Genomic DNA, 72,089 nt, shown 5'->3' with positions numbered 1-72,089 from the left:
GGATATATTAGAGTCATGTTTATATATGTTTGGTCCCTCATTGGAGTCCACCTGTGTAGGTTCGGACCCGAGGAACCAAGGACCACAGCAGTGAGCCAGCTGCTACAGAGTTGTCAGAGTCAGCCAGAGGTGAGTGGGACTATACTTAACCTTTTAAATTAAGAAACTAAATGTTTTTACCATGCTTCATGCATCATGATTATATTATAGGTTGTTTGCATTAGAATCACGAATTATGTTGCATTGCATTATTATTTGTTGTTGATGGGGGATGGACATTGCACGACTCATTAGCCCTTTGTACGAAGTCCTGTGGTGCCCATAATAGGGCCGGGCAATAGCTCCGATCTACGAAGTCCTGTGGTGCCCATAATAGGGCCGGGCAATACGAAGTCCTGTGGTGCCCATAATAGGGCCGGGCATGGAGCTGAGGGATTTTTGGGTCAGTCCGTCCATGATGAGAAATGTTTGTGCAGTGATGCATTCCATGATAACATGTTTTAAGTGTTCTTTTTATATAGTTCTACTCACTGGGCATCTAGCTCACCCCTCTCCCCTAACCCCCAGGTTTGCAGGTACGGGATAGATAGAGAAGGCTATGAAGAGAAAAGTCACATGTTTGTAATAGATAGATTGTGGACATGACAAATTTGTAAAATGATGTATAGTTGATTAGTCTTTTTTTATGTATTAATGTTATTGAGGATAGAGCTGTGCTTGACCATAGTATGTGATAATCCCATTTGTATCTTTACATGATCTTTATGTTATGATGTTTAAGTAAACCAACTCTCCATATGTTGTATAGCCCTTCGAGGCTTGTTGAGATCCCACAGAGGGACTTTATTTATGTAAATGATCAGAGTATGCACAGGTTGAGTTGGTGATTGATAGCATGTATGCAAGAAGAAGTTTTAATTTTTATGTATGATCTTGATCATGTATGGGATTATACAGGTGTACAGGTTATATGTCAGGCTTGCTACGGGTCCCGGCGGCCTTAAGTCGACCCGGATCCTAGCGCCGGTAGCGGTCCGGATTTCCGGTGCGTTACAGAATGGTATCAGAGCCCTAGGTTCATATGGTCGGACCTAGAGTGTCGGGCTCATAGAGGTTATAGAAGGTCAAGCACAATAGGAAAAGTCATGTCCACTAGGATAGGATATAGAGTCCTGTCTTGATTGATGTTGTGATATGCCATGACATTGTGCATGTGCATAAATGATATGCTATGTTTGCTATGTATGTGATGTAGGTTCATGTGTGCCCACATGAACCATATAATACTGATGTTTGAAGTTTTGGTTGTGCTGTTTTTCAGAAGCAGAATGAGAGGAACTCGTCGATCTGCACGATTGACAGGAGTCCCACCAGAGGATGAGGGCACGAGCGCCCGTCCTCCAGCATTGCCTAGGGCAATGTCATGCAGAGTAAACAGAGAAAGAGTATCAAGGGACCCTAGAAGGTCTTTTGATACTAGCAGAAGGGGGACAGAAAGAGGAGGAAGTTCTTCAGATGTGAGGGAGGTTATGGGGGAAGATCAGAGAAGGGATGGAAATCTGGATGTTAGCATGTCAGAAGAAGGGACAGGGGAGTCACAAGGAGGCACTCAGGCCTCGGGGTATGGTTTTCCACCCTATTATCCACCCTATGCACAGAGTCCCGGGTACCCGATGGGAAGTACATCGGATTACTCCAGCTTTAACCCCTACCCTACTCACATGCCTTATCCACCTTACTATCCACCTTACCCACAGTACCCAGCCTATCCACCCTCACCCTTCTATCCTAACCCAGTAAACCCCACCTCGGGGAATGCTGCACCCCCACCTCCACCTCCTACAGAACCAGTAGCCCCAGTTACTCAACCTCCTAGACCTAGCTCAGCCAGTGGGAGTAAGGTGAAAATGACAGCTTACCTTAAGCTGGATGCTCCTAAATATAAGTCAGGGGATGATCCCTTTGAATACCTGAGAGCAGTGAAGACGATCACTGATGAGCTAGGGGCAGATGATAGAAGAGCCATTGAGATGGCAGGGTTCACCCTGAAGTGCAAAAAGGCAAAGGAATGGTTCAAGTGCTATGTGGACCCGAGACTAGACAGTATGACATGGGAGGAATTTGCCAATGAGTTTGCTGGATGGGCATTTCCAGATAGTTCCAGAGAGTTGAAGATGATTGAGTTTGAACAACTGAGACAGACAGAAGACATGAGCATAGAGGAGTACACAGACAGATTTCTGGAGCTATTACCCTTCTCAGGGCAAGCTCTAGATACAGATGTGAAGAAGGCCAGGAGATATGTCATGAAATTACAGTCCAGGTACTCCTCATTGATTCAATCAGCTGAGAGGGAGAGTTTTCACACAGTGGTAGATATGGCTCGAAGAATGGAGGCCAGTGCCATAGTTGAGGGGTCAGTGAAGCAGTCAGTGACCCAGTCTTCAGGGGTTAAGACCCCAGGCAGAGGAGGGCCAGGACCCTCTACTCAGAGTTCAGGTAGTAAGAGATGGAGTAGCACTAAGAAGCCCAAGAAGAACAAGTTCTGGAACAAGCTGAAATCCGGTCTAGGATTTGGCGGTGGCTCGAGTTCAGGCTCAGATGGTGCAGAATGCCAAAGGTGTGGGAGGCCACACAAGGGAAAGTGTCGATTTGGGACCAATGCATGTTTCAGATGTGGCCAAGAGGGACACATAGCTCGGGATTGTCCTAGAGCACCTTTCATGGGCCAACCCCAGCAGACAGCTTCAGGCAGTGTGGCACAGCCAGCAGCTCCAGCCACAACACAGGGCAGTGGCAGAGGTAGAGGGAGAGGAGCAGCCTCTTCTTCTGGTTCCCGAGGTGAAGGTCCGTCAGCTCCAGCTAGGATCTTCACCATGACTCAGCAGGAGGCGAACACATCCAACACCGTGGTGTCAGGTAATCTCATCATTGGGTGTTCTGATGTGTATGCATTAATGGACCCGGGTGCATCTCATTCCTTTATTGCTCCGAGGGCAGTTGAGAGATTAGGGTTGATGGTCTCTGGGTTAGAGTGTCCCCTATGGGTCAGTGGACCCAAGTGTGACCCGACAGTGGCAGAGTCAGTCTGCCGGTATTGTCCCGTATTTGTGGAGGGAAGATGCCTCTCCGCCGACCTTGTGGTTCTAGACTTGACAGATTTTGACGTCATTCTAGGGATGGATTGGCTATCTACCCATGGTGCTACCTTGGACTGCAGGGACAAGGTAGTCAGGTTCAGAGATCAGGACGGGTCAGAGGTTGTCTTCAGAGGAGACAGGAGGGGTACACCTAGAGGACTGATATCGGCCCTACAGGCTCGAAGGCTGCTTAGGAAGGGATGTCAGGGGTATGTAGCTCATGTGAGAGAGCTAGATAGACAAGTCAGGGAGCCAGCCTCAGTGCCAGTTGTCAGAGAATTTCTGGATGTCTTTCCAGAAGAGCTTCCAGGACTACCACCTGCTAGGGAGATAGAGTTCGAGATTGAACTAATGCCTGGAACTAGACCGATCTCTATCCCTCCCTACAGGATGGCACCAATAGAATTGAAGGAATTGAAAGAGCAGTTGCAAGATCTGGTAGATAAGGGCTTCATCCGACCGAGTACCTCACCTTGGGGTGCTCCAGTGCTATTTGTGAAAAAGAAGGATGGATCCCTTAGACTTTGTATCGACTACAGGCAGTTGAACAAAGTCACTACCAAGAACAAGTACCCATTGCCAAGGATCGATGATCTATTCGACCAGCTAGCAGGAGCGGGTTGTTTCTCCAAGATAGATCTGAGATCAGGGTACCATCAGCTGAGGATAAGGGAAGAAGACATACCGAAGACAGCTTTCAGGACCAGATATGGGCACTATGAGTTCCTTGTGATGCCGTTCGGGTTGACCAACGCCCCTGCAGCATTCATGGATCTCATGAACAGAGTATTCAGACAATACCTGGATCACTTTGTTATTGTCTTTATAGATGATATCTTAGTGTATTCCAGGAATGCAGAGGAGCATGCCCATCATCTGAGGATAGTTCTGCAGACCTTGAGGGAACATGGCTTGTATGCCAAGTTCTCCAAGTGTGAGTTCTGGTTAAGGAGCATATCATTCTTGGGGCATATAGTGTCAGAGAATGGGATAGAGGTGGACCCCAAGAAGGTTGAAGCTGTGACTAACTGGCCAAGACCCACTACAGTGACAGAGATCAGAAGTTTCTTGGGTTTGGCTGGTTACTACAGGAGGTTCGTCCAGGACTTCTCCAAAATTGCAGCTCCTCTAACCAGGTTAACCAGAAAGAATCAGAGGTTTGAGTGGACCGACCAGTGTGAGGAGAGCTTTGAGGAGCTCAAGAAAAGGTTGACTTCAGCACCAGTGTTAGCTCTGCCAAACAGCAATGAGGATTTCACAGTGTTCTGTGATGCATCCAGAATAGGCTTGGGTTGTGTGCTAATGCAGGATGGAAGGGTGATAGCTTATGCTTCTAGACAGCTGAAGAAGCACGAGCTGAATTACCCCACACATGACCTAGAAATGGCAGCAGTGATCTTTGCACTCAAGATGTGGAGGCACTACCTCTATGGGGTAAAATGTGAAATCTTCACAGATCATAAGAGCCTGCAGCACATCTTGAGCCAGAGGGAGCTGAATATGAGACAGAGGAGATGGGTAGAGCTGCTCAGTGACTATGATTGCAAGATACAGTACCATCCGGGTAAGGCTAATGTTGTAGCTGATGCCTTAAGCCGGAAATCACTTGGCAGTCTATCCCACATCACGGCAGAGAGGAGACCGGTGGTGAAGGAATTTTACAAGCTCATGAATGAAGGTCTACAGTTGGAGTTGTCTGGTACAGGTGCTCTGATTGCACAGATGAAAGTAACACCCGTGTTTCTGGAGCAAGTGGCTCAGAAACAGCATGAGGACCCAGAGTTAGTGAAGATTGCCAGGACTGTTCAGTCAGGCAATGATAGTGAGTTCAGATTCGACAGTAAGGGGATCCTCCGCTTTGGGAGCAGACTATGTGTACCAGATGACATTGGGCTAAAAGGAGACATTATGAGAGAGGCTCATAATGCGAGATACAGCATTCACCCCGGAGCCACCAAGATGTATCAAGATCTAAAGAAAGTTTATTGGTGGCCAGCTATGAAGAAAGAAGTGGCACAGTTCGTGTCAGCCTGCGAAGTGTGTCAGAGGGTGAAGCTGGAACATCAGAAGCCGGCTGGAATGCTTAACCCGCTACCTATTCCAGAGTGGAAATGGGAGAATATAGCTATGGACTTCGTGGTAGGGTTACCGGCGACGTCCAACAGATTGGACTCCATATGGGTGATTGTGGACAGACTCACCAAATCTGCTCACTTCATCCCTGTCAGGAGTGGCTATTCTGTGGACAAGTTGGCGCAGGTGTACGTTGATGAGATCGTCAGGCTGCATGGGGTTCCTGTTTCAATAGTGTCAGATAGAGGGCCCCAGTTCACTTCCAGGTTTTGGCGGAGTCTGCAGAGTGCTATGGGTACCAGATTGGATTTCAGTACTGCCTTCCATCCCCAGACTGATGGACAGTCAGAGAGGACCATCCAGACAATAGAGGATATGCTCAGAATGTGTGCGCTGGATTTTGGCGGTTCTTGGAGGCAACATCTACCCTTGGTGGAGTTTGCCTACAATAACAGCTATCATGCCAGCATAGGGATGGCCCCATATGAAGCTTTGTATGGGAGGAAGTGCAGGTCACCTGTTTGCTGGGAAGAAGTAGGAGAGAAGGCCTTGGCAGGGCCCGAGCTTGTAGAGATCACCAGCAGGGTGGTGCCCATGATCAGAGAAAGAATCAAGACTGCTTCAAGCAGGCAGAAGAGTTATGCAGACATCCGCAGGAAACAGGTAGAGTTTCAGGAGGGGGATCTAGTGTTGCTCAAGGTGTCTCCAATGAAAGGGGTGGTTCGGTTTGGTAAGAAGGGTAAGCTAGCTCCGCGGTACATCGGACCCTTTGAGGTCTTGCAAAAGGTTGGGAATGTATCGTACAAGCTGGACTTGCCTGCTTCCATGGAGAGAATCCATCCGGTTTTCCATGTTTCCATGTTGAGAAAATTCGTGTCAGATCCGGGCAAGGTTCTTGGTGAGCCTGATGTGGAGATCCAAGAGGATCTCACCTATGTAGAGCAGCCAGTACGGATTGTGGACACGCAGATCAGAAAGCTAAGGAACAAGGAAATCCCGATGGTGAAAGTCCTTTGGAACCACCACAATATGGAAGAATGCACTTGGGAGACACGGGAGTCCATGCTCCAGCAATATCCCCATCTCTTTTAAGGTTAGTCCCTATGTGTTTTTATGTATATGTTATGTTTGTTGTGATATGCATGTACTAGTTGAGGAACATTCGGGGACGAATGTTCTTAAGGGGGGGAGAATGTAATACCCGGCTAGACTCCGGTATCGGAATTCCTACCGTCCGGTGGAATCTCTGATGTCGGAAGCCTCTAGAAGGGTAAAATCATATTTTTTGAAATGTTTTCATGCATTTTAATGTTTTTAAGTATGATTTTAAATAAGTTTTTGCATGAAAATAGCATTGGAGGAAAACTCAGGTTCGGCCGCCGAAAGACAAGTTCGGCCGCCGAACATGCATGTGATTAGGAGGCACGTTAGGCCCCCGAAAGCATGAGTGAGGGAATTGCAGGTTCGGCCGCCGAACCTCATGTTCGGCCGCCGAACATTGCATGGATACGGAGGCACATTCGGCCCCCGAACGTGGCCTGGCCAGCCACTATAAAAGGGTCCCTTTGGTCCGCACGGGCGAGCGTTTTCTCTCCCATTGTCGGCCAAGGTGAGTCTCCGCCGCTCCTCCCTCAATCTTGAATGTTTTCCTTAGATTTTTCATGGTTTTCACAAGTTTATAACTTTTGTTTTGAAGATTTGTGAGTTTTGAGCAAGTTTTGAGCTTGGAGACCCAAGGAGCTAAATTTCTCCCAACTCCAAGTTAGATCGCCTCTACTCTCGATCTTCAAGAGGTAAGGGTCGATCTTGAAGTCTTTTTATGTTTTAAACAAGTTTTATGCAAGATTCATGGGGTAGAATGGCATGTTTAGGGATATATGCATGTTTGAGTAAATGTTAGGTTTTTGATGTTTGATGAACAATGTAGCTTGATTGTGTGTTTGTGGAGTGTTGTAGATGGGGTATATGCTTGTTTGAGGCCCCTAAGAACTTGTATGCATGCTTTGGTTGAAAAATATGCATGATTGGTAAGTTTAGAGGCGAAATGGGCAAAGGGAGCCAAGTTTCTGCCCTTTGGCAGAAACCAGGTTCGGCAGCCGAAGGTACTTTCGGCCGCCGAACATGGCTGGGGAGGCAGGCCTTTCGGCTGCCGAAGTTGCCCCCGAAAAGAGACTTTCGTCTCTGTCTGGCACTTTCGGCCGCCGAAGGTGCCGCCGAACCTAGCTGAGTTTCGTCTCTGTCCAGGACTTTCGGCCGCCGAAGGTGCCGCCGAAGGTGCCCTGTTCAGCCATTTCTTGCATATTTTCTGTGATGTTTTCATGATGTTTTAGGGGGTTTTTGGGGGATATATTAGAGTCATGTTTATATATGTTTGGTCCCTCATTGGAGTCCACCTGTGTAGGTTCGGACCCGAGGAACCAAGGACCACAGCAGTGAGCCAGCTGCTACAGAGTTGTCAGAGTCAGCCAGAGGTGAGTGGGACTATACTTAACCTTTTAAATTAAGAAACTAAATGTTTTTACCATGCTTCATGCATCATGATTATATTATAGGTTGTTTGCATTAGAATCACGAATTATGTTGCATTGCATTATTATTTGTTGTTGATGGGGGATGGACATTGCACGACTCATTAGCCCTTTGTACGAAGTCCTGTGGTGCCCATAATAGGGCCGGGCAATAGCTCCGATCTACGAAGTCCTGTGGTGCCCATAATAGGGCCGGGCAATACGAAGTCCTGTGGTGCCCATAATAGGGCCGGGCATGGAGCTGAGGGATTTTTGGGTCAGTCCGTCCATGATGAGAAATGTTTGTGCAGTGATGCATTCCATGATAACATGTTTTAAGTGTTCTTTTTATATAGTTCTACTCACTGGGCATCTAGCTCACCCCTCTCCCCTAACCCCCAGGTTTGCAGGTACGGGATAGATAGAGAAGGCTATGAAGAGAAAAGTCACATGTTTGTAATAGATAGATTGTGGACATGACAAATTTGTAAAATGATGTATAGTTGATTAGTCTTTTTTTATGTATTAATGTTATTGAGGATAGAGCTGTGCTTGACCATAGTATGTGATAATCCCATTTGTATCTTTACATGATCTTTATGTTATGATGTTTAAGTAAACCAACTCTCCATATGTTGTATAGCCCTTCGAGGCTTGTTGAGATCCCACAGAGGGACTTTATTTATGTAAATGATCAGAGTATGCACAGGTTGAGTTGGTGATTGATAGCATGTATGCAAGAAGAAGTTTTAATTTTTATGTATGATCTTGATCATGTATGGGATTATACAGGTGTACAGGTTATATGTCAGGCTTGCTACGGGTCCCGGCGGCCTTAAGTCGACCCGGATCCTAGCGCCGGTAGCGGTCCGGATTTCCGGGGCGTTACAACTTAAACATCGGAGGGTGTCTATTAGGCGTCCCCGATAAACTCCTGATCATTTTTCTTTATTTTGCAGACCCCTTTCCCAAGATTGAGCATCGAGAGACCCATATGATGAATCAAAGGTATTCACTCCTCATCAAACCAATCACCGTCTATTAAATTTCCCATCAAACTAAATCATAGTCCATGTGTCAACATTTGGTATGCCCATCGGATCTCGATTCATCGATAATTATATTTAGAAAGTATGAGAATAAGTATGAAAGAATCACTCCTTTATGTTGTGTGACTTCAAGGGTAATTTTATAATTTTTTATATTTATATTGCACTTATTATTTAGGAATTATTTAGGCCCATTAATATTACTTTGGGTTAGCCGACATTTATTTAGGAGATGTATACTAGTTTGATTAGGATTAGATTAAATATTACTAGTCAAAGTTGGAGTATGGCTCTAAGTAGTTTTTAGGCTAAATTTTAGTGAGATTTAGTTATATATACCTTATTAAGGGGTGAATGAATTTAAGTTGTTACTCTCCTAATAATGAGAAATTTTTTAATGAAAATCCCATGTAAAGATAGTTTTTTGTATATGCTTATATATAGTTACTTATCAAGAATTTTTCTTTGTGATGTTTCTAATATTGATTTTTATCGATCCATAATCTTCATTTCTTATTATAATAGTTGGTTAGAGATGTGTTAGAGTAACCTTGTTCCAATATTAAGTTGTGTGACTGTTTTTTTTATTACATATTAATCTTGAATTCTGCATCAGTTTAGTATTAGAATATGGTGAGAGATAAATTTCTAGTTATCTATATTTATCTATTTTTATTGTTTATTTTTAGTTTTCTTTCTTTGTTATTGTTTATTTTGTTATTACAAATTTTTCTCATCATTCTTATTGAACCAAATTTTTCTCATTATTTTGTCATTTTAATTTTTATCTTGGTTTATCTCGTAGTTTTAATTTGCTAAAAAACAAAGAGAGAGTTCAATTTGAGATTAAAAAAAATAGTTGAAACTTATATTTGAAAAAGAGCTAATATAGCACATATAAGAAGTTAAGTCTATCAAAGGGACCAATCACACATACTCAAATTCTTAAGCGAAGGATGTGACCTCATGAAAGCAAATATAAAGAATTTTAATAACAGCTAGAAATCTTAGCAAAACATCTGCTACATAGGAGGAGGCAATGTAGTGTCGATCACTACCATGATAACCTGATCATATTGAAATACAAACCATATTTGACGAGAACTCTTCTAAGAAAGAGATCCTCGATTGAGAATGTGTTGAGCCTAAATATGATAAAGATGTTTGTGGATAAATTGAACTCGAATAAAACTTTGATATTGATTCTTAATCTAAATTGAGGAATTGTCCTATTGAAGAAATCCAAGCAATTGAGCTACAAGCTCGTTCAATATATCAAAACCGTAACAATCAAGTTGCCATAATAATCAAGTCATATGAGTGGATTTTTTTTATCATAAATTAATCTTGGATTCCGTATTAGTTTGATGTCAAAGTATGATGACAGATATATTTCTATTTATCTATACTATTTATTTTCAATTTCCTCTTTCTTTATTATTGTTTATTTTACTGTTATAATTTTATATCGCTGTCTCCGCTAAATCAATTTTATCTCATTATCAAATTATTTCAATTTTATCTTAGTTTATCTTGTAATTCTAAATTGTAAAAAAGGTAAAATATAGTTTAATCCTTGAAGTATAATGAATTCTCCTTATTAGTCCTTGTAGTTTAAAAATCCACTTTAATTGTCTAGCATTTCAAGTATTATATTAAATAGTCCCTGTTGTTATATTAGCTATTAAATGACTGTTAAGTTGAGAGAAAAGACACAATTACCCTTCACTTATTAGTATCTATAAACCCTATTTATATAACACTTTTTCCTTCTCTTTCCTATTACTATCGAATTGACCCATCATTCCTTTTCCTTCTCCTTCTTCCTTCTTCTGCCTTTTCTTTAGCTTTTTTTCCTTTTTTCATTTTTCTTTTGTTATTAGTTCTTCTATCCCATTGGTCAATGATGCGATGAGTAGACTGTTGATCGTGAGCCATCACTCTCCTCAAAGGTAACAACCTCTTAGTACTAGAAGTGAAAGCCACAATTGAGAGTCGATTAACTATGTAGAGACATTATAATCAATTCTACTAAGATTTAGTCATGCTTTCACTCATATTGAGAATCGTAACCAAGTCAATTGGCGCTCAATGAGAAGGATCCAAAAGCGGTGTTGTAAAGAAAACAAAAGCAGTGCCACGTTTCTACTACATGCCTATTGTGAAGGTGGTGGCACCTTAACTTTGAATACCATCGCATAAGTTTTATAGTCACGGTCCACGGAAACAATAATAGCTTTAGGTAATCTTGAAATGATTGTGATTATGATTATATAGTAATTTGAAACTTTTGCATTTCATGTTGAATTTTTTAACTAAATGTTAGATGGGTAATGTAACTTTGAATATAAATTTGTGTCAAAAGCATGAATTAAAGGAATGAAGAGGTTCTTTCCTTGCTATTTTCATGGTTTTTTAGCTTGAGCAATGAATTTGGTTTTAATTGTTATTTGTGTAACATCCTCAAACCTATAGTTAGAATAGTGATGTAACGCCCCGGAAATCCGGACCGCTACCGGCGCTAGGATCCGGGTCGACTTAAGGCCGCCGGGACCCGTAGCAAGCCTGACATATAACCTATACACCTGTATAATCCCATACATGATCAACATCATACATAAAAATTAAAACTTCTTCTTGCATACATGCTATCAATCACCAACTCAACCTGTGCATACTCTGAACATTTACATAAATAAAGTCCCTCTGTGGGATCTCAACAAGCCTCGAAGGGCTATACAACATATGGAGAGTTGGTTTACTTAAACATCATAACATAAAGATCATGTAAAGATACAAATGGGATTATCACATACTATGGTCAAGCACAGCTCTATCCTCAATAACATTAATACATAAAAAGGCTAATCAACTATACATCATTTTACAAATTTGTCATGTCCACAATCTATCTATTACAAACATATGACTTTTCTCTTCATAGCCTTCTCTATCTATCCCGTACCTGCAAACCTGGGGGTTAGGGGAGAGGGGTGAGCTAGATGCCCAGTGAGTAGAACTCTAAAAAAGGATATTTTAAAACATGTTATCATGGAATGCATCACTGCACAAACATTTCACATCATGGACGGACTGACCCAAAAATCCCTCAGCTCCATGCCCGGCCCTATTATGGGCACCACAGGACTTCGTATTGCCCGGCCCTATTATGGGCACCACAGGACTTCGTAAATCGGAGCTATTGCCCGGCCCTATTATGGGCACCACAGGACTTCGTACAAAGGGCTAGTGAGTCGTGCAATGTCCATCCCCCCATCAACAACAAATAATAATGCAATGCAACATAATTCGTGATTCTAATGCAAACAACCTATAATATAATCATGATGCATGAAGCATGATAAAAACATTTAATTTCTTAATTTAAAAGGTTAAGTATAGTCCCACTCACCTCTGGCTGACTCTGACAACTCTGTAGCAACTGGCTCACTGCTGGGGTCCTTGGTTCCTCGGGTCCGAACCTACACAGGTGGACTCCAATGAGGGACCAAACATATATAAACATGACTCTAATATATCCCCCAAAAACCCCCTAAAATATCATGAAAACATCACAGAAAATATGCATGAAATGGCTGAACAGGGCACTTTCGGCGGCACCTTCGGCGGCCGAAAGTCCTGGACAGAGACGAAACTCAGTTAGGTTCGGCGGCACCTTCGGCGGCCAAAAGTGCCAGACAGAGACGAAAGTCTCTTTTCGGGGGCAACTTCGGCAGCCGAAAGGCCTGCCTCCCCAGCCATGTTCGGCGGCCGAAAGTACCTTCGGCTGCCGAACCTGGTTTCTGCCAAAGGGCAGAAACTTGGCTCCCTTTGCCCATTTCGCCTCCAAACCTACCAATCATGCATATTTTTCAACCCAAAGCATGTATACAAGTTCCTAGGGGCCTCAAACAAGTATATGCCCCATCTACAACACTCCACAAACACACAATCAAGCTACATTGTTCATCAAACATCAAAAACCTAACATTTACTCAAACATGCATATATCCCTAAACATGCCATTCTACCCCATGAATCTTGCATAAAACTTCTTTAAAACATAAAAAGACTTCAAGATCGACCCTTACCTCTTGAAGATCGAGAGTAGAGGCGATCCAACTTGGAGTTGGGAGAAATTTAGCTCCTTGGGTCTCCAAGCTCAAAACTTGCTCAAAACTCACAAATCTTCAAAACAAAAGTTATAAACTTGTGAAAACCATGAAAAATCTAAGGAAAACATTCAAGATTGAGGGAGGAGCGGCGGAGGCTCACCTTGGCCGACAATGGGAGAGAAAAAGCTCGCCCGTGCGGACCAAAGGGACCCTTTTATAGTGGCTGGCCAGACCACGTTCGGGGGCCGAATGTGCCTCCGTATCCATGCAATGTTCGGCGGCCGAACATTAGGTTCGGCGGCCGAACCTGCATTTCCCTCACTCATACTTTCGGGGGCCTAACGTGCCTCCGCATGCATGCACGTTCGGCGGCCGAACCTGACTTTCGGCGGCCGAACCTGAGTTTTTCCTTAGAGAATTTTCATGCAAAAACCCATTTAAAAACATACTTAAAAACATTAATATACATGAAAACATTTTATAAAGCATGATTTTACCCTTCTAGAGGTTGCCGACATCCGAGATTCCACCGGACGGTAGGAATTCCGATACCGGAGTCTAGCCGGGTATTACAAGTGACATCACTAGTTATGGGTTAGCCTATTTTATTATTAGAGCAAGTGGTATTAGGGGAGGTGTTCGCTTACTCCGAGCTACTTAGAGGAGGTGCTAACATAACTTTAAACTGCTAATAACTAAATCATAGAAAACTCAAATAAAAAAACAGACATATCTAGAAATAAAGTAGACAATGTGATTAGCGAGTCGAAAACGAGTCACTTTTGGGAGGTGCTTAGGGTTTTCTAACATACTTGTTTCAGGTACTTGTTAAAATCTGACATGTTTACTTAAGTGAAAAGGACTTCTGAAGGCTAAAAGCATAATTACTAGGTCAATTTATAAATATTGAAAGTTTAAAAACTAAATTAAAACATGGTAAAAAGTTTAGTAGGTTAAAGTGTGAATATGAAAAGTTTAAAGATAAAATTCAGTTTAGTCCTTCATGTTTTTCTCCTCTTCATCTAAACCCTCCATGTTTCACCTAGTTATGCATGAAATAAATGACAAAGCAAATGAAAGATGGGTTGTCTTCTTCAACCCACCTTGTGGCCGTAGCTTACACCATTGAAAAACCAAAATCTTATTTTGTCTTTCTTCTACCAAATCCAAGTCAAACTCTCACCAAATTAATTTTTTTCTTTAACAAAAATTCACTCTAAAATCAAGAGCTAAAGAAAGAGCCATATATTGAAAGACTTGAAGAAAAAAAGTTTAGGATTCCATATGCACTAAGCTTGAAAATCATAGGTGAGCTTAGAAATGTGTAGGAGATAACATATTCTCATTTCTTCATGCATGAATTTGAATTATAAAGTTTTACTTTTTAATTTATTCAATCCTTTCCTAAGATATAAATTTACCTAGGTGAAGGAACATCAAAGGGAAAGGATATAGCTAGAGAATAGAAGAGGAAAAGAAAGAGAAATTCAAGAAAGATTTGGTATTTGTATGATTTTCTGTTTTCTTTTGATTTTCTCATGAATATGTGAAATTTAGGGATTGATTTTACTTTCTGGAATGTTACTTTAATTGTTTAAATATTTAATATGAATGTTGGAAGGTATTTGAAAGGCTTAAAGCAAAGAAATTTAATATGAGAATTAAAAGTGCAAACCTAACAAGATAGGTTTTAACAAGGCAGTATATGTTAGCAACTCCATAACTCATTATGTAATTATTAAAATTAGGCAAAAAATATACCAAATAAAAGCTAAGACAAAGATCTGAAACTTTCATGAATTGATTAACTTCTGAATCTATGGGTAAGTTGATATAAATTATAAGTAAACCTATACTGGACACAGTGATAGAGCATCCGGAACAGAGTGTATTTATTATACCATAACTAATTATGTACTCAATAAAATTAGTTAAGACTAGTGCCAAATGAATCTCAAGAAGTATTTCTAAAACTTTGTAGAAGACACTTAAGTTTAAATTTGTATGAAAATTCATGCCTCTGATATGTTTTGTAATACTATAAATAAGTACTAATATTGGACTGATTAAGACCTTATTGAGCAGCTTATAAAGAAAAATTCATAACTTAAGTTAGAGTGATCAAATTTATATGAATTATACCTTGTTAGAAAGATAAGACATAAATACACATTTGTTATGAATAAACTTAAGTCAAATTATAACTTTAAACTGCTTGAAAAGTTGATGCAATATATGACATAATGCAGTTTTCTTAAATTGAAATGTATAAAAATTGACATGCTTGCTTAATCGGTAAGAATTACGCACGTGCTTGCTTATCGTACTTGATTTTCACACGTTCTTGCTTGATAATGACTATAACGACCCGAAAATCGGACCGCTACCGGCGCTAGGATCCGGGTCGACTTAAGGCCGCCAAGACCCGTAGCAAGCCTGGCATGCAATCTGAAAACCTGTTTAATCCCATACATGATCAATAACATACGTAAAAATTTAAAACTTTTCTTTCATTCCTTCCATCATACACCAAACTCAACCTGTGCATGCACTGAACATAAACATAAACATAAACTTGACCCCTCTGTGGGATCTCATCAATGCCCCCAAAGGGTGGCAATACATGTGTTGAGTTGGCTAAACATGAACATCAATAAACATCATAAAATATCTAAGATCATGTATTAAAAGGGATATCTAATACATAAAGTCAAGCACAATCTCTAATCCTCAATATCATTACAAGACTGTAACTGTATTTTTATATAACATTAATCCATTTATCATGTCCACACTATCTATTACATACACAAGACTTCATTACTCTTGTAAACCTCCTAGTCTACCCTGTACCTGCAAACCTGGGAAAATTGGGAGAGGGGTGAGCTACTAGAGCCCAGTGAGCAGAATAATAAAACATTTAAAACATATGATAACATGAAATGCATCACATCACAGCTAATCACATCAAGGATGAACTTGTCACCATTAGCCCTCTGCATAGTCCAACTGTGCCAGAACATAGAATGGGTCCTGGTCTTTCTCTTACATAGCATAACATAACATGGTCCAACTGTGCCAGAACGTAGAATGGGTCCTGGTCTTTCTCTTACATAGTGCCAGCGAACGTAGAATGGGTCCCACTGGTCTTACATTCCATACCGTACATATCACATCGTCACATCATAGATCGAGGGCTATGGATCATCCAACATTCATCCACATCAACAATAAAATGTGCAATGCAACATATTCGTGAATTCTAATGCAAACAGCCTAGTACATCTCATGGCATTCATGATGCGTGAATCATGCTAAAAAGTCCATCATTTGCTTTAAAACATAATGAGATATTCCACTCACCTCTGGGTAGCTCTGACCAGACACTGGAGCAGCTGACTCACTGCTGGGGTCCTCGGTTCCTCGGGTCCGAACCTACACAGGTGGACTCAAATGAGGGACCAAACAAACATGAACATAACTCTAAACTACTCCCCAAAAACCCCCTAAAACATCATGAAACAATCATAGAAAAACATGCAAGAGAGGGCTGGACAGGGCACTTTCGGCGGCAGGTTCGGCGGCCGAAAGTCCCTCCAGAGCCGAAAGTCAGGCAGGTTCGGCGGCACCTTCGGCGGCCGAAACTCCCAGACAGAGGCGAAACTCATGCATGTTCGGCGGCACTTTCGGCGGCCGAAACTCCCAGACAGAGACGAAAGTCTCCTTTCGGGGGCAAGCTTCGGTAGCCGAAGGCTGCCTCCACAAGCATGTTCGGCGGCCGAAAGTTCCTTCGGCTGCCGAACCTGGTTTCTCCCTTAGTGGCAGAAACTCAGCTCTCCTATGCACATTTGCCTCCAAAACTACCCAAACATGCATAAACCTATTCTACAACATTCCCAATCATACACAAGCAAACATACTGTAATACCCGGCTAGAATCCGGCATCGGGATTCCTGCCTTCCGGCGGAATCTAGGGTGTTGGACCTCTCTAGAAGGGTAAAATGTGTTTTCTAAAATGTTTTTACTGATTTCATGGTTTTAAATGAAAAAGAAAGGAGTTTTGAAAGAAAAGGGCCAAGGAGGAAGAACCCAGGTTCGGCCGTCGAAAATGAAGTTCGGCCGCCGAACATGGAAAGGCTTCGGGAGTGCTTTTGGCCTCCGAAAGTCTTGTTTGAACGAGCCAAGGTTCGGCCGCCGAAAGTCAGGTTCGGCCGCCAAACTTGCATGAGTTTAGGGGGCACGTTAGGCCGCCGAAGGTCTTCGACCAGGCCACCTATAAGAGGCCCTCAGACCGAAAATGGGAGAGTTTTCTCCCCATTCTCGTGCTCAGGTGTGTTCATGTCCTCCTTAAGCCGTTTTCATGTTCTTTCTTCATCTCCTTCATGTTTTCATGAGTTCCATGGTTATTTTGAAGAGTTTTAAGCTTGGGTCAAGGATTTGGAGCTTGGGGACCGGAGTTAGATTTCCTCCACATCTCCAAGGTTCGGGTCACACCAACCCTCGATCTCCAAGAGGTTAGTGTAGATCCTTGCTTTTCCTTATGTTTAATGAAGTTTTAAGTAAGTTTTATAGAGTTTGATGGTTGAGTTTGGGTAGAAATGCATGTTTAAGGTTTATGTGGGTTTTATACCCAATGTATGTTATGTGATGTTTGTGTTGAGGAGTTTATGTTAGTTTATGCTCCTTTATGCTTGTGGGAGTGAGTATGCATGATTGGGAGAGAGTATGTGAGGATTTGGGTATATTTGAGTTTGGTTTTTGGCTTGGCAGAATCGGACCTGTCGTCCAGAGGGGACCAGGTTCGGCCGCCGAAAGGAGTTTCGGCCGCCGAACCTGCATGGGAGGCAGTCTTTAGGCTGCCGAACGTGCCCCCGAAGGAGGGACTTTCGTTTCTGTCTAAGGGTTTCGGCCGCCGAACCTGCCGCCGAATCTACCCGAGTTTCGTCTCTGGAAGGGACTTTCGGCCGCCGAAAGTGCCGCCGAAAGTGCCCTGTCCAGCCGTTTCTTGGGTGTTTTCTATGTATGTTTCAGTGATGTTTAGAGGGGTTTTTTTGGGGAGTTGTTTATGAGTTGTTTAGAGTGTGTTTGGCACCTCATTCGAGTCCACCTGTGTAGGATCGGACCCGAGAGACCGAGGAGGCCATCAGTGTTAGCTGTTGCAGAGTCAGTCGGCGTCTGCCAGGAGGTGAGTAGAACTAAACCTAATATTTTATGTACGAAATCTAATGCCTACAGCATGTTCATGCATCATGATTATATATAGTAGGTTGTTTGCACTAGTTCACGAATGTGGCGCATTGCATTATATTTGATGTTGATTCAGGAGGTTTGGACCAAGGCGACTTCAATAGCCCGTATCTGTCATTGAGTCTTGGGTAAGTCCTTTGAGAGCCGGACAAGTACATGTAGGAAAGTCCTTGTGAGCTCTCTGTGGACTGGACACCCTGTCATGTATGTTATAGGCCTATGCGAGCTCCTTTGGGGGAGCCGGGCACCGACAGAGGGATTTTTGAGGTCATGTCCGATCCTTGAGAGTAAAGGCAGCTAGCAAACAGAGAACTCTCAAAAACACTCCGTGGGGAATATTTATCTGCATGAGCCCCGAGACGGACCAGAGACAGTTATGTGATTTCTTTGTGATATGATGCATTTCATGAGAGCATGTAATTAATGAACTGTTTTCTATGTTTCTACTCACTGGGCTTTTAGCTCATCCCTTTCCCCTAACCCCAGGTTTGCAGGTTTAAGTCAGAGCTCAGAAGTCAGCAGGGTAAAGATTAAGTGGCGAGTGTTGGAATGTGATACTTTATGTTTATGTTTCAGTTAGTAGTTTTAGAAGTGGACATATTATATAAGTTGATGTAATGGAATTTGAGATAATGTATGTAATCGATAGTAGAGTTAATGTTTTTTTTGGATTAGAGTGTGCTTGGCCCTAAAGTTTTGGTAAATCCCGGTTGATGCATGGTTATGTAATGTTTTAAAATGTTGATTTGAGAACCAGGCTTGATGTATGTAATGTTGACCCAGCTAGATCAAGTGATGAGGGCTCTAGCATGGGAAAGTTTATGTTCACAGTTATGTTGTAGCATACGAATCAAGCTTGGTGTATGTTCTGATTACAGGTTTTATGTTAAAGTCTTGGTCATGTATGGGATTTGACCAGGTGATAGGAGGTATGTTTGGCTTGCTACGGGTCCCGGCGGCCTTAAGCCGATCTGGATCCTAGCGCCGGTGGCGGTTCGGGCCGTTACAGAGGGGTGGCGGTTTCCGGGCTGTTACACATACAAGTTCCTAGGGGCATCAAACCATCAAAAACCCCAACTACAACACACAAGCAACTCACATTGATCAAAAACACAAATAAAACCCATAAACCTAACCATGAGCTAAACATGCATTCTACCCCATAGATCGACTTGAAACTTACTTAAAACATGAAATGAGCTTAAGATCGGCTCTTACCTCGTGGAGATCGAGAGAGACGACCTAAACTCGGAGATGGAAGGGGTTGAGTTCCCTTGAACCTCAAAGCTCCAAAACTTTGCTCAAAGCTTGAAAATCTTCAAAACAAAGTAAAAACTCATGAAAATCGAGTAAGATTGGAAGGAAAGAACTCAAGATCGGTGAGGGACGGCGGAGAGCTCACCTTGGCCGGAAATGGGGAAAAAGCTCGCCCGTTTTTGGCTAAGGGACCCTTTTATAGTGGCTGGCCAGGCCACGTTCGGGGGCCGAACGTGCCTCCGCATGCATGCCATATTCGGCGGCCGAACATGAGGTTCGGCGGCCGAACCTGGACTTTCCTCACTTATGCTTTCGGGGGCCTAAAGGCACTCCCGAAGGCATGCATGTTCGGCGGCCGAACTTGAGGTTCGGCGGCCGAACCTGAGTTTTCCTTCAAGGTTGTTTTCATGCAAAAACTCACTTCCATTTTACTTAAAACCATGAAATACCTTAAAACATTTTATGAAAACATGATTCTACCCTACTAGAGGCTTCCGACATCCGAGATTCCACCGAACGGTAGGAATTTCCGATACCGGAGTCTATCCGGGTATTACATTCTCCCCCCCTTAAGAACATTCGTCCCCGAATGTTCCTCAACTAGCACATAGCATGGCATAAGACATAACATACATACATACATAGCACATAAACACACAGAGATCTAACCTTAAAAGAGATGAGGGTACTGCTGGAGCATAGACTCCCGTGTCTCCCAAGTGCATTCCTCCAAATTGTGGTGGTTCCACAGGACTTTCACCATCGGGATTTCCTTGTTCCTTAACTTTCTGATCTGGGTGTCTATGATCCGTACTGGCTGTTCAACATAGGTGAGATCCTCTTGGACCTCCACATCAGGCTCACTAAGAACCTTGCTCGGATCTGACACAAACTTCCTCAACATTGAAACATGGAAAACCGGATGGATTCTTTCCATTGAAGCAGGTAAATCCAGCTTGTACGACACATTCCCAATCTTTTGCAAGATTTCAAAGGGTCCGATGTATCGTGGGGCTAGTTTACCTTTCTTCCCGAAGCGAACCACTCCTTTCATAGGAGACACCTTGAGCAATACCAGATCCCCCTCCTGAAACTCTAACTGCCTTCTGCGGATGTCTGCATAACTCTTCTGTCTGCTTGCAGCAGTCTTGATCCTTTCTCTGATTATGGGTACTACCCTGCTGGTAATCTCTACTAGCTCAGGCCCTGCCAAGGCCTTTTCTCCAACCTCTTCCCAGCAAACAGGTGATCTGCACTTCCTTCCATATAAAGCTTCATATGGAGCCATCCCGATGCTAGCATGATGGCTGTTATTGTAGGCAAACTCCACCAAAGGTAGATGCTGCCTCCAAGAACCGCCAAAGTCCAGCACACACATCCTGAGCATATCCTCTATGGTCTGGATGGTCCTTTCTGATTGTCCGTCCGTCTGTGGGTGGAAGGCAGTACTGAAATCCAACCTGGTACCCATGGCACTCTGCAGACTCCGCCAAAACCTGGAGGTGAACTGGGGCCCTCTATCTGACACTATCGAAACAGGAACCCCATGCAGTCTGACGATCTCATCCACATATACCTGCGCCAACTTGTCCACCGAGTAGCCACTCCTGACAGGGATGAAGTGAGCAGATTTGGTGAGTCTGTCCACAATCACCCATATGGAGTCCACTCTGTTGGACGCCGCCGGTAACCCCACTACGAAGTCCATAGCTATATTTTCCCATTTCCATTCTGGAATAGGTAGCGGGTTAAGCATTCCAGCCGGCTTCTGATGTTCCAGCTTCACCCTCTGACACACTTCGCAGGCTGACACAAACTGTGCCACTTCTTTCTTCATAGCCGGCCACTAATAAACCTTCTTTAGATCTTGATACATCTTGGTGGCCCCGGGGTGAATGCTGTATCTTGCATTATGAGCCTCTCTCATAATGTCTCCTTTTAGCCCTATGTCATCTGGTACACATAGTCTGCTCCCATAGCGGAGGATCCCCTTGCTGTCGAATCTGAACTCACTATCATTGCCTGACTGAACAGTCCTGGCAATCTTCACTAACTCCGGGTCCTCATGCTGTTTCTGAGCCACCTGCTCCAGAAACACGGGTGCCACTCTCATCTGGGCCACCAAGGCACCTGTACCAGACAACTCCATCTGTAGACCTTCCTCAACGAGCTTGTAAAACTCCTTCACCACTGGCCTCCTCTCTGCCGATATGTGGGATAAACTGCCGAGTGATTTCCGGCTTAAGGCGTCTGCCACAACATTCGCCTTACCCGGATGGTACTGAATCTTGCAATCATAGTCACTCAGCAGCTCCACCCATCTCCTCTGTCTCAAATTCAAATCTCTTTGACTCAGGATGTACTGCAGGCTTTTATGATCTGTGAAGATCTCACATTTTACCCCATAGAGGTAGTGCCTCCACATCTTGAGTGCAAAGATTACTGCTGCCATCTCAAGGTCATGTGTGGGGTAATTCAACTCATGCTTCTTCAGCTGCCTAGAAGCATAAGCAATCACCCTCTCATTCTGCATTAGTACACAACCCAGTCCCACACGGGACGCATCACAAAAGACGGTAAAGTCCTCATCACTAGATGGCAGAGCTAAAACTGGTGCTGAAGTCAACCTCTTCTTAAGCTCTTCGAAACTCTCTTCACACTGGTCGGTCCACAGAAACTTCTGATTCTTCCTGGTTAGTCTGGTCAGAGGAGCTGCTATTTTCGAGAAGTCCTGAACGAACCTCCTGTAGTAACCTGCCAAACCCAAGAAACTCCTGATCTCCGTCACTGAAGTGGGTCTAGGCCAGTTAGCCACAGTTTCTGTCTTCTTGGGGTCCACCTCTATCCCATTCTCTGACACTACATGCCCCAAGAACGAAATGCTCCTCAGCCAGAACTCACACTTAGAGAACTTGGCATACAAGCCATGTTCCCTCAAGGTCTGCAGAACCAACCTCAGATGATGGGCATGCTCCTCTGCGTTCCTGGAATACACTAAGATATCATCTATGAAGACAATAACAAAGTGATCCAGGTATTGGCTAAATACTCTGTTCATGAGATCCATGAATGCTGCAGGGGCGTTGGTTAACCCGAACGGCATCACAAGGAACTCAAAATGCCCATATCTGGTCCTGAAAGCTGTCTTTGGCACATCTTCATCCCTTATTCTTAGCTGATGGTACCCCGATCTTAGATCTATTTTGGAGAAACAACCCGCTCCTGCTAGCTGGTCGAATAGATCATCGATCCTTGGCAGAGGGTACCTATTTTTGGTAGTGACTTTGTTCAACTGCCTGTAGTCGATACAAAGTCTGAGGGACCCATCCTTCTTTCTCACAAACAAGACCGGAGCACCCCAAGGTGAGGTACTCTGTCGGATGAAGCCCTTTTCTACCAGCTCTTGCAACTGCTCTTTCAATTCCTTCAACTCGGCTGGGGCCATCCTGTAGGGAGGGATAGAGATCGGTCTAGTTCCAGGCACCAACTCTATCTCGAACTCTATCTCCCTAGCAGGTGGTAAACCTGGAAGCTCGTCTGGAAAGACATCCTGAAACTCTCTGACAACTGGCACCGAGGCTGGCTCCCTGACCTGACTGCTAAGCTCTCTCACATGAGCCAAATACCCCTGACATCCCTTCCTAAGCAACCTACGAGCCTGAAGAGCTGATATCAGACCTCTAGGTGTGCCCCTCTTGTCTCCTCTGAAGACGACCTCTGACCCGTTCTGATCTCTGAACCTGACTACCTTGTCCCTGCAGTCCAAGGTAGCACCATGGGTAGATAGCCAATCCATCCCTAGAATGACGTCAAAGTCTGTCAAATCTAGAACCACAAGGTCGGCGGAGAGGCATCTTCCCTCAACAAAAACTGGACTGTACCGGCAGACTGACACTGCCACTGACGGGTCACACTTGGGTCCACTGACCCATAGGGGACACTCTAACCCAGAGACTATCAGACCCAACCTCTCAACGGCTCTCGGAGCAATAAATGAATGAGATGCACCCGGGTCCATTAAAGCATACACATCAGAACACCCAATGACGAGATTACCTGACACCACGGTGTTGGATGTGTTAGCCTCCTGCTGAGTCATGGTGAAGATCCTGGCTGGAGCTGATGGACCTTCACCCCGGGAACCAGAAGAAGAGGCTGCCCCTCTCCCTCTACCTCTGCCACTGCCCTGAGTTGTGGCTGGAGCTGCTGGCTGTGCCACACTACCAGAAGCTGTCTGCTGGGGCTGGCCCATAAAAGGTGCTCTAGGACACTCCCGAGCCATGTGTCCCTCCTGTCCACATCTGAAACATGTATTGGTCCCAGCTCGACACACTCCCCTGTGCGGCCTTCCACATCTCTGGCATTCTGTACCATCTGAGCCTGAGCTCGAGCCACCGCCAAATCCCAGACCGGATTTCAACTTATTCCAAAACTTATTCTTCTTCGGCTTCTTGGTGGTGTTATCCCACCTCTTCTTACTTGAGCTCTGAGAAGAGAGACCTGGCCCTCCTCTGCCTGGGGTCTTAACCCCTGAAGACTGGGTCACTGACTGCTTCACTGACCCCTCAACTATAGCACTCGCCTCCATCCTTCGAGCCATATCCACCACAGTGTGGAAACTTTCCCTCTCAACTGACTGAATCAACGAGGAGTACCTGGAATGCAGCTTCATAACATATCTCTTGGCTTTCTTCGAATCGGTATCTAGAGCTTGCCCTGAAAAAGGCAATAGCTCTAAGAATTTATCCGTGAACTCCTCTACACTCATGTGCTCTGTCTGTCTCAGCTGTTCAAACTCAATCATCTTCAGTTCTCTGGAACTGTCTGGAAAAGCCCATCCAGCGAACTCATTCGCAAATTCCTCCCATGTCATGCCGTCTAGTCTCGGGTCCACATAACACTTGAACCATTCCCGTGCCTTCTTGCACTTTAAAGTGAACCCTGCCATCTGAATGGCCCTGCTATCATCCGCCCCTAGCTCATCAGTTATTGTCTTCACTACTCTCAGATACTCAAAGGGGTCATCCCCTGACTTGTATTTGGGAGCATCCAGCTTAAGGTAATCTGTCATCTTTACTTTGCTCCCACCGGCTGAGCTAGGTCTGGGAGGTTGAGTAACTGGGGCTGCTGGTTCTGTAGGTGGTGGAGGTGGGGGTGCAGCATTCCCCGAGGTGGGGTTTGCCGGGTTTGGATAGAAGGGTGAGGGTGGATAAGCTGGGTACTGTGTGTAAGGTGGATAGAAAGGTGGATAAGGCATGTAGGTAGGGTAGGGGTTAAAGCTGGAGTAATCCGATGTGCCTCCCATCGGATACCCTGAACCCTGTGGGAAGGGTGGATAATGAGGTGGAAAACCATACCCCGAGGCCTGAACGCCTCCCTGAGACTCCCCTGTCCCCTCTTCCTCCATGCTCACATCCAGGTTCCCATCCCTCCTCTGATCCTCTTCCGTAACCTCCCTCACATCTGAAGAACTTCCTCCTCTATCTGTCCCCCTTCTGCTAGCATCAAAAGACCTTCTAGGGTCCCTTGACACTCTTTCTCTGTTGGCTCTACAAGACATTGCCCTAGGCAATGTAGGAGGACGGGCGCTCGTGCCCTCATCCTCAGGTGGTACTCCAGTCAATCTTGCAGATCGACGGGTTCCTCTCATCCTATTTTCTGAAAAACAGTACACATCACAAAAACATTAGCATCATATGGTTCATGTGGGCACACATGAACCCTCATCACACATACATCATTCATATCATAGCATCAATGCACATGTATATAATCATGGCATTTCACATCATTACACAAGACAGGACTCCACATCCTATCCTAGTGGACATGATCTTTCCTATTGTGCTTGACCTTCTAGAACATCTATGAGCCCGACACTCTAGGTCCGATCCTATGAACCTAGGGCTCTGATACCATTCTGTAACGACCCGAAAATCGGACCGCTACCGGCGCTAGGATCCGGGTCGGCTTAAGGCCGCCAAGACCCGTAGCAAGCCTGACATGCAACCTGAAAACCTGTTTAATCCCATACATGATCAACAACATACGTAAAAATTTAAAACTTTTCTTTCATTCATTCCATCATACACCAAACTCAACCTGTGCATGCACTGAACATAAACATAAACATAAACTTGACCCCTCTGTGGGATCTCATCAATGCCCCCAAAGGGTGGCAATACATGTGTTGAGTTGGCTAAACATGAACATCAATAAACATCATAAAATATCTAAGATCATGTATTAAAAGGGATATCTAATACATAAAGTCAAGCACAATCTCTAATCCTCAATATCATTACAAGACTGTAACTGTACTTTTACATAACATTAATACATTTATCATGTCCACACTATCTATTACATACACAAGACTTCATTACTCTTGTAAACCTCCTGATCTACCCTGTACCTGCAAACCTGGGGAAATTGGGAGAGGGGTGAGCTACTAGAGCCCAGTGAGCAGAATAATAAAACATTTAAGACATATGATAACATGAAATGCATCACATCACAGCTAATCACATCAAGGATGAACTTGTCACCATTAGCCCTCTGCATAGTCCAACTATGCCAGAACGTAGAATGGGTCCTGGTCTTTCTCTTACATAGTGCCAGCGAACGTAGAATGGGTCCCACTGGTCTTACATTCCGTACCGTACATATCACATCGTCACATCATAGATCGAGGGCTATGGATCATCCAACATTCATCCACATCAACAATAAAATGTGCAATGCAACATATTCGTGAATTCTAATGCAAACAACCTAGTACATCTCATGGCATTCATGATGCGTGAATCATGCTAAAAAGTCCATCATTTGCTTTAAAACATAATGAGATATTCCACTCACCTCTGGGTAGCTCTGACCAGACACTGGAGCAGCTGACTCACTGCTGGGGTCCTCGGTTCCTCGGGTCCGAACCTACACAGGTGGACTCAAATGAGGGACCAAACAAACATGAACATAACTCTAAACTACTCCCCAAAAACCCCCTAAAACATCATGAAACAATCATAGAAAAACATGCAAGAGAGGGCTGGACAGGGCACTTTCGGCGGCAGGTTCGGCGGCCGAAAGTCCCTCCAGAGCCGAAAGTCAGGCAGGTTCGGCGGCACCTTCGGCGGCCGAAACTCCCAGACAGAGGCGAAACTCATGCATGTTCGGCGGCACTTTCGGCGGCCGAAACTCCCAGACAGAGACGAAAGTCTCCTTTCGGGGGCAAGCTTCGGCAGCCGAAGGCTGCCTCCACAAGCATGTTCGGCGGCCGAAAAGTTCCTTCGGCTGCCGAACCTGGTTTCTCCCTTAGTGGCAGAAACTCAGCTCTCCTATGCACATTTGCCTCCAAAACTACCCAAACATGCATAAACCTATTCTACAACATTCCCAATCATACACAAGCAAACATACAAGTTCCTAGGGGCATCAAACCATCAAAAACCCCAACTACAACACACAAGCAACTCACATTGATCAAAAACACAAATAAAACCCATAAACCTAACCATGAGCTAAACATGCATTCTACCCCATAGATCGACTTGAAACTTACTTAAAACATGAAATGAGCTTAAGATCGGCTCTTACCTCGTGGAGATCGAGAGAGACGACCTAAACTCGGAGATGGAAGGGGTTGAGTTCCCTTGAACCTCAAAGCTCCAAAACTTTGCTCAAAGCTTGAAAATCTTCAAAACAAAGTAAAAACTCATGAAAATCGAGTAAGATTGGAAGGAAAGAACTCAAGATCGGTGAGGGACGGCGGAGAGCTCACCTTGGCCGGAAATGGGGAAAAAGCTCGCCCGTTTTCGGCTAAGGGACCCTTTTATAGTGGCTGGCCAGGCCACGTTTGGGGGCCGAACGTGCCTCCGCATGCATGCCATATTCGGCGGCTGAACTTGAGGTTCGGCGGCCGAACCTGGACTTTCCTCACTTATGATTTCGGGGGCCTAAAGGCACTCCCGAAGGCATGCATGTTCGGCGGCCGAACTTGAGGTTCGGCGGCCGAACCTGAGTTTTCCTTCAAGATTGTTTTCATGCAAAAACTCACTTCCATTTTACTTAAAACCATGAAATACCTTAAAACATTTTATGAAAACATGATTCTACCCTACTAGAGGCTTCCGACATCCGAGATTCCACCGGACGGTAGGAATTCCGATACCGGAGTCTAGCCGGGTATTACAATGACACCTATTTGTGCATGATGATTTGAGTAAAACTTGACATTCTTTACTTGTTAGTGGTATAAAATGCAAGAAGTAGATTGACTTGACACAATATTGGAATACTAAGTTGACAAAGTTTTGTACTATTTGCCATGAGTTTCTCGTCTTGTTAACCTTGGTATATGATATATGTACTTTGAAAATGATTTTAAATAGCTTCAAATGATATGCATTTATATTGAACAATGATACATTGAATCAATGATACTTGGCCCTAGTAAACTTAATAGAAGTTAAGTTTAGCTTAAGGGTATGACATGCCATATAAACATACAGAGTCTGCAGTATTGCTACCGATACATAATCTATATTTGAGATTATATATCAGGTACCTCATAAGCATGGTCACAAAGCCCTGCCTGCTATCACAATTTTGGCCTCTGAGCCTACCATTTGGCACCTTATGTCTACCATTATTACTCTTTATCTACCTAGTCGACTCTACTATGTATTTATAAGGGCTGAGAACCTAATTAAGATTGATACTCATTTTTTGTGAAATTATCAGTGAATGTTAACATGTCTATATCTATTACATGCACTAAGCTATGGTGATTTAGTATAAATATAAAATGTGCAATAGTGGCAAAAAAAGATATTTTTATTAAATCTGAAGGAAATTCTTATCGTTCACAAGAGTACATATGGCACTCATATCTTATAACAAGAAGTTTGATAAGTATGCTTTTTATCATGTTAACTACACTTTATATACTTGTAATTGTTTACTTAATTATCTATATATATGAATACGTTTGCTTTTTTTTATTATTATTTGTTTGCAATCACTCACTGAATATTCGTTCAGCGTGTTAGTTTTTACCTCATGCAGATTGTAGATAAAGTAGGTATAATGGAGATCGTCAGAGATCTACATCAGACTTCAAGACCATTATCATAGCTGGTTGTTTGAGTTTCCGCATCATAGTACAATTATAATTTGGCATGTACATATTAAATAGAGTGGGTTATGAAGGTTATGTAAATCAAAATAATGTAATCATGTATGGATTGTAACGACCCGGAAATCCGACCCGTTACCGGCGCTAGGATCCAGATCGGCTTAAGGCCGCCGGGACCCGTAGCAAGCCTACATACCTCCTGTAACCTGTAATATCCCATACATGATCAACATTCATAAAACTGTAAACTTTTTCTTTCTCTTCCCAAGCTTAACCTGAACATGTGCACATCTAATAACATAACCACCCCTGGAGTCCTCATCAAATGCTCCAATGGGGTATTTCATCAATCGATAAGCTTGGACTATCAAATATATCATAAAAACATTTCTAGAGATCATGTGCCAAGGGGATAACCATAAACATAGGGTCAAGCACATACTAATCCTCAATCATCATCATCATTACATATCATAACTATACATAACTCATTCATTACATTACATGGTCATAAATACTCAATACATCATGTTCATGTCCACTACTATCTATTACAACATACATGACTTGACTTCACTCTAGCCGACTTCTTGATCTACCCTGTACCTGCAACTCTGGGGATAAAGGGAGTGGGGTGAGCTACTAGAGCCCAGTGAGCAGAAACTAAAAACATTTATTTTAATTTCTCCATTTTTAGGTATATTATTATTCATTTAACTTTTTCTTTCTTTTTCTTATTCATGCCTTCATGTATGCGCCATAACACAAACATTTCACAACAAGGATGAACTTGTCACCATATAGCCCCAATCTTTCTTACTCATACATGCCGGGGGCGTAGAGCCGTAGCAGGCACACCCGGACTTTCATAATCAGTCATAGTGCCAGGGGCGTGGAGCCGTAGCAGGCACACCTGGACTCACATAGGCTATCATGACATACAAGGGCTAATGGATCATTCAACATTCATCCACATCAACAACAAAGTATGCAATGCAACATATTCGTGAATTCTAATGCATACAACCTAATATTGCATAGCATAATGATGCATGGGCAATGCTTTATGATTCATTCATTTATTCCTTTACTTTAAAGTTTAAGGGGTTGTTCCACTCACCTGGCAACTGAAGCTTTAACAACGAACTCTGAACGACTATCTCACAACCGGGGGTCTCGGTCCCTCGGGTCCGAACCTACACAGGTGGACTCAAATGAGGCACCAACATACATGAACATGACTCTAAAATACTCCCCAAAGACCCCCTAAAACATCCTGAAAACATCACATGAAATCATGCAAGAAACGGCTGAACAGGGCACTTTCGGCGGCAGGTTCGGCGGCCGAAAGTCCCTCTATAGCCGAAAGTCATGCAAGTTCGGCGGCACTTTCGGCGGCCGAACCTCCCGGACAGAGACGAAACTTGAGTTTCGGGGGCAGGCTTCGGCAGCCGAAACTGCCTCCACAAGGGGGTTCGGCGGCCGAAGGTCACTTCGGCGGCCGAACTTGAGTTTCTGCCGAAGGGCAGAAACTTGGCTCCCTTGTGTCCACAGCCTCCAAAACGCCTCAAAACATGCATAAACTTGTTTCTACACATGCATACACATCATACTTCACACCTAGGGGTCTCAAACTATAATATACCCCAACTACAACACATTTCCAACACACATTGTTCAAATCATCAAAATAACCCATAAACCTAACAACAAGCCTAAACATGCATTCTACCCCATCAACTTGCATAAAACTTTCATAAAACATAAAAGAAGCATAGATCGAAGCTTACCTCTTGAAGATCGAGAGGAAGAACGACCCTAGCTCGGAAAATGGAGGGATTTAGCTCCAAGACTTCCAAGCTCCAAACTTGCTTAAAAACACTCAAAAACTTTTGTGGAACCTTAAAACTCAAAGAAAATGGTGGGGATTGAAGGAAAAACACAAGATTTGGGAGAGGGAGGTCGGAAGCTTGCTGTGGCTGAAAATGGGAGAAAACTCTCCCATTTCGGCTAAGTGCCCCTTTTATAGGTGGCTGGCCAGGCCACGTTCGGGGGCCGAAAGTGCCTCCGCATGCATGCAAGGTTCGGCGGCCGAACTTGGAGTTCGGCGGCCGAACCTGCATTTCCCTCACTCAAAACTTTCGGGCGCCTAAAGTCCCTCCGAAAGCATGCATGTTCGGCGGCCGATCTTTGGAGTTCGGCGGCCGAACCTGGGTTTTCCTCCAAGGATTTTTCATGTAAAAACTCATTTAACTTCTTACTTAAAAACATGAAATACATGAAAACATTTCATAAAATCATAGTTTTACCCTTCTAGAGGTTTCCGACACCTGAGGTCCCACCAGACGGTAGGGATTCCGATACCGGAGTCTAGCCGGGTATTACATTCTCCCCCCCTTAAGAACATTCGTCCCCGAATGTTCCTCAACTAACATACAAAGCATGGCATCGATCATAACATACAACATAGCATACAATATATCATACATGCAACACATAGAACAACTAACACTCACCTCAAAACAGATGGGGGTATTGCCGGAGCATGGACTCCCGTGTCTCCCAGGTGCATTCTTCAATATTGTGGTGGTTCCAAAGGACTTTCACCATCGGGATTTCCTTGTTCCTCAGCTTTCTAATCTGAGTGTCTAGGATCCGTACTGGCTGTTCTACATAGGTGAGATCCTCTTGGATCTCTACATCAGGCTCACTAAGAACCTTGCTCGGATCTGACACATACTTCCGTAACAGAGAAACATGGAAAACCGGATGGATTCTCTCCATCGAAGCAGGCAAGTCTAGCTTGTACGACACATTACCGACCCTCTGAAGCACCTCAAAAGGACCGATGTACCGTGGAGCTAACTTACCCTTCTTCCCGAACCGAACCACTCCTTTCATAGGAGACACCTTGAGCAAAACCAAATCCCCCTCCTGGAACTCTAGCTGTCTTCTGCGGATATCTGCATAACTCTTCTGCCGACTAGCAGCAGTCTTGATCCTCTCTCTGATTATGGGTACCACCCTGCTGGTAAGCTCTACTAACTCCGGACCCGCAAGAGTCCTCTCTCCTACTTCCTCCCAGCAGATAGGTGATCTGCACTTCCTCCCATACAAAGCTTCATATGGAGCCATCCCTATGCTAGCATGATAGTTGTTATTGTAGGCAAACTCCACTAGAGGTAGATGCTGCCTCCAAGAACCGCCAAAATCTAGCACACACATTCTGAGCATATCCTCTATTGTCTGGATGGTCCTCTCTGACTGTCCGTCCGTCTGTGGGTGGAAGGCAGTACTGAAGTCTAATCTGGTACCCATAGCGTTCTGCAGACTCCGCCAAAACCTGGAGGTGAACTGGGGCCCTCTATCTGACACTATAGACACCGGGACCCCATGCAGTCTGACAATCTCATCTACGTACACCTGTGCCAACTTGTCCACAGAGTAACCACTCCTGACAGGGATGAAGTGAGCAGATTTGGTGAGTCTGTCCACAATCACCCATATGGAGTCCAATCTGTTGGACGTCGCCGGTAACCCCACTACGAAGTCCATAGCTATATTCTCCCATTTCCACTCTGGAATCGGTAGTGGATTCAACATTCCAGCCGGCTTCTGATGCTCTAGTTTCACCCTCTGACACACATCGCAGGCTGACACGAACAGTGCCACGTCCTTCTTCATAGCTGGCCACCAATACACTCTCTTCAGATCCTGATACATCTTGGTGGCTCCAGGGTGAACACTATACCTGGTATTATGGGCTTCCCCCATAATATCTCCCTTCAGACCAATGTCATCTGGCACACATAATCTGTTCCCGTAGCGGAGGATCCCCTTATCATCAAACTTGAACTCATTACTCTGGCCTGACTGAACCGTTCTGGCTATCCTGACCAACTCTGGGTCCTCATGCTGTTTCTGAGCTACCTGCTCCAGAAACACGGGTGTTACTCTCATCTGAGCCACTAAGGCACCTGTGCCAGACAACTCCAACTGTAGTCCCTCACTCATAAGTCTGTGGAACTCCTTCACCACCGGCCTCCTCTCTGCTGAAATGTGGGATAGACTGCCGAGTGATTTCTGGCTTAAGGCGTCTGCCACAACATTCGCCTTACCCGGATGGTACTGAATCTTGCAATCATAGTCACTCAACAGCTCTACCCATCTCCTCTGCCTCATGTTCAGTTCTCTCTGACTCAGGATGTACTGCAGGCTCTTATGATCTGTGAAGATCTCACACTTTACCCCATAAAGGTAATGCCTCCACATCTTGAGTGCAAAGATCACTGCTGCCATCTCTAGGTCATGTGTGGGGTAATTCAGCTCATGCTTCTTCAGCTGCCTAGAAGCATAAGCGATCACCCTCTCATTCTGCATTAGCACACAACCCAGTCCCACACGGGACGCATCACAATATACTGAGAAGTCATCATCACTTTTTGGCAGAGCTAACACCGGTGCTGAAGTCAACCTCCTCTTAAGCTCCTCAAAGCTTTCCTCACACTGATCGGTCCATATGAACTTCTGATTCTTCTTTGTCAATTTGGTCATAGGAGCAGCAATCTTTGAGAAGTCCTGAACGAACCTCCTGTAGTAACCTGCTAAACCCAGAAAACTCTTGATCTCGGTCACTGTGGTGGGTCTAGGCCAGTTAGCTACAGCCTCTACCTTCTTGGGGTCTACTTCAATACCTTGTTCTGACACAATGTGCCCCAAGAATGATATGCTCCTAAGCCAAAACTCACATTTGGAGAACTTGGCATACAAGCCATGCTCTCTCAAGGTCTGCAAAACTGTCCTCAGGTGATGGGCATGCTCCTCTGCATTTCTGGAATACACTAGGATATCATCTATGAAGACAATAACGAAGTGATCCAGATACTGACTGAATACTCTGTTCATGAGGTCCATGAATGCTGCAGGGGCGTTGGTCAACCCGAACGGCATCACAAGGAACTCATAGTGCCCATACCTAGTCCTGAAAGCTGTCTTCGGTACATCTTCATTCCTTATCCTCAACTGATGGTACCCTGATCTCAGATCTATTTTGGAGAAACAACCTGCTCCTGCCAGCTGGTCGAATAGATCGTCGATCCTCGGCAAAGGGTACTTGTTCTTGGTAGTGACCTTGTTCAACTGTCTGTAGTCGATGCAAAGTCGAAGGGATCCATCCTTCTTCCTTACAAACAAAACCGGAGCACCCCAAGGTGAAGTACTCGGTCGGATGAAACCCTTATCTACCAGCTCTTGCAACTGTTCTTTCAGTTCTTTCAATTCAGCTGGTGCCATCCTGTAGGGAGGGATAGAGATCGGTCTGGTACCAGGCATTAACTCAATCTCGAACTCTATCTCCCTAGCAGGTGGTAACCCTGGCAGCTCGTCTGGGAAAACATCTAAGAACTCACTCACCACAGGCACTGAGGCGGGCTCTCTGACATGACTATCTAACTCTCTCACATGAGCTAGAAACCCCTGACATCCCCTCCTAAGCAACCTACGAGCCTGAAGAGCTGAGATCAGACCTCTAGGTGTACCCCTCTTGTCTCCTCTGAAGACGACCTCGGACCCATCCTGATCTCTGAATCTGACTACCTTGTCTCTACAGTCCAAGGTAGCACCATGGGTCGATAACCAATCCATCCCTAGAATGACGTCAAAATCTGTCAAATCTAGAACCACGAGGTCGGCGGAAAGGCATCTTCCCTCTATGAAAACTGGACTACATTGGCAGACTGCCTCTGCCACTGACGGGTCACACTTGGGTCCACTGACCCATAGGGGACACTCTAACCCAGAGACCATCAATCCTACCCTCTCCACGACTCTCGGAGCAACAAAAGAATGAGATGCACCCGGGTCCATTAAGGCATACACATCAGAACAACCAATGATGAGATTACCTGCCACCACGGTGTTGGATGTGCTGGCCTCCTGCTGAGTCATAGTGAAGATCCGTGCCGGAGCTGATGGACCTTCACCTCTGTATCCTGCTGATGAAGAGGCTGACCCTCTCCCTCTGCCTCTGCCACTGGCCTGTGTTGCGGCTGGAGCTACTGGCTGCACCACACTGCCGGAGGCTGTCTGCTGAGACGGTGTTGCAAAGGCTGCTCTAGGACAGTCTCGAGCCAAATGACCCGCCTGTCCGCATCTGAAACATGTGTTTGTCCCTGCCAGACATACTCCCTTGTGTGGTCTCCCACATCTCATACATGCTGTAACCTCTGCGCCAGAGCTGGAGCCACTGCCTAAACCCAGACCTGACTTGATCTTGTTCCAGAACTTATTCTTCTTAGATTTTCTGTGGCCTCTGTCCCACTTCTTACTGCCTGCACTCAGAGAAGAAGAGTCTAACCTTTCCCCACCTGGGGTCTTGGAACCAGAAGACTGTGCCACTGACTGTTTTACCTTCCCCTCAACGATAGCACTAGCCTCCATTCTCCTAGCCATATCCACTATGGCATGGAAACTCTCCCTCTCTGCTGACTGTATCAAAGAGGAATACCTGGAGTGTAGCCTCATAATATATCTACTTGATTTCTTTTGATCTGTGTCCAAATTCTGCCCAGCATATGGCAACAACTCCAGGAACCTGTCTGTGTACTCCTCCACACTCATCTGTTCAGTCTGCCTCAACTGTTCGAATTCTATTATCTTCTGCTCTCTAGAGCTCTCAGGGAAAGCCCATCCTGCAAACTCATTTGCAAACTCCTCCCAGGACATACTGTCCGCTCTCGGGTTCACATAGTTCTTAAACCAACCACGTGCTTTCTTGCACTCCATTGTGAACCCAGCCATCTGAATGGCTCTACTGTCATCAGCCCCTATCTCATCTGTAATAGTCTTGACCCTGCTCAGATACTCAAATGGGTCATCACCTGTTCTGTACTGAGGAGCACCCAACTTCATGTAATCGGTCATCTTGACCTTGCTCCCTCTAGATGAGGTAGGTTTGGGTACTTGTGTTTCCGGGACAGTAGGTACTGGTGGTGGTGGAGGTGCAACATCCCCTGGGGTAGGGTTTGCTGTACTGGTATAGGGAGGTGGAGGTGGGTACATGGGGTACTGAGAGTATGGTGGGTAGTAAGGTGGGTATGGCATATGTGGAGGATAAGGGCTAAAACTGGGGTTATCCGATGTACCTCCCATCGAATACCCTGGATGGTGTGAATAGGGTGGGTAGTGATGTGGCTGAACATAACTCGAGGCCTGAGTGCCTCCTTCTGATTCTCCCATGCCCTCTTCCGGCATGTTCACACCGAGACTGCCATCCCTCCTCTGATCCACTTCCATATCCTCAGACATTCCTCCCTGCACTGTTCCCCTTACTGATTTGCTTCTATCCAGATCCAAAGACCTTCTAGGGTCTCTAGCTACTCTGTCTCTGTTGGACCTACTGGACATTGCCCTAGGCAAAGCTGAAGGACGGGCATCAGCGCCCTCGTCCTGAGGTGGCACTCCAGTCAATCGTGCAGATCGACGAGTTCCTCTCATTCTATCTTCTGAAAAACAGCACATAGCACAAGCAATCATTAGTATCATATGGTTCATGTGGAAACACATGAACCCTCATCACATACATAGCATCACATCATAGCATTTATGCACATGCATATCATCATGGCATATCACATCATCATATAGACAGGACTCTACATCCTATCCTAGTGGACATGATTTTCCTAGTGTGCTTGACCTTCTAGAACATCTATGAGCCCGACACTCTAGGTCCGACCATATGAACCTAGGGCTCTGATACCACTCTGTAACGACCCGGAAATCCGACCCGTTACCGGCGCTAGGATCCAGATCGGCTTAAGGCCGCCGGGACCCGTAGCAAGCCTACATACCTCCTGTAACCTGTAATATCCCATACATGATCAACATTCATAAAACTGTAAACTTTTTCTTTCTCTTCCCAAGCTTAACCTGAACATGTGCACATCTAATAACATAACCACCCCTGGAGTCCTCATCAAATGCTCCAATGGGGTATTTCATCAATCGATAAGCTTGGACTATCAAATACATCATAAAAACATTTCTAGAGATCATGTGCCAAGGGGATAACCATAAACATAGGGTCAAGCACATACTAATCCTCAATCATCATCATCATTACATATCATAACTATACATAACTCATTCATTACATTACATGGTCATAAATACTCAATACATCATGTTCATGTCCACTACTATCTATTACAACATACATGACTTGACTTCACTCTAGCCGACTTCTTGATCTACCCTGTACCTGCAACTCTGGGGATAAAGGGAGTGGGGTGAGCTACTAGAGCCCAGTGAGCAGAAACTAAAAACATTTATTTTAATTTCTCCATTTTTAGGTATATTATTATTCATTTAACTTTTTCTTTCTTTTTCTTATTCATGCCTTCATGTATGCGCCATAACACAAACATTTCACAACAAGGATGAACTTGTCACCATATAGCCCCAATCTTTCTTACTCATACATGCCGGGGGCGTAGAGCCGTAGCAGGCACACCCGGACTTTCATAATCAGTCATAGTGCCAGGGGCGTGGAGCCGTAGCAGGCACACCTGGACTCACATAGGCTATCATGACATACAAGGGCTAATGGATCATTCAACATTCATCCACATCAACAACAAAGTATGCAATGCAACATATTCGTGAATTCTAATGCATACAACCTAATATTGCATAGCATAATGATGCATGGGCAATGCTTTATGATTCATTCATTTATTCCTTTACTTTAAAGTTTAAGGGGTTGTTCCACTCACCTGGCAACTGAAGCTTTAACAACGAACTCTGAACGACTATCTCACAACCGGGGGTCTCGGTCCCTCGGGTCCGAACCTACACAGGTGGACTCAAATGAGGCACCAACATACATGAACATGACTCTAAAATACTCCCCAAAGACCCCCTAAAACATCCTGAAAACATCACATGAAATCATGCAAGAAACGGCTGAACAGGGCACTTTCGGCGGCAGGTTCGGCGGCCGAAAGTCCCTCTGCAGCCGAAAGTCATGCAGGTTCGGCGGCACTTTCGGCGGCCGAACCTCCCGGACAGAGACGAAACTTGAGTTTCGGGGGCAGGCTTCGGCAGCCGAAACTGCCTCCACAAGGGGGTTCGGCGGCCGAAGGTCACTTCGGCGGCCGAACCTGAGTTTCTGCCGAAGGGCAGAAACTTGGCTCCCTTGTGTCCACAGCCTCCAAAACGCCTCAAAACATGCATAAACTTGTTTCTACACATGCATACACATCATACTTCACACCTAGGGGTCTCAAACTATAATATACCCCAACTACAACACATTTCCAACACACATTGTTCAAATCATCAAAATAACCCATAAACCTAACAACAAGCCTAAACATGCATTCTACCCCATCAACTTGCATAAAACTTTCATAAAACATAAAAGAAGCATAGATCGAAGCTTACCTCTTGAAGATCGAGAGGAAGAACGACCCTAGCTCGGAAAATGGAGGGATTTAGCTCCAAGACTTCCAAGCTCCAAACTTGCTTAAAAACACTCAAAAACTTTTGTGGAACCTTAAAACTCAAAGAAAATGGTGGGGATTGAAGGAAAAACACAAGATTTGGGAGAGGGAGGTCGGAAGCTTGCTGTGGCTGAAAATGGGAGAAAACTCTCCCATTTCGGCTAAGTGCCCCTTTTATAGGTGGCTGGCCAGGCCACGTTCGGGGGCCGAAAGTGCCTCCGCATGCATGCAAGGTTCGGCGGCCGAACTTGGAGTTCGGCGGCCGAACCTGCATTTCCCTCACTCAAAACTTTCGGGCGCCTAAAGTCCCTCCGAAAGCATGCATGTTCGGCGGCCGATCTTTGGAGTTCGGCGGCCGAACCTGGGTTTTCCTCCAAGGATTTTTCATGTAAAAACTCATTTAACTTCTTACTTAAAAACATGAAATACATGAAAACATTTCATAAAATCATAGTTTTACCCTTCTAGAGGTTTCCGACACCTGAGGTCCCACCAGACGGTAGGGATTCCGATACCGGAGTCTAGCCGGGTATTACATGGATAAAGAAAAAGAGCTAAATGTTTGTATGGGATGATATCCATGGAAAAATAATGAGTGATGTTATAAAATGTATACTAAATTAAATAATAGTAAGATATCAAATGACAGTTGACAGTATAATTATAAGGGAGATTTATAATTTAGTCATTGGATATTATCATTATTAACAAGTCAGTCCATATATTTTTAGAAATCTATTAAAACGTCCTTATCTTTTCTTCTGTCAACGAAATAGTCCTTCCGTCCTCTTTTCCGTTAAAATTAGATAAAGGAGGAGAGAGAAAAATTTTAAAATCCAATTTTACCCTCAAATAAAACCCCTTATTTAGTCCTTGAATATTGTTATTATTAACAAGTCAGTCCCTAAATTTTCAAAAATCTATTAAAACGTTTTTATTTTTTTTCATATTTATTAAAACGTCCTTATCGTTTCTTTCTGTCAATGAAATAGTCCCTATCTTTTCTCATATTTATTAAAACGTCATTATCGTTTCTTTTCGTCAACGAAATAGTCCCTCCTCATCATTTCTTTCCATCAACGAAATCATCCCTCCTTATATTTTCAAAAATCTATTAAAACGTCCTTATCTATTCTCATATCTATTAAAACGTCATTATTGTTTCTTTGTATCAATGAAATAGTCTCTATCTTTTCTCACATCTATTAAAATGTCCTTATCATTTCTTTCCGTCAACGAAATAGTCCCTCCTCCTCCTCCTCCTCAAAAAAGAAGAAGAAGAAGAAGATGATGATGATGAAGGAGAAGAAGAAGAAGAAGAAGAAGAAGAAGAAGAAGAAGAAGAAGCAGAAGCAAAAGCAGAAGAAGAAGCAGAAGCAGAAGAAGAAGCAGAAGGAGGAGGAAGAATTGATGAAGAAGAAAAAGGAGGAGGAAAAGAAGGGGCTAATTTGGTCTTTTACTATATTTTTAACGGTAAAAATAAACGGAAGGACTATTTTATTGACGGAGAGAAAAGATAAGGACGTTTTAATAGGTTTCTAAAAATACATGGACTGACTTGTTAATAATGGCAATATTCAGGGACTAAATTGTAAATCTCCCTAATTATAAATGTGTTTTTCATATGTACTATAGGTTGAAATGCTTATGAAACAGATGAAACTTTGCCAAAATTTTGGTTTAAAATTTCATATTTACTTTAATTAATTTATGAAATTTACTTGAGCTACCTAATAACTTGGAAATTACATATAAAAGAAATTGTTTAGTTTTGATATATATAAAAAGGTATAGTTGTACTTATAGGCTTAGCCTAATGGTAAGTGTATTTGAGTAAATCTGAAAAGTTTCAAAAAAAAAAAGTATAGCTAGTGATAATTCTTACTCTGTTTATACCTTGACAGGAAAAGGGGTGTTACGATTTGTTACCGAAATTTGAAACTTGAAATCTTAAAGTTTTGGTGTTTAAATGTAAATTGAGTTTTTTTTCTTATCATGAAGTGATTTGATAACTGTTACAACAATTTGAAATTTAAAAATTTGCAAGTTGAGTTTTATTCACTCTTTCTACTTTTGCTTCATAAACTTACAAGAGATGCTATGGACCTTCTTTCTCCAATTAGCAATGGCATCTTAGGTAGTTTTGCCCATTTGAAGATCTATGTTGTTTAACTTTGAACTAATAGAATTTAGAGATGAGCAGTATTTAATTCAAATCGAAAAAATCGACCGAATTGAATTAATTTAAAATTTTGATTCGATTTTTTATTTATTTCAATTCAGTTTGGTTCAATTTTTAATTTCAAAAATTTTTGTTATTTTAGTTCTGTTCGATTTTGATTAGAAAAAAATAAAAAAAATGAACCGAACAGATTAGTGATAATAGTATATTATTTTTAATAATTTATAGAGATTAGATCATATTAATATTAAGGTACTCAAATTAAATTTTAAAATACTAAAAATAAAGTGTAAAAAATAAAAAAATTATTAAAAATTTAAATCGATCAAATCGAACCGAATCGAACTGAATCAGATCGGTTCATTCTATTTGATTTCTGATCAAAATCAATTTGATTCGATTTCATAAATACCAAAATTTTAATTTTTAATTTATTTAGTTCGATTTGATTTTGAATCGAATCGACTGAATATTCGCTCTTAATAGAATTCCTAACATTAGAGATCATGGACTATTAAGGTGGATTTTTAGAATACAAAAACTAAAACGAGAATTCATTATATTTTAGGGAGTAAATTATATTTTATTAAAAAATTTCAATTTTGAGATAAAAAAAATTAATTGTAATTTACATAAAAAAATTGGTATAGCACATGCAAGAAGATACAAAGAGTTTCATCAAAGGGACCAATAGACATCCTCAAATTTTTTATTATTCATTAATTATATTATTTTATTTATTTATTTTTTGAATCAATATTTTATTTATTTTTTAAATACCAGTGTTAAGTAAATATTTCAATTAGGTAAAATATTTAAACTAGGTTTAATAATGATAGCTTATAATAATTATGAAAATAATTATAATATTTAATAAAATATAATTAAAATTAATAATATTTAAAAATATATATGAATTATTTCAATTTAGTTAATATTGAATATCTTATTTATTTATTTAATACTTAATTTTATAAAAAAGTAAATGAATAAAAAGAGAAAAAGTTCTAATTCTAATTAAAAAGCTAAAAAAATTTATTAAATTTTAATTAAAAAAATAATATGATATGATATGTAAGGAGTATTTTAATTAAATTAATTTATAATAGCATGTTAAAGGAGTTTAATGATATTTAAATTAAAGTTAAAATAATTTAAAAAATTAAAATTAAACAATTAAATTAAAAATATAATAAAATTGAGAGATTAATGGAAATTACAAAAAAAAATACTAATTAAAAGTAAAGGGAGATAAAATTCATTTCATTTTTCATCAAAGTGAAAAAAAAAAAAAAGTTAAGGCGGCAACTTTGAGAACAGGAGATGGAAAACGAATGATGAAGGCAAAAAAATCAATTAAACTTTGAGAACAGTCAAAATTAACCTCCTTTTTATCCACTTATTAATCCACCACTTAAGTTAATATGAATGATTAAGGCAAAAAATCCATCATTTTCCATCAAAAATCAAAGAAATTTTGGCTGCAACTTTGAGGACAATAGATGGAAAATTTTGTAAAAGAAAAATATAATTACTCCTTAGAAAAATTACTATTTGTATGTTGTGATAAAAAAAAGAATTCATGAATTATTTTTCCAATTAAAATATTTTTAAAATTTTAAAATTTTATCAATTAATCATATATCCACAAGTAATTCATAGATACATTTACATGATTAACCTAAATTTTATCTCAATATATTTGAGAAATTTTATATTCTCCTTTTTTAGTTTTTAATTTTTAATTTTGAGTTTAAAAAAAATAATTCATAGATATTTTTATAGAATTAAAAAATATATTAATAAATTTTTTATATTATAAAAATTAAATAATAAAAATATTTAATAAATAAAATTAATAAAAAAATTAATCAATTTATTTTATAAAATATTAAAAATATTTTAATATCTTCTTAAAATCAATAAATCAATTAATAAAGCTGAATTTTCTTTATCCTTTGCTTTGAAAGTGGACTAGTAAAGCATTTTTTTTAGCTTCCCTTAAAACATGCGGCCGTAGTTAGGGCATATAGCTTTCAATCAAACAATTGCACGAGAAGCAAGCAACAATAAAGTAGGAGCAATTTTGAATCTCACTGCACTTTGGACCAAGTCTTTGATTCTCGAACCTTTCAAAATCACACCAAAAGAGAATGCTATAGAAAGTGAGAGAAAAAGTGAAAGAAAAAAAAAAAAAAAAAACAAAAGCAAATGAATAGGGATAAGCTCCTTGCTTTGTCTTATCTTTGGGCTTAGAGAGAAAGAGAAAGAGAAAGAGAAAGAGAAAAGAGAGACACTGTCAGTGTTCAACGCCAATTATAGCATCTTTAACCACTGCTAAAACATTTTATTTAGAAAATTAAAAGTAATTTTTTAATATAATATTTATATCATAATAATAAGATAACATGAATTTAGATCTTGTGCTCCATTTTTTTCAAGATGATTTATTTATATATTTTTATTTCTAGCCTACTTTATTTAATAGACTTTTTATGAACCCACAAAATAAAATTTTTTAATTTAAAAAATAATTTAATAATATGAATTATTTAATTTTCAATAGAGATTTATTATTTTAACTTACTAGTTTTTTAAACTATGAAAAATACAAGTAAATTTATTTTTTGTATGGATAAAAGAAGTCATTTTTATAATCCATTTAGCTCCAACAATAGCTTAAACTCTGAGGTCTTGTATATATTAAAAAAAAAAATCAATATCTAAGACATTACTAAATCTTGTAAATTTTTATTTCCTGTAAATATGATATTTGGATATATTTGCAAACCTGAGTATGAAAACCAGACTCCATTGATTATTTTTTTCTTTTACAATTTGATCTCAAAATTTCATAATTTTGAAAATAAAAATATGCCAAAAACAAAATTCATTAGTAGATATCTGTGTCTGGGAAGCATTGTAAATCGAGAGAATTTGGAGTTGAGACCATCAATCATGCAATTATTGTATACAAATAAATAAAAAATAAAAGCCGTTTTACATTACGAGAAAGGGCAAATGTTTCGATTAAAGAGAACTTTAGAAAATGGGCAAATACTTTAATTTTGGAGCACAAAGCAATCTTTTAAGAAACAAAAAATAATTTAAAAAACAAAAACCCAATCCAACGAAAAGACAATAGATGAATAGTATAATCTTACAAGAAGCCGCTATCAATCACGTACGATACTAGAACCTTTCTTGGACTCCGTTACATTTTCTCTTTTTTACCTTTTTTTTTCTTCCTTGAAACGAGAAATCTATCCAAGAGGATTCTTATCCTTTACAAAATATGATTAAACAAAGGCACAAGGATTTACCACAAAGCCAAAAGTTCAAATTCTTCTCAAAGTTTTTCTTCTGATCCTTGCAAAACCCATGAATCCTAGATGACGATTCTTAAGTCTAGCGTATGCTTGGGTGATAAATCAAGGGACAATAACCAAAATTTATAGAAAAGTAATCATCACTCCACAAATTCCAAAAATTTCTGCTAAGAATATACACCAGGTTCAGGTTCTGGTTGATATCTGATACTTGTCTTGCACATAGTTCGAAGGCTTTCAGTGATTCAGGTTCTACCTGGTGGTTGACGAGACTGAGATGCTCTCCTGAAATAAACATACAAAAGAAGATGATACTATGACAGAGAGACAACTAAATACGGATTAGAAAAACACTTGAATGATGATACAGTGACTTCATCAAAGCAAATAAAATAATATTTTATGCAACCGACAGAATACAAAAATATAATACTGGGTTGGTTACTATTACAAAACTATTTTTATATTCCAACTTGATTTCCTTCTTTTTTTATGTCAATTTTGAATAAAAAACTTTCATTGGGTATTGTGAGAAAGCTTAATATTTTTTATTAAAGCTTTATATTTTTTATTCCTTTGTTTAATGCATATTGCATTACTGGGAGCGAAATCATCCCAGAACCCTTGAGAATTGCTATACATATGCATTACGATCATAGGTCTTGGCAGAAGTCTTTTTATTCAATACTAAACTAAACTACTAAGATAGGAAAGGGGTTTGAGATCTAAAAAAGAAGAAAAAAAAAAGGTTGAAAATTTTATTGAAGCTTATGTAGGAGGGGGAGAAAAGAAGTTATGTATGTTCCCTCCATAAATATAAAGTGGTCAAGTTCTTTCCCCAATGTCTTTCCTATTTCCTCATAAAAATAAGAGAAAGATAGGTAGTTAAAGAAGCTTTTGTTAAAGAGCATCAGCTTCCATGCACTTCAAGTATGAGCTTATGATCTCTTTTACATGTCCAGAAATCATATTCTATTAAAAGAATAGATAAGTATGTTTCTCCTCTTCAACTGACATTCGCATAGTCTGTGAGGGATAAATTTTCCTTCTCTTTTTTATTCATAATGAGTAGAGCAATACAGCCATGGTAAAAACTGAAGATAAGGAGATGGGTTGTATTTACAGCACAAATTTCATTAGCCAATTATTACAATTACAAGTTCACATACAATTGTAGAAAAAATCTTTTAAAGTGGCTTGAAAAGTATATGCTTAGATAAAATACCATTATGTGAATGTGAAGTAGAGGAATACAAGTACCTGTTGTGAATGGGATCAGGTCCATTTGGCACTCTTCTCTTGCTCACATAATTGAGATCCAAGTCCTTGTGATGATGATATCTTCCTCTTCCAATCAAAATCGAATGCTCAAAAGTTTCAGTTGAAACAACTTGAGCTCTTCTTGTTATTCTTATAGCATGGTTAGCCAGAATTCCAACACATAAGAACCAAAGAACCCCCAAAAACACAATAGCTCCAAATAGAACCCTCAACGCCCTTCTGCCACTCCCCATGTGCTTATCCTCCCTTTGTACTAACTACTTTTCAACAAAGAATAACTGCTCACAACTCAGAATGTAGAATAATGGAGAAATCAAGAAAACCATGTTGTTTTCGAGTGGAAGAATGGAGTTCTTGACAGTAGGCAGCAGAAAAAAAGAGGAAGGGGAAGCAAACTGAGGCAAGAGAAGTATTTTATTGGTCCTTAACTTGGCGGGTAAGAGGTGAGCAGCTGTATTTAAAAGAATGTGGAGCAAAACTCTGAGTGTGTGTATGAGTGAGTGAAAGAGAAAGAGAAAGAGAGAGAGACAATAAATGTTACACTAAGTTTCTTTATATGTTGAATGGGTCCAGGCAAGCTCCGCCTCTTTGCTTTGTGTTGTGCATTTTTCCATGCAGCGACAAAGGGGACCTCACTCTCCTCTAACTCTTATGTCTCCTTGGCATAAAAGATATATATAGGGTCTGGTGCCTCTCCAGAACAATGAGGATGAAGTACCTATTACTGTTCTAATCCAACGCATGATAGTAATTACTCAAACACATGGTTAGTGCGCCCACTCTCTCTCTCTCACTCACTCTCCATATGACATATTATTACAACTACAAATAAAAAGAACAAGTAAATTACCATATAAAAAAAGGTTCTTGTCTAAAGATACATACACATGCATAAGATAGTGTGTGTGTGTGTGTGTGTGTGTGTGTGTGTGTGTGTGTGTGAGAGAGAGAGAGAGAGAGAGAGAGAGGGCTGTTTGGAAATAACTATATCTATATATCTAGACATGGTTTTTTTTTCCCCCACAAGTCTGTCTTGTCAACTTTAAGGAACCTAATTTTCAAAAAGTCTCCTTGTCACAGTATCTAGATAGACAGCATCAAACACTATAACTTCAGAAATATCAAACATTCTTCATCTTATTTGCAAAGACATAATCTTTAATCCAGCATTATTCAAAGAATTGTAGTTCAATGATTCTAGTGGGGCAATGCTTTCAATCATGTGGAGAAGGTGAGGTCCACTAAATGTTGCAGCTCTTTCTTCACCTGCTGCTTTCATATATTCTAATTGATCCTGGCCTGACAATTTTCTCTCTTTTTCATTCAATAAGTTGAATTATGTGGCTCCTACATATACTGTGATAAATAGTTAATAAAAATGTAAAAGAGGATATGAAGGGATGATGAAAAAGACAGCGAAAAACAAGGTTAACAATAAAAAGACTCCAAAGTGTGTCTCATAATAATGCAGGAATCCAACTGAAAAATATTGTATCAACAGCATTTAAAAAGAAGTTTTGACATCACTTCTGAGTTAAATGTTTCCCTGTCGAAATCAAAGTTTAGAGAGAGCAAAGCAAGCAGTAACAGAATCCAAGTATTTTGAAACAAGAACTACAACCCAAACCGTTTCAAAAACTATAACCCAAACCTAAAACGACAAGGTTAAAACTAACGTGAATATCACAAACTTGCTTAGATGTGAGACAATGAGTAGGTCATCCATAACTGTATTTTCTCAACTAAGAATGTACAAACACAATTTCTTCTGCTTTTCTTACTTCATTAAGTGTGTGGATATATATATATATATATATATATATAATTCAAAGAAGTATGCATGTGGCATGCAAGGACATTATGAGACCAAAAAGAATGATCCTAAAATCGAATAGATGAAAGAGAAAAGAAAGAGAAATTAAAAGAAATAAAAAAAGCAACTGAAATAAAGTATACTGTTTACAAACTTAGAGAGAGAGAGAGAGAGAGAGTATGTAACTCAGACTGAGGGATTGATACCATAAATGATAAATTATTCCTCTCTTATACCTGCATATCACAAGGTGGAAGAATCTGCACCTCAGTAAAGCAAAACAGCAAAATAAATCTATAGAAAACCTAGTCAAAATTCATTTCACTATCAAATAAGATTCTGAGCTTTAAACAAAGATTTGATGTCAACTGTACAGATGAAATCCTTCCAGGTTTTCTTGTTCATCAGCAACCATAATAGAAAAGTGAAAGGCTTTCTCCTACAAACTCAATATGATGCAAGGACAAAGGCAACCGACATGGCATGCTACGTTCAATTATGTGCCTCTTTTTCATAATATGCCATGCCCATAACATTTTCTTTCTTGCATAAACAAAAATTATTATGAAAAACCTGTGGAGTTTGCAATGTGTCTCAGGCATGTGTTGGATCTTTTTTTCCCTTTCAAACTTCTTTTTTGGCCATGCTATGGTGTGTTGAGCATGCATATGTTTCTACTGAATGTCCAACATAGCATGCCCCATTAAAAGCATGGCAGACCTTCATAGACTCAAGATATCTATCGAAGCAGCCCTCCTTATGTGGGAATATCAAGATTCTCTTCCCTTTTCTAGGATTCTTACCATGGACACTGACCTTAAATATGTACCTTTCTAATTAAAGCACCAGCAAAAGCAATGATAAGTGATATACATAGTGTTTCCAGGCACTGTTGTTTGCTTTATGCCACAAACAAACAGACTGGAGGTACATGGTTCCTAGCATCAGAGATTACAACATGGACAGTCACTTGGAATGCCTTTGAGGCTTTGACCCCCTTTAGCGATAGAGAAGGTGGTCATACCTAATCATCTCTCAGCATAAAATGGATTTAAAAACCTTCTTCTAAAAAGAAAAAAAAAACTAAAAATCAAGTTTCAACAGGTAAACAAAATTCCAAGTGCCTGAAATGTGAAGCTATTGATCAGACCATGCTAGTTCTCTTTTCAAGGTATAAGAATGTCATTAATCAATGGAAGAATTTAAATAGCATGGTTTTCTCTCAGAAGTCTGAATACAATTACTGACAAATCAAATTGGGGATGCATTATTGTAATTAAATATTAGCAATGTTATAACCAACCAGAGAACAGAGTAGAGGATAAGGGGTTCAATCAAAAGTGACCCTGGATGAACCAGATCAAAATTAACATATTATATTGTACGCAGAAAATAAATAATTTCAAATTAGTAGTATGACTAACATTAGCTTCTTTAGAGGGCTTGATAAGAAATACGCCAGTTCCTGGACAGAAGTGATCCTGCTTGCAAAACTTTGTACTTTTTGGCAGGTTTACTAATTCACTATAAAACTGCGGTGTTTAACCAGTTTTTGACCAGGGTGTGACATCCCATTCTCAATAGATACCCAACCAGTAACCTACACAGTTCCTAATTAACCACTCAAACCAGCCTGCCTAGTACAATAAGCAGATAGTATCATAGTAATTAAGCATTTATGAAAACTCAGAAACTGGATATATGTATATATATAAGAAATAACCAAGTTATAAGTGAAGAGGAGGACAAGAATAAGTTGGTATATAAATTATAAATACTCTGCTTGATGCATAAAAAATAATGATAATAAAGTATAGCTGTGTGCATGGTGCACTTATAAGCTACAATTAGCAAGAGAAGCAAATAGCCAACCAATACCAATACTCATATTTGACCTCAACAGCTGGTAGTGATAGAATATGAATTGAAATCATTCATTTAAATATAGAATTAGTTTAGGTCCTTACAATTATGAAACATCAGCTTGATACACCAAGGCTTTTTCTAAATATTATCAAAAAAAATTAAGCAGTCCATTCTAACAAAATAATGGATACATGAACCTGTGAAATAGAACAGAAAACAATATTAGAGGGGCAATAATATGCACAAAAGAAATCAAAATTACACCACATACAGGGCGTTACCTAAGAACCACTAAAGATGGTTTCATGTGGTCTTCTGTAGACAAGGATGAATACTGCAACCTATATTGACAGCATATATGAAAATGCAAAACCATTTTAAGCATCACTTATACTATTCACGTCCAGCTTGTAGACTCAAACTTCTCCAGCCATTTAAATTGGCTTTTCTGACTTTCTTCTTCTGAGCCCACTTGGGTCCATAAATTGCTAAATGTGTCCGACCAAATCTTCTATCAGTTATCTGCTCTTTCACCATCATCATAATAATAGAGAATTAACAAAAGTGTAAGAAAGTTAATATCATACACATGCGCATACATATCACAAACTACTGGTTATCTAAAATCTAAATAGAAATACCTTTCCCAGTTAATATCATACACATTCACATGCATATCACAAACTACTGGTTATCTAAAATCTAAATAGAAATATTGTTCTCAGTATGTAGAGTAAATTCAATGTAGAAAGTAATGCCTAGCTCCTCACCACATACCACCTTGCTAGCCAGTCTCAACTTCAGATATAATGCTTGGCCAAAAGATTACACAGTAATCTATATCTATATATATATATATAGATATATAAAGCTGGGTTCTAAAATAGGCTATGGAAAAGTTGACTAGTGGCATATTTAAGTTCATGTAGTTATGCCAAGTGGCACTCTTAAACTTGTATATTTGTACCAAATGGCACATATAATATGTTTTATTTTTATTTTTATTTTCAAATTATTTTTTCATATTTAATAATATTACTAATTAATATGTTCATAATAAATGAAATTTATTATCTTTATTATTAAAATTTATATATGATTTTTTAATTTCCTATCATTACTATTAGTACGTGACTTTTTAATTTCCTACAACTTTTTTAACTTTATTATTATGATTTGTATAAGGCTTTTTAATTTCCTATCATTACTATTAGTATGTGACTTTTTAATTTCCTATCATTACTATTAGCACGTGACTTTTTAATTTTCTACAGCTTTTTTAATATAATACATTAATCACAATAAAATAAAAATTTTAACATATATTTTATTTTTATTTTTAATAATAAATAAATTGTAAAAAAATTATAACCAACATTATTAATTAATTGATGCCGTATATTTTCCGCCTCTTATGTGAATAATAACAAATATACGTATGCCAAGTGATACAAATTTATAATTTTTTATACATTTTTAATTTTTTCTATATAAAATAATATATATATATATATATTAAATAAAATTTATTATTTGTATGACTTTTTGATTTCCTACTCTTTGATGTAATAAGTACAAGTTATTATATTGATTGTTACTAACCTTTTGATTTCCTACTACCTTTTAATATAATATATTATTATATTGTAATAAAAGTTTTATGGTATTTTATTATTAAAAAAATTTATTGTATTTTTTATTTTAATAATAAATAAAATGATAAAAATATATTTATAAAAATTAGGTAACTATCATATAAAAAGATATTTAGACAATAAAATAAATTATAAAAAATATAAAAATATATACATATAAGTCTATAACAAAATATTATGTAAAAAATTTTTACTATCTCACAATAGCGTTAGTTTATTGATTTGATCATTTTTTTAAATTTTATCTAATATAATCTAATTAATAAATATATATTTGTGTTCCTCTAATGTGAATAATTATATAAAATAAATATATATAATCGATTAAAATTATAATAAAAAAAATATTAATTGTGATAAAGTATAAAACAATTAAAGAATTAATAGAACTAATTGCACAAAATATTATCAAACTAAAATTTTATTCTATTCAAATAACTTATACAAAAAATAAATAGACATAAATAATTAAAATTTAATAAAAAGTAAAATAGTGTTTTTAATACAATCAAATGTTACAAACTTTGAACAACCAAGTTATTAAACCTGAATTATTATAATTTATTACATTAAATAATTTTAGTCTATTCATTTTTTATAAAAATGTAACCTTCATATATCCATTATATATAATACCCACTGGCACAATCTTCATTTCATATAATTCTTCACACAATTCTATCTCCTCTATTTTCAAATTTTTCTTATTGTTCTCTTGGCATCTAGCATGAGATGGATGGCTACACAATTCTGTCCGGCCTACTCAATCCTCTTAGATAGATAGAAGTTGAACGAGAATCATTCAAATATTGAAATTATTTGATTCAAATGATTCTCCTCCACCGCCACTACCACTGCTGTGACCGCTATCCGCCGCTATTAAAACTTAAGTAAACTTTATTTTTTCTAAAAATATAGTTCTTTGAACAGAATTTGTTATTGGATATTAATAATATTTGATAGTAAGTACTAAAACTTTTAATTTATTTGATACAAAGAAATTTGCTTATATATGACTTGTACTTGATTAACATTTGAGGTGTTTAAATTTCTTACTCTAGAATTGAAAATCATGTATATTAGTTGGCTTTCTAATTATTCTTTACAATTATCCTTTTTATTTTATGGCAATAGATTGCATATTCAACCAATAGTTTTTCTTATATTATTTTGAATCCCAAAAAATAAAATAATATATTATGAAAAATAATATATTATGATCTATTCTACACCGATCAATAATTTCACGTTCGAAATCTATATTTTGCACTGCTTAATAAGTGGTGTGAATTCATACAAAAAATATATTATTTTAGAAAATAATTTTATATTATTCCATACAACAGTAATATACAATATTTTAATACCCACACAATGTCCGGACAAACGACTAGTCCATATATATATATATGGGGTCTAAAATAGGCTATGGAGAGGTTGACAAATAGCATGCTCAAGTATATGTAGTTATAGCAAGTGGGGCACTCTTAAAATTATCTATTTGCACCAAGTAGCACACATAATATATTCGGATTTATTTGTAATATATGACGGGCTTTGTTGTTTGTTATATTATTTAAATATTAATAATATTTACTGGGTTAGGCTATGGAGAGGTTGACAAGTGGCATGTTTAGGTTCATATAGTTATACCAAATGGCACTCTTAAACTTGTATAATTGTGCCAAGTGGCACACATAATATATTTTATTTTTATTTTTATTTTTAAGTTATATTTTCATATTAGTAATATTACTAATTAATATGTCCATAATAAATGAAATTTATTATCTTTATTATTATAATTTATATATGATTTTTTAATTTTCTACCACTACTATTAGTATGTGACTTTTTAATTTCCTATCATTATTATTAGTATGTGACTTTTTAATTTTCTATAATTTTTTAATATAATATATTAATCACAATAAAATAAAAATTTTAACATATATATTTTATTTTTATTTTTAGTAATAAATAAATTACAAAAAAAATTATAACCAATATTATTAATTAATTGATACTGCATGTTTCCAACTCTCAGGTGAATAATAACAAATATATGAGAGATTGCCAAGTCCACGATTAACCTTATATAATTATGTCATATGGCATAAATTTATAATTTTTTCATACATTTATAATTTTATTTTTATATAAAATCATAATTAATATATATGTTAAATACAATTTATTACTTTTATCATCATTATTAATGTATGACTTTTTGATTTCCTACTTTTTGATATAATAGGTACAATTTATTATATTGATTGTTACTAATCTTTTGATTTCCTACTACTTTTTAATATAATATATTATTGATATTGTAATAAAAAAATTTATTGGATTTTATTATTAAAAAAATTATTGTATTTTTTTATTTTAATAATAAATATAATGTTAAAAGCATATTTATAAAAATTGAGTAACTACTATATAAAAAAATATTTAGATAATAAAAATAAATCACTGTCACACACACATATATATATGGAGAAGTTGATAAGTAGCACGCATAGATTGATGTAGTTATGCCAAGTGTCATTCTTAAACTTCTATATCTGTGTAAGTGACACACTTAATATGTTTTATTTTTATTTTTATTTTCAAGCTACATTTTCATATTTAATAATGTTACTAAATAATATGTCCATAATAAATGAAATTTATTATCTTTACTATTACAATTTATGTATGACTTTTTAATTTCTTACTATTAGTATGTGACCTTCTAATTTCCTACAATTTTTTTAATATATTATATTAATCACAATAAAATAAAAACTTTAATATAATAAAATAAAAACTTTAATATATATATATATATTATTTTTATTTTTAGTAATAAATAAACTGCAAAAAAATTATAACCAACATTATTAATTAATTGATACTACATGTATTCCATTTCTTATGTGAATAATATCAAATATATGAGAGATTGCAAAATGCACAATTAACCCTACATAATTTTGTCATATGGTATAAATTTATAATTTTTTATACATTTTCAATTTTCTATCTATATAAAATAATAATTAATATATTTGTTATACGCAATTTATTATTTTATCATCACTATTAATATCTAACCTTTTGATATTATAAGTACAGTCTATTATATTAATTGTTACTAACCTTTTGATTTCCTACTACTTTTTAACATAATATATTATTGATATTGTAATAAAAGTTTTATTATTAAAAAAATTATTCTATTTTTTACTTTTAATAATAAATATAATGTTAAAATATATTTATAAAAATTGGATAACTACCGTATAAAAAGATGTTTAAATAATAAAAATAAATCAGTCAAATATATATATATATATATATAAGTCCATAACAAAATATTATGTAAAAAAATTTTACTATCTCACAATAGTGTTAGTTTATTGATTTGACAATTTTTTGAAATCATATCTAATATAATCTAATTAACAAATGTGATATATTTTTATTCCTCTAATATAAATAATTATATAGAATAAATATATATAATCGATTAAAATTATTATAAAAAATATGAATCGTAATAAAGCATAAACAATTAAAGAACTAATAGAACTAATTGCATAAAATATTATCAAATTAAAACTTTATTCAATTCAAATAACTTATAAAAAAATAAATAGACATAAATAATTAAAATATAATAAAAAGTAAAATAGTGTTTGTAATACTCTAAATCATGTGTTACAGACCTTGAACAACAAAGTTATTAAATCTGAATTATTATAATGTACTTTATTAATAATTGTGATAATTTTATTCTCTTCATTTTCTACAAAGATGTAACCTCTATATGTCCATTCTATATAAAACCCACTAGCACAATCTCCTTCACACGACTCTATCTCTTTAATTTTCAATTGGTTCATATTTTAAATTTTTTTTCTTATTATTCTCTTTGTATCTAGTATGAAATGCGTGGCTGTACAACTCTTGTCAGTCAATTCAATCATCTTGAATAAATAGAAGTTGGATGAGAGTTATTCATACATTGAGATATCATTAATATATGATAGTAAATACTAAAATTTTTTAATTTTCTTTTATATAATTAAATTTGTTGATGCATGATTTTGTACTTGAATAATATTTGAGATCTTTAAATTTCTTACTCTAGAATTGAAAAACATGCATATTAGTTGGATTTCTAATTCTCCTCTATAATTATCTTCTTTGTTTTATGGCAATAGATTGCATATAAAATATTTTAATACCCGTAAAACGTGCGGACAAACGACTAGTATACTTAATAAAGCTAGTTTTATAGCAATTGGAAGGAGTGGCACAATGGGACATTACCCCTAATCCTTTAGAATGGCAAGAGGAATAATAAAAAGAAATTAAGAGGCTAGCTTTCAATGCTTTTAAACCTAACAATATAAATATCATACACAGTTTAATGCACGAAGACATGTGGTTGTGAGACATACCTTTGCAAGGCATCCACACGAATCCATCATTTCAGTTCTTAGAGGATACTCCACCACCTAGACCATGAAATTTCAGAATGAAAAATTGCAGAAAAACTCAACCATGTATGATAACTTATGTAATCGACACTTACGATAAATGTATCTTCTCCAACTAGGGTTGATTTTGAAATTTGATCCATTAGTATCCCATAGTCAACTTCCATATACGGAGGTGTGACACTAATGAAATCAAATTTTCTATGCCTTCCTACACCACAACAACAACGTTATAATCTCAAACTAAATGATTCGGGCTGGTCAGCTGTAAGCTTTCTACAGGCAACAATTTCCTTTTTCTTTCAACCCAATGTTGCAGTGAGGTCATTATTTACTAACCTGTAGATTAACAGATTTACCACTTTTCAATTACGTAAATCTCACTTTTCCGCCTGGTCAGGCTGTTGTTTATGCTTGTAAGTAGGATTGTGCACGATTTTTGGGGTTTCAAATCAAACAAAAAAACCTGTACCGAACCGTACCGAATCAAACTTATTTAGCTATTTGCTCCTGATTCTGATTTTGATTCTTTGTCAAGAACCATTACCGAGTAACCAACTTTATATTTATATTTTCAATAATTTTAGTAATATTATGGTTCTATTATATAGTTTTAATAACATATTCTACATCTCATATAATTCCAATATAATATTATAAATTATATCACCAAAATTTTATGATTCTATTTAAAGAATTCAAATCTTAATTTTATAAATTATTAAATAATACAGTAGAAAATCATAAATAAATAAGGGCATAAATAACATATTTATTTGCGAGTTTTTTGAAACTTAATAAAAGTTTAGTTCAATGCGTGTGTATACATATATACTCCCTCCCTTTGATTATTTTTATATGTAATATTATTTAACTGCTTTTATACATTCAGTTATCTGTATAATTTAAATATGACTCTCTCTTAATTATTAAATAGTTATTAACAATATTATGGAATAACTATATACTCAGTTGTTATCAAGGTGAGAGGCGACACTAAAGCGACAGGATCCCCTATTCCATTAGGCGAGAGGTGGGGAGACAAAAAAGGCGACAAAGCTAAAATTTTGTTATATATATATATATATATATAAACACTTCAATGAACACCTATATTCAAAGGAAAAAATACACAAGTCAAATGAATATTATTTGCAGCAACAGAAGAAGAGAGAAAAATATAATAAAAAGGAAAAGAAAAAAGAGGATTTGCTGCTGGTGCAAGGTTCAGCAAAAAGAGGAGAGAATGAGAAAGAAGGGAAAAAGGAGAAGAGGAGAGAAAAATTAGGAAAAGAAAAGACATGTTATGCAGGACCAACAGAGAGAGAAGAGAGGAAAAGAAGAAGAAGAAGAGAGAGAGAGAGACGAAGATAGACATACCTGGTTGATGGTATTAGGAGCAAGAAAGAGTAAGAAATTTGCATTTTGGTTGTTGTGGAAGTGTTATTTGCTGTTTGAAAGAGATGGAGAGAGACTAGGGTTTCTCTTTTGTTGTTTTGCTCAAGTGAGGAGTCGCCTCTGGTGTCTCTTGCCTGGCACAGGCATCGCCTTTGTGCAGAGTGCCTTGCCTCAGTTTGGTTTCATAGGGAATTCTCTTAGGAGTTTATTTATCCTCTCTAGTGTTGATAACTAAATAGTAATCCTAATGGGATAGGGCACTGCGATGTAATATACCATTATTTACACTGTTCTAAGCAATGCTCTTTCTATAATGATTTTGAGCAGGAAATAATGATCTAATTTGTTACCATTATTGATCATACCCTGTAATCCCACCTGTGTTATGATGATTTTGCTGTAATGAAAGATATATGTATCTAGGTTATGTTAGGAGGCTAAAACAGCACAAATTCTTTCTCCCAAAATCATCTGTCCCAAACGAATCAAACATACAAAAGGACATGACCAGCCTTCCATCTTAATGAATATGTACTCCCTGTCAAGTTATGAAAATGATAACCCTGAATAATTCTCCTATTTGTTTTAATAGATTATCAATGTTTGGTATTTAAGAAGTGAGAGTTTCTACTGATCTAAGCATATTAAGATTATAGTAATATTACCATTAGCAAGCAGAACATGCATAATCAGAACTCATTACTTAATTGACGCTTTTGTATTGAACCAGATTTAGAATGAAACAAAAAGACATGGATGATTCTTGAGGGAGCTTAATGATATTTTAATTATTCCCACTATCAGGGGACCTTGAGGCTAATATGACATTTAGACTGTGTGGCACCTAGATTTCCCCAAATCGCCAGCCAAAATCATCCAAGCTTAGAGGTGTGCAATCATCTCAATCTCATCCAACACGGACATCTCTCAGGAGAGACAATGTTACCTCTTATTGCATACAACTGCGAGCATCTTTGAGTACTGCCAAATGTAGCCAATACTCCACAATTCCTTCCTTAATACCATAATATATAACCCTATGTATAAAACTCGGGAATAAGAATAAACACAGAGAGCTTCTCGGACTCAACTTCTTTTCTGTGGAGAAACCAAACTCATCTAGCTGGAAAAAATGCTTGTTTCTAATCTATTGAAATAGGGATCTCATGAAGTTGTCTTTCTCTTCTATTGGCCTCAGGATGATTTAGTTCTGTTCAGCTTTTACTTTACAAATTTTTAATTATTTATTTCGGTTCAGTTCAAATTGAAAGGAAAATTTTCAGTAAAATTGAAATCAAACATTAGTAAAGCAGTGTTTAGTTACTAAGTTGTATATGAATTAAAAATTCTCACCTCATCATTTATTTTCTGCAGATTCCATCTTCCCAAAAATCAAAATCCCTAGTTCCCTTCCTTCCATCTCACAATTCTCCCTCTCCTTTCATTCACAAGATCATGACTCCCTCCATTCCCGAATAGCTGTTTGCCTATTTCTTCCTCCTCATTCAGTAGCAGTCTATTTGAAGCTCCCTCAAACCAAAACCACTCAAACCTAAGACCACAACTCCACCTCCACACGCCCTTGACATTCAAATACCATTGAAGCTAGAAGCCCTCTGTTTGTGTTGATGTTGTTCTCTCCTGGTCTCCTTCTTGAAGCTCTATTCTCTATATAGCCTCCCAAATGCCATCCATCGGTTGCTCTGTTTACCGGGTTCACCCCAATTGTCTGAGCCTGGGTAACATTTGTTTGGCATGTTTCTTCTTGATAATGACCATCATATTAATAATTGGTAGCTCTATTTGATTTGATTATCTAAAAATTGTAGTTGTGTTTGCTTTGATTTGAAGATTTCACTTATGTTTACTTCAATCTATTTGTTATCACCTTTTTTTTTCATAATTTTTCACTCTGTACTGGATTTTCATTTCTGTTTGCTCTTTGGATTTTAAGAGTAGAACTTCATTAATGTATGGGATATTTTATTTTTATGCTGTTCCTGTTCTTTTTTAGGCATGCCATTTCCACGTTATTATTTCATTGTGGGATCTTTTCTCTTTGGTTGCTTTGTTGCTTTAATATAACCGGTTGAATTGAATCACATAAAAAGTCCAAACTAATTGAACCAAAAAGAACTGTTCACTTCAGTTTATAAGTTTGAAAATTTTGGTTATTTTGGCTTGGTCAGTTAAAATTAAACTGATTGAATGCTCACCTCTAATATTTCCCCCTATAATGTATTACAAGGAACTTTGATCCTCTAACAGGAGGAGATCTCATAATGTTTAAGCCTCTTTCACACACACCCCTTGAGCTATTCAATATTTATGAAACTACCTGCCATGCCATGCTACCTTCTCATTGCCTCCATCATACATCCATTGGCCTATGCCTTGGCCCTACCCACATGGGTTATAGTTCCCCTTGCAACATTCTCTCCCACTTCGACTAATCTATGTCCTCATGGATTAAACCTCAACAACCCTTGTTGCCTCTACACACACTCAAACCCTTTCATTATTTCTTCTATATTCTTATACCTTATTAAACTTTCATATCATATTCTTCTCTTTTTCCTTTTTTTTGCATTCTTCCCCACTTTGACTGTTTTGTTTTCAGCAACATTACATCTTTTACTCATGCGAACGTGTGTGTCTTTAGATAGAGAGTGAGAAAGAGAGAGAAAGCACATGCCTAAAAATTGTTCTGCCCGTTCTAGAAAGTTTTCAACTCGAACCGTATGTATAACTGAAACATCAAGAAACCCAGTTGACTCCAAATTTGGTTGTAGAACATTTGAAACAACCCAGGGATCCATCTCAACAAAATGCACCTGGGAATTGAAAATACATGCAATAAGACCTCAATGAAATATAAAAAATTAGTAGCAAGGGCAGTAATGTTATCAAATTGAAGATTTTCCTGGGACTAGAAGTATTACATTTAAACTCTAGCCTTCATAGTTCTAATTACATCAGGGGATATGTGAGAAAAGTTAGTAAAAATACCTCAGAACATCCTCGGCTAATAGCTTCAATACCAACAGATCCTGTGCCACTGTACAAGTCTAACCAGCAGCCTGGCCTTAAGGATGCAGGACAGCCACCAGCTGCCTATGGAAAACCAAGAAAATTATTGATAGGAACATACTAATCGATCAGAAAAGAAAGAAGGGAAGACACAGAGCAAAATTTTCACATTTAATTGACAACCAAATACCAATATCAGACATCAATGCACACTGATCTGAACATAGAACCACCAAAAAGACATACATTCTTATAATATGGAATGACAGAAATTTACGCACAACTAGTACCTGCAAGATATCAAAAGCAGAACCTTTTACGACTTCCATCATTGGCCGCACATCCATTCCTGCTGGCGAAAGCAATTTCTTCCTTTTAGCCTTTCCTCCAAGCACCTAAAATTGCCAACATGTTGTTCTTCATTAATCATTGCACTTAACTTTCTATGCAAATAAAAACCATGTTACTTGATTGTGTTAAGGCCACAAAAGCAGACTTCAGAGCCAAACAGAAAAGCAACCAGCCTATCTATGATTTAGAAATATGTTAACATCCCCATTCAGTCCAATACCATGAATAAGGTCACCATGGCACATGGCAGAGATTGTTTTGAAGATAATAGAAGTTGTTACCTCAAATACTAGTAAGAATATGTAATGAGCCCATTAACAATGATGGGAATCATAACCTCACATGCTATGTATAAATGCAATCTTCCATCAGACTTATGAACTTGCCGCGATATAATATCTCCCATCACCATCAGTTTATCAGTAACAAGGAAAAGCCCCAATCATTTGGGCACACTTCAATCAATTCCTAGCATTTTTAAAATCTGAAAGACCAGAGTTTGTGTGCTGCTTGAAACACTTATCTTCAATCATTCTACTAAAATATGCACAAACTTAAGGAATCTGTTATAGATGCCTTCATTAGAAAGATGTATCAGTGGCACAAAAGGAACTGCAGCACTAATTGGATTCTTGGCAAGGAAGGATTTGATAGATTGCAAATCAATAGGAGTTTACCATGTCATTCGTCATTGTAATTCCTCTTATAAAAAGAGACGTTTTGCATCAATAAAATACAAGCAATTACAATCCAATAATTCTGGGACTTGAGACTCTCTCCTCCAACCAGTCTTGAGGCAGACAGCTCCCTCTAAAGAGCTTCATTTTGCAGCAATCATAGGTACATCAAGAAGAGGCCAAACAGGAACAAGGGCCAACCCCGTGAGACCATCCCTTACTCAGAACTTAAAAAAAATCCAATGAAAGTGCTCTAGATTCAATCTTCACTTCTCAAACATTCTATTATATCAGCATTGGAGCAAACATAAGTGCCAAATAATTCTTAATTTCTTTTCCCCAAAAAGAGCAACATTTTTTTTGTCAAAATCAAAAAGTGCCATAAGTCAAGTGGACCTCAAGCAAAAATGCAAACCTGAAGCAAAGTATGCGTGGTCCTTGGTGCCTTAGCCTCCTCTTCAGGGATTTGTTTTCCTCTTCCTCTCTTTTGCATTTCCTTTTTCCTTATAGACTATAAGAAGACCAATCCAAACCCAAGGAATTCAGAAGTTAAAATCAAACCACAAAGTAAGGCTTAATTCAATTGCAAAATGAACGAAAAGAAGAATTACAAAATCTCAAAACCTTTCATCACCGACAGCTCCTAATTAATTTTTCGCTTTCGAATTATCAAAAACAATATAAAACATACACACGCACACGCAAAAAATTTTCCTTTCTTTTCTCAATATTCTCGGAAAACAACCATAAAATTAGAGAAAGAAATAGAGAGAGAGAGTGAGACAGAGAGAGAACCTTAGAAGAGGGTTCTGATAAAAATTCATTAGGATCAAGACCGTATCGTTCGAATAACGCTTTCTTATCTCCCCTAATCAATCCACTTCCTGATTCTGTAGAAATCACAACAACTCTAGCCTTGATTGAAGTACCAATGAAAAAATAAACAAAAGAAAAACAGTTAAATTAAAGAGAAAATATGCGGATACTAACTCTGAGAGCAGACGACAATGGTTGAAAGGCGAATGGCAGAGTTGCAGGAAACGTTGAAGAGAGGGAGAATGGAAGAAGAAGAGGCAAGACAGGAGTTGGTGTTGACGCGTAGTGTAGAGGAAATTGGTGACGCTGAAATTGCCATTGTTAGAGCCTCAAGCTTTTTTAGTTTGTTGAGGCTTGAAGCCTGGAACCAGGAAGCTGGAAGCGAACAGAGGAGACCGGCGAGCGAAGTCCGAAAATAAACTTTATTTTTTAAAATTTTAATTTGATTATTTCATCAAGAAATCAAAAATTAATCCAACCGAAAATATCTGGGCTTTTTATTTATTTATTTTTTTTTAGTTTAAAAAAAAAATCAAACCGAGGAGGAGATGGAAGGAAATGGTGCGAGCATGGACGGATAATGGATTAATTTTAAGGTGGCATTTGGTTTAATTTTTTCCAAACAGTTGATTTATTTATTTCATACATGACGTTGCTCGAACTAAAATTATAATGTGGCCGAATTGAAATTGTGTTATGATTGATTAGACCTGCAAAATAGAGAAAGTGAGATGGTTGGCACGTAGTAAGGAATTGCTTAGAGTTAAGAGTATTGGTGTGAGAAAAAAGTGTACCTTTTGACTCTGTGATCGTTTTCTTTTATATTGTAAGAATGTGGAGATAAATCTAGTATTTTCTGATAATCCGGTGATGATATGGCCAGCATGTTGGGATCTTCACTGGCTAATTGATCGGGAATTCCGTGAACGCAGGCGTAAAAGGGATTTGCTGAATTGTAACTGTTTAGCTGTAACTTCGTTGTGGAGACCCACCCTGACATTTGAGATGGTGAGTATATCCAATCTGAAGTCGACCTGTCCTGAGGTCTCCAAGTCTTTTCTCTTGATTCGGAGCATAATAGTCGTCGGAGTCTTGATTATGAGCCGGTCTATGGGTGGACCGCTTATCACCTTACCATGTGACCCTATTTTATGGTGACAACTCGCGACTTACTTTAGAAAATTCTTATGTAGTATCAGAGGTCTCTCCGCTGGCTTTCGATTCTTTAGATTCGAAGGTGATAATTGTCTTCATGATCTGGGTCATTTTGGTTTGTTTGTCTAGGTTGAGCACGTGATGTCCTCACTTTCTTCTTGCTTGCTCTGCTAATCAATCGGGTTTAAGATTTTGTCTTGGCGAAAATTGATCCGAGTGATATAATAATGTTTTGACAAGTTTGCGGGCGTTTTTCAGCCCTTGCGAGCTCCTGGACCTTTTGCAGCCTAATCGTGTTTCTAGACATTTTCTACCCCTAGTGTGGCTTTCTCTAGCCCTAAGGAGCTTCCTTGCATTAAATGCCTTGCCGACTTTATGTGTATTTTTACAACCCTAACGAGCTTCCGAGCATTTTCTTAGCCCTGACAAGCTCCTTGGCTTTTTACAGCATTGACAGGTTTCCAGATATTTTTTTAGCCTTGACGGGCTTACTGTATTTTTACAACCTTGACGAGCGTCCGAGCATTTTCTCAACCCTGATGTGCTCCTTGGCTTTTTATAGCCTTGATGGGCTTTCAGGAATTTTTCTAGCCTTGACGAGCTTATGTGTATTTTTACAGCCCTAACGAGCTTCTAAGTATTTTCTTAGCCCTGACGAGCTCCTTGGCTTTTTGCAGCCCTGACAGACTTCCGAGCTTTTTCTAGCCTTTGCTAGTTCTTTGGCCTTTTCTAGCCTTTGCAAGTTTCTTAGCCTTTTCTAACCTTGACTGGCTTCTTGGCCTTTTACAACCTAGACGAGCTTTTGGCATCAAATGTCTTGTAATCTTCTCGTTGTAATACCCGGCTAGATTCCGGTATCGGAATCCCTATCTTCCGGCGGAATCTCCGTTGGAATCTGGAATTCTGAAGATGCTAGAGGTTTCTAGAGGGGTAAAATGTGTTTTCTAAAATGCTTTTACTGATTTCATGGTTTTAAATGAAAAAGAATTGAGTTTTGAAAAGAAAAGACCAAGGAGGCATTGCCAGGTTCGGCCGCCGAAAGTGAAGTTCGGCCGCCGAAAGTGAAGTTCGGCCGCCGAACATGGGAAGGTTTTGGGAGCGCTTTTGGCCTCCGAAAGCTTTGCTTGAACTAACCAAGGTTCGGCCGCCGAATATGCATGAGTTTAGGGGGCACGTTAGGCTGCCGAAGGTCTTTGACCAGGCCACCTATAAAGAGCCCTCAGATCGGAAATGGGCGAGTTTTCTCCCCATTCTCGAGCTCAAGTGAGTTTATGCCTTCCTTTGATCGTTTTCATGCTTTCTCTACCCATTCCTCAAGTTTTTCATGAATTCTACCCTTGTTTTGAAGATTTGAAGCTTAAGTAGGAGTTTTGGGAGCTTGGAGGCTTTTGGAGCTTGGATCCTCCACACCTCCGAGTTAGGGATCGCACCACCCCTCGATCGTCAAGAGGTAAGTGTAGATGCTTGCTTTCCTAGTGTTTTAATGAAGTTTTAAGTAAGTTTAATGATGTTTTGATGGTTGAGTATGGGTAGATATGCATGTTAGGGTCTATGTGGGTTTTATACCCAATGTATGTTGATGTGATGTTATGTTGGGAGTTTATGTTAGTTTATACTCCTTTATGCATGTAGAAGAGTGTATGCATGATTGGGAGAGAGCAAATGAGGTTTTGAGTAGTTTTCATGGTTTTGGCTTATATGGGTCATAAGCTATTTATGTATGCTTTATGATGTTCCTTGTTGGAGTTTAAGCTTGTTTAAGCTCCTTTGTGCATGGTTAAGGGTTTATGCATGTTTTTAGAAGGCTGGGTGCTTGTTTGGGGTGTTTGGAAGGCTTGAGAGGCTTGTATGCATAAGAGGCTGAGTTCTGGATGAATTCAGGTTCGGCCGCCAAAGGTGGTTTCGGCCGCCGAACCTGCCTATGGATGCATGGATTGGCCGCCTAACCTTGCCCCCAAAAGTTGTGTTTCGGATCTGGAGCAGACTTTCGACCGCCGAAAGTGATGTTCGGCCGCCGAAGGTGCCTGACTTTCGGATCTGGAGTGAGGCTTCGGCCGCCGAACCTGCCGCCGAACCTGCATGGCTTTCGTCTTTGGAAGGGACCTTCGGCCGCCGAAAGTGCCCTGTCCAGCCCTTTCCAGGTTGTTTTCTATGCATGTTTAAGTGATGTTTTAGGGGGGTTTTTGGGTAGTTGTTTATGAGTTGTTTAGAGTGTGTTTGGCACCTCATTCGAGTCCATCTGTGTAGGATTGGACCCGAGGGACCGAGGAGGCCATCAGTGTTAGCTATTGCAGAGTCAGTCCAGCATTTGCCAGAGGTGAGTAGAACTAAACTTAATCTTTTATTTTACGAAATCAAATGCCTAAAGCATGTTCATGCATCATGTTTATATGTAATAGGTTGATTGCACTAGTCACATGAATATGACGCATTGCATTATTTACTGTTGATGTGGATGGACCAAGGCGACCCCAATAGCCCTAGCTATGTTATGTTAATGAAGTCCTGAGGAGCCCCACCGAAGGCCGGGCATAATGAAGTCCTGAGGAGCCCCACCGAAGGCCGGGCATAATGAAGTCCTGAGGAGCCCGAAGGGCCGGGCATAATGAAGTCCTGAGGAGCCCGAAGGGTCGGGCACCATGTTTTGTTATAGTCAGAGGGAGTTTTGGTGGTCATGTCCAATCCGTTATGTGAATTGTTTGTGCTGTGACGCATTTCATGAAAGCATGTAATTAATGAATTATTTTCTCTGTTTCTACTCACTGGGCCCCTAACCCCAGTTTTGCAGGTCAGAGGTAGGCCAGGAAGACGTCAAGGGTAAAAGTCTTGTTAATGTAATAGATTAGTGGTTGTGTGGACATGTAATGTAAATTGATATAATGGATTGTAAGATAATAAAATGTAATGTAATGCAAGTAAAGTAGAGCTATGTTTATGGATTAGTACTGTGCTTGGCCCTAAGACTTGGTTAGTCCCTGTTTAGTACATGATGTATGTTATGGTTTAATGTTGAGTTGTGTTGGAACTAAACTTGTGGCATGTGTTGTTTACCATACTAGAGTTGATGAGGACTCTAGTGGAGGTTTTATGTTTGTGGTTTGATGCATGCACAGGTTAGGTTCTAGTTCTTTGGATGTGATCCCAACTTGATGAATGTTATGTCGACCCAGCTAGAGTTTTTGATGGCTCTAGTAGGGGGTTCTTTATGTTTTCAGTTATGTTGCATACAGGTCAAGCTCGGTATTTACATCAGATGTTTAAGTTTTTATATTAAAGTTTTGATCATGTATGGGATTTGACCAGGTGATAAGATGTATGTTTGGCTTGCTACGGGTCCCGGCAGCCTTAAGCCGATCTGGATCCTAGCACCGGTAGCGGTTCGGGCCGTTACAGAGGGGTATCGGTTTCTGGGTCGTTACACTCGTGAAGCGGGAATAACATCTGGAAGGTCGGCCTAGCATGTATCATCCTTCAAGCTGTTGGGAAATCCCGAGATTATTGCAACCCAAATTGCGCAGCGGAAAAAATACAATCTCGGATTTCCTTTCCCAGAATCCGAATGCTTCGTTTATTTCATAAGAAGAATATGAGACTAACCTGTTAATCTCGTTCAAAAGATACAATGGCGGACTGATGGTGCTGCTTTTTCAAACGAACACCCTCTATGGTATCCACACGAACGTCTTCTATCCTTGTAGAGTGCTAGCTCTCTCAAAGATGGATAGATTATGTACTCCACAATCTGCAATAGTTAGACTAATTTTTTTTCAAAAATTAACATCAACCTTCCACAATTCATAGAAGGAGTATTTATATGTTTCAGTCTTTTGTTTTTCCCACAACTTCTTTTCCTAAAAGGAGTTGTATTATAACCCACTATCACAATCTCACAATACTCAAATATCTTATGTGATAGAGTCATTTATCTGTAACAGTTACAGATAAACTGCAGATCTTTTAAATATTATTATCTCATAATAATAAATAATTAATAATAATAACACTTTATTATTATTAATTATATTAATGATTAATAATAATAACACTTTATTATTATTAATTATATTAATGGGCTTTGGGCTTTTAGCCTATTAATATGTCATAGCACATCAACAACGTTCTTTTGTGTGTGACCCAATAGGCTCACATTAATTGGCAATAGGTCCAGTCCCACAAGGCCCATAAGTCATAAGTGGCCTCTAGCAAGATATTATGACTACCCAACTAATATGAGAATCAATAGTCTGATAAAACCTAATAAATAGAACATGTATTAATCCCTTTGTCACACGATATCTAGTTTGAACATAAGTCATGGTCAATGTCAAATTTATAATGTTTAAACTTATGATTTCTCGATCTCTAAGTAGATTGATAAATTCAAATGATATTAATCACACTATCAATTCATTTGAGCACGACCATGTATTTCTTAGTCTCACTTATCGAGGGGTCCAGAAGATATCTCTATCAGAGAGAGGGACAAATCCTATCTTGATTGTTCAATATCCTCTACATAATTTCTATTATGTTCAATCAGAACCTTTATGATTGTCTGATTAAAGACAATGTTTGGTTATGTCAAAACATAACAGTCCTTATGTTGGAAACTATGACAATCTCAAGTCAAAGGATTAAGACATAACTACTTTGAGATTCACTTATGACAATAATCCATGTAGTGATCTCAATGCGGGTCCATCCAATACTTTGTTTTTTAATAAGTATATATGATTATTGAATTATATCAACATATACATAATCATCTCATGATTATCAATCAATAATCATACTAGCTATATTTTATTATTATCAACATAATAATAAGTAACCAGGGATGATAATCATTATTATGTAACATGCAAATAAATAATGATAATAAAAACCTCTTTTATTAATAACCAAATGACACTTTGTCCAAGATAATGGCCTAGGGCAAATACACTAACATAAGCCTGCCATCAAATGCTTTAGAAAGTTCTCATGATGCGAGACTAACACCTAGTAGGTCGGCTTTGCATCAAATGCCTTAGAATCTTCTAATAATGTGGGACTAACACCCAGTTATTAAATGCCTTGTTATGCAGGACCAACACTTGGATGACCTTGTGGCTTTTTAGTGATATTAACACCCAGATGGTCTAGCAGAACTTGCTTTGTGACCTAGTATGAGATGGCTTATTATACGAGACCCCTGCCCAGATGGCCTTTGTTTCTAGGAACCAACGCCCGAAATATGTATGGGACCCATGCCCGGTCCGAGACCCATACCCGGATGGCCTTGTGGCCTTTGTTTTTATTTTTACGCTTTCATCCATCTAATGTTTATGGTAAAAGAAAATATTGAATAATACGTCATAGTTTTATTTCTAACATTTTTCACAAATTACCTTATTTCAAGAATAGAACAAAAGACTCGGTCATCTAACTTGACCAATGTAAAAATCTCGTGATTTGACTCAGGGGCTGAATGTCTGTGACACTCTCCTTATGGCCACCTCTATTAACACTCGGTCCTCCTACAATCACATGAATAATCTCTCATAGGTTTGCTGTCAGAGGTGATTTTGGGAATTATTACCTCGAGCTCAGGCCTCCTATCTTTTTTACTCTTTTTGATGAACTTCTGAAGTGTGTCATTCCCTACTAACGTTTTGATCTCGTCTTTCAACTGTCGGCACTCCTTTGTTATGTGTCTGTGATCTTCATAAAAATGGCAGTACCTAGTCCTATCTCGTTTTTCATCTTTCTTAGGATTGAGTTTAAAAGGCCACTTGATCCTCTTATTATTTTTTCTAATCCACATTAGGATATGTGTTCGTGAGTCATTCAATGGGGTACATTTCGTATATTTACCTTGGCCATTCCTTCCTCGAAAAATCGGATAACTTCTATGGTCTCCCTCATACCATTGCTTCTCTGATTTTTGGCTTTACTTTTGACCCATTCTTTTGTCCTCTTGCCATCCTTCCTAGCACCTTTGGGTAGCCCGTCCTAGCTTCCAGCCAACGTCCTTGGAAACATCATCTGATGGCTCTCCTTTCTCGAACTTGTCCTTCCCTTTAGACCGTGTTTGGACTGCCTGCATCTGAGTCCCTGAGGTATCTTCGGAGACTTCTTCCCTTCCTCTGGAAGCCACGAGTGACACCTTTCCTGAGATTTGTATTGCTCAAAAATAATCTGCAACCTTCTGATGTACTGGACCATTTGCTCAATGCTCAGATTGTTGAAATCTGCTTCGTTGACCATAGAAGCCGTGTTTTGTCCACTGTCAAGAGTGAAAAAAATAATAACATCTTCATCGTAGCAGCTTTATCAGCAGCTTGTGAATTGTCGGCCATTAAAGATAAAGGAGAGATTTCTTTTTAAGAGAAAAAATGATAAGAGATCGGTTTTAATCCAAATGAACAGAGAGAATTCAATAGAGCCTCCCGGCAGCGGAACCAATGATGTTGCTAGAACTAGAATTATGACGTGGTCAGACTAGAGTTGTGTTGTGATTGACTAGACCTGCAAGAAAGAGAAACTGAGGTGGTTGGCGCCTACGACAGCCACTCTGACGCTCAAGTTAGTAAACTGAAAGGAATTGCTTAGAATTTAGAGTATTGGTGTGAGAGAAGAACATAACTTTTGCCTCTGTAATTGTTCCTCTTTTATATTGTAAGAAGGTAGAGAAAAATCTAACATTTTCTGATAATTCGACGATTATGTAGCCGGCCTTTTGGTAAGGAATCTTCATCGGCTAATTGGTCGGAAATCCCATAATCACATGTGTAAAGGGGATCTACTAGATTGTAGTTGTTTAACAGTAACTTCTTTATGGAGACCCGCTCTGACAATTGAGAGGGCGAGTCTATCCAACCTGAAGTCGACCTGTCCTGAGACCGAGCATAATGATCGTCTGAGTCTTGCTTAGAGCCGACCTATAGGTGGGACTACTTATCACATTGCCACGTGATCCTATCTTATGGTGACAACTCGCGGCTTTGGAAAATTTTTATATAGTATCAATATACTTTTTTAAAATCTAGCTAAGATTTTAATACTACTGCAATATATGGTTTTTAGAGTTTCAAATCGAAGTGAAAAAAATCAATATTATAAAAATCGAACCATTCCAAACTATATATATATATATAGGAGGGAAGACCGAAAACTACTATACGATTAGCTTCCCCCATACATATGAGATAATAGAACCTACCACTCCCTCTGCATAATATCCAACATTACTTTAGCACATTAATGTATTTAACATTCCTCCTCTCCATAGATTTTAGGAGAGCAAGCCTAGCCTTAGAGTCAAGTTCAACCTCCACATACTTAAACCCCATATTCCATACCAAATGAAGCCCATACAAAACCACCTATAACTCAACCTCCATTGAAAATCAAACTCCTAATCTGATCAGAAAACCATGCAACCATCTCCCCTCATCATCCCTCTAAAGCTCCCCACCTCCTTCACGACCCCGGTTACCTTTTGATGCCCCATCCGTATTCAACTTAATCCATCCGAGAAAAGGTGGCTTCCATCACAAATCAACAACAATCTTTATTCTACTGGGAATCAAATTCGACCTATAATGATGCCATGCAAATAAATTTTGGGTAATATGAGCTCTTAGACAAGCTAACTTTGCTGACAAATCTAAAGTTCTGCTCTAAAAAATTTCCTCATTCCTCCATCTCTGCAACCACCATAGGCTAAGGCATACCACCTGCAATGCTAAAGATTCATGATAAATATTCATACTCAGATCAATACTTCTTTAAAACCAGTCAATAACACCCATATTCATGAACTTAATGAAACAATCACAATCTCATATACATGCCCAATAATAGTCCCTAAATAAATGACTAACATCCTCCATAGCAGCTCCACAAGCTATGCATCCCATATGCTACATAAATCCCCTTTTATGCCTTTCAAAATTCATTAAAATCTTTTCCTTTAGCACCAGCCATGCAAAACATCTCACACGTTGTAGCACTTTCATAATCCTTATTGCTTTTCATACCAAATTTGGAGGTATTTGGCTCTTCATCACATAAAAGCTCATAAGCAGTTTTAACAGAAAACTGACCATCATTAGTAGCTTTCTATGCTAAACAATCCCTATCCTCAGAGTTACAGATAAGAGAAAACTTCTCTATATACCTATATCTTTCTTCCAAAAGAAAAGGCTCAATCATATCCCAATTCCAAGATGATCCATTCTATACTTGTGCAACCAAAAGCTGTTCCAAACAACTAGGCACGGGAGACAACAACAAGTCTTTTAAAGGAAACTTCCTAATCTAAACATCATTCCAAAAAGAAGTATTCAAACCATTGCAAATAGCAACATAACTCCTTTCTGTAACAGGTATACACCATTTACAATTCCTTGCCAAATAAGAGAGTTATTAGCTTTAGGAAAAAAAGAGCAACTAGCAAATTGATACCCACAATACTTACTTTTTTAAAGTTTTGAACTAAAGAGTATAGTCCTCTCTTAACATCCACCATCCAAGATTTGCATAAATGCCATATTCATCTTCCTACAAGTCTTAATACCCAAACCACCCTTTGAAATTGGCAATGTGACCTGCTCCCAATTCACCATGTGTATCCGCTGTCCCTGTTGTCCTTTTTCCCAAATAAATCTATGGATTCGCTTATCAAACTCATCACAAATAGATTTAGGAAGACAAATTGACGCATGAGATGATTCGACAAAGTAGACAAAACTAACTTTGCTAAAGTCACACGTCCTACAAAAGATAAAACATTAAGCTTCCAACTTGCTAAATGTTCATCTAGCTTACTTAACAATCCCTCAAAATAATGCTTGCTCATCATACCCTTAATCATAGGAATACCAAGATAGCTACCAATTGAGTATACCTCACTCATTCCTGCTTTAGTACAAATCATATGCGTTGTTTCATCATCCACATTAGCTAAAAAGAAAACTATGGACTTTTGGCAATTCACCCTTTGTCCCAAAGCTAACCCAAACAAATCCAGGTAGTCCATTATGACTTTCATTTGCTGATTCAAAGCTTCTCCAAACAAGAGAAGGTCATCCGCTAAAAATAAATGCGATAATGATGGCCCATTTCGAGAAATTCTCACACACTTCTAATGACCCAAATCAATGGCCTTATTGATCAAATAACCTAATCTTTCCATAGCCAGCACATAAGGTGATATTGGATTCCCTTATCTCATCCCTCTCGAGGGGGAGAAGCTCTATTATTCCAAAGAACCCTCATACTATTAGCCCTTAAGCATTTATCCATAATAAAACACTAATTGGAAGTAAACTGTGCCTGTTCTAAAGATTCTAAAATGAAGTCCCATCGCAATCTATCATATACCTTCTCTAATCAATCTTCAAGATCATCCACTTCACACATGATCTCTTGCACTTCATACTATGAATCACCTTCTGAAAAATAATAGCATTGTCATGAAGTCGTCTTCCTGGAATAAAACTACATTCATTAGGCGCCAGAAGGAAAGGAAGAATTGGCTACATTCTATTCACCGGGACCTTAGTAATTAGTTTAAAGATAACATTATATAAGTTGATAGGCCTAAACTGATTAATAAACTCAAGATACTACACTTTGGGGATAAGAGTAATAAGAATTTATGTTACTGGATTGGATAGAGAAGCACATTCAATAACATCAAGCTAATATATTTAACTATTTGGTGCTGATATGATTTTTTATTAAAAACCTTACTAGAACCGAATCAATACTATATTAAAATCGTATTGAAAAATTAATTTTGTATATATATATTTTTTTAATAATTTTAATAATATTATAGTTACATTATATAGTTTTAATAATATATTTTATATCTCATATAATCCTAATATAATCTTATAAATTATATTACTAGAATTATATAATTGAGAATTAAAATTTTAAGGTATTTCTATTTTAATTGTGATTTTCTTGTTTTCTGTTTTTAATGTGATAAAAAAAATTGTTGGTTTATTAGCTTTTTTATTTT

General features: G+C 38.8%; 2 protein-coding genes across 2 annotated transcripts; both read right to left on the bottom strand.

Moving 5' to 3' along the window:
* Positions 1–43,352: 43,352 nt before the first annotated feature.
* Positions 43,353–46,626, bottom strand: LOC122721915 (CLAVATA3/ESR (CLE)-related protein 25). Its single transcript, XM_043951027.1, has 2 exons — positions 44,800–46,626; positions 43,353–43,824 (listed from the first exon to the last, which is right to left on the bottom strand). Exons 1-2 carry the CDS (start codon positions 45,051–45,053, stop codon positions 43,785–43,787), a joined length of 294 nt encoding a protein of 97 aa, XP_043806962.1. The 5' UTR covers positions 45,054–46,626; the 3' UTR covers positions 43,353–43,784.
* Positions 46,627–48,543: 1,917 nt separating this feature from the next.
* On the bottom strand, positions 48,544–61,373 carry LOC110601553 (putative rRNA methyltransferase YlbH). The gene is made up of 10 exons (XM_021738727.2): positions 61,091–61,373; positions 60,896–60,990; positions 60,516–60,611; positions 59,363–59,467; positions 59,052–59,156; positions 58,738–58,876; positions 54,740–54,855; positions 54,606–54,662; positions 48,781–49,021; positions 48,544–48,696 (listed from the first exon to the last, which is right to left on the bottom strand). Exons 1-9 carry the CDS (start codon positions 61,233–61,235, stop codon positions 48,893–48,895), a joined length of 987 nt encoding a protein of 328 aa, XP_021594419.1. The 5' UTR covers positions 61,236–61,373; the 3' UTR covers positions 48,544–48,696; positions 48,781–48,892.
* Positions 61,374–72,089: the final 10,716 nt, after the last annotated feature.

This window comes from Manihot esculenta, chromosome 15 (genome assembly GCF_001659605.2).
Source record: "Manihot esculenta cultivar AM560-2 chromosome 15, M.esculenta_v8, whole genome shotgun sequence".
Classification (NCBI taxonomy): Eukaryota; Viridiplantae; Streptophyta; class Magnoliopsida; order Malpighiales; family Euphorbiaceae; genus Manihot; species Manihot esculenta.
Note: the sequence above shows the minus strand (reverse complement) of the source record. Positions and strands in the feature narration are given on the sequence as shown.

What these genes read in the sequence shown, in the direction of transcription:
- LOC122721915 (XM_043951027.1), bottom strand. Translation starts at nt 45,053, where the DNA reads ATGGGGAGTGGCAGAAGGGCGTTGAGGGTTCTATTTGGAGCTATTGTG. An exon ending in CCTGATCCCATTCACAACAG is followed by an intron (nt 43,825 to 44,799) that starts GTACTTGTATTC and finishes TGTTTATTTCAG; the next exon opens with GAGAGCATCTCAGTCTCGTC.
- LOC110601553 (XM_021738727.2), bottom strand. Translation starts at nt 61,235, where the DNA reads ATGGCAATTTCAGCGTCACCAATTTCCTCTACACTACGCGTCAACACC. An exon ending in CCACGCATACTTTGCTTCAG is followed by an intron (nt 59,468 to 60,515) that starts GTTTGCATTTTT and finishes TGGCAATTTTAG; the next exon opens with GTGCTTGGAGGAAAGGCTAA. An exon ending in CTGCTTTTGATATCTTGCAG is followed by an intron (nt 59,157 to 59,362) that starts GTACTAGTTGTG and finishes GGTTTTCCATAG; the next exon opens with GCAGCTGGTGGCTGTCCTGC.